Source organism: Homarus americanus, unplaced genomic scaffold, assembly GCF_018991925.1.
Source record: "Homarus americanus isolate GMGI-L3 unplaced genomic scaffold, GMGI_Hamer_2.0 scaffold32583, whole genome shotgun sequence".
NCBI lineage: Eukaryota > Metazoa > Arthropoda > Malacostraca > Decapoda > Nephropidae > Homarus > Homarus americanus.
The window spans coordinates 7,402,268-7,467,267 of NW_024713129.1; the positions used below are offsets into that span (position 1 = coordinate 7,402,268).

At 42.2% G+C, this 65,000-nt stretch overlaps 1 protein-coding gene across 1 annotated transcript; it reads right to left on the reverse strand.

The window, feature by feature from the left end:
* Nucleotides 1-8,881: 8,881 nt before the first annotated feature.
* Nucleotides 8,882-38,269, reverse strand: LOC121866087 (the record flags this gene model as incomplete). The annotated part of the gene is made up of 10 exons (XM_042365684.1): nt 8,882-9,162; nt 9,823-9,961; nt 17,469-17,569; nt 18,464-18,641; nt 18,966-19,039; nt 19,164-19,332; nt 20,124-20,244; nt 23,165-23,171; nt 36,205-36,415; nt 38,126-38,269. Coding segments are annotated over 10 exons (1,425 nt in total), but the record flags the coding sequence as incomplete, so codon positions are not given.
* Nucleotides 38,270-65,000: the final 26,731 nt, after the last annotated feature.

Genomic DNA, 65,000 nt, shown 5'->3' on the forward strand with positions numbered 1-65,000 from the left:
TTCCGAGAATTAAGAAAAACTATCGTTTCCTATAGTCATCAGATATTGATCAGAGAAGATTACTTTGTAGCTGAAGCCTTATATTATGCATTGAGTGTATAAAATTATAATTTGAATCATATTTGTGTTCATATTAGTTTTCTATACAAATTATTTCGATTTTTGACGGAAAAATAGGTTTTACTTCCGAAATTTACCTTTAAATAAAAAAATAGTCATTCTACTTAATGTTTAAATGTATTTATATCATTATTAAGCATTTACTGCAAAATCCACTATTTTTATATGCATTAGAATTAAATTTAACTGTGATTCTCCCTTTTAACATTTTAAACATTTTTATTGGTTCTTCAATGAATGTCGTAGTGATAAACAATTTTTTTCATGTTTCCCCAAAGTTGAATTAGGTCTAATTTTTTGAAGAGACTAGAGTGACTAGACACTGTATTAAAACTTGTAGGGACAAATTTACTTACGATACAAAACGCTGGTAAATGCCCTTTTTTACTGTCAATTCTTACATGTTGAGGTAAAGACTTCTTCTCTCACTCTCTTCGACACAAAGATGGCGGTCAAGATGGCAGCCATAATAACACTCCAGACTTTACTGACACTAGACATGTTTTTTTTCTTGGTTGGATAAAATGGTCTTTGAGGATGTGATCACAGGGCGGAGGAAGTTATCTCTCTCTCTCTCTCTCTCTCTCCTCTCTCTCTCCCTCTCTACCCGAACTTTGGGTATAGTAGCTGATGGTATATCGGTATATCTGTTTATTTCTCTCTCTCCATTAGAGTTTTGCATAACTAAAATTGTGTTGACGTTATAAAGAGATCGCAGCGTGTGAACAGGAGAGCTTCCACGCACCACAATGTTGACAAAGTTTTCCTAGGCTTTGTTGTATCACACAAAGACTGCTCTTTCGTCTTATTCTAAGCAATGGCGGCCTCCAACGGGATAGCGGTCGCTGTCCCTGTGTGAAAAAAACTTTGTTACCACTGTGGCGCAGTGGTAGTGGTCTCTGTTCACACGCATTTTTTAATAAAAGCACATTAATCTGACGTAGTTTTCCATTCTAATCTCGAAAATATCTATATTTTTGGAGAAACTAGTAAAAGTTCTGGAAAAAAAAAAAAAAAAAAAAAAATATATATATATATATATATATATATATATATATATATATATATATATATATATATATATATATATATATATATATATATATATATATATATATATATATATATATATATAAAATAATATGCATATGTATATATATATATATATATATATATATATATATATATATATATATATATATATATATAAATTATTTAAGGCTCTGAATAGAGCCCTAAATGCGAAACACTATTTATAAACGCTAGCCTCTGTCAGTGATTCATCAACTAAACTAATCCAACCTAGCGTATCATTTAATATTTTCCGCAGCGTAGTTTTGTGTAGCATAACCTAACCCAACCTAACCTATTCATTATATATTCACCACCTCAGCAGGATGTTCTCTGACCTGTACATCAAACACACTAAAATTTTCGGATAAAATTCTCGTAACAACTGGCCAGTTAGGCGGTGAAGGCATAGCTATAAAAGAACCTTGGTATTGTTTAAAAAAAAAGACTTCGGCTTTGCTAGTAAGAGAACGAGAACAAACTATCCTTCTCAGATACACAGTCAGTTTGGGAACACCTTTGTAAGTCAGTTTATAAAAACCTACGTGTACAGGTGTAAGTTCCGGTCTCTCACACCTGTCCAATACAAAAAGAATCTAATAATCAGTTGCTCAGATTACTGTAAATTACATCTTGAATTACAGTCACTTAGAAAACATTAATTCTCAAAATGGCTTTCCGTTACACTTCATTAATACTTACATAGGAAAACAACTCTCTAGTTCACACACCTACCCAGCCTCTGCCAGCAAAGCCATAATCTTGTTTGCAATACAATACGATACAATGCAATACTGGTATCTTAAAGAATACTTCAATTGGAATGAGTAAGTTTATATGTAAATAAAAATAGATAAACTGTATAATTTTTTTTAATAAGTGGTAGGAGAAGGTAACGTCTATTTCTCGGTCGGTTTGAGTCGAGAATGAGTTGGTGACTAATAACTAACTTGTCTTTCTTTCTGTCTGTTTGCCGGTCTCTGTCTGTCTGTATCTTGAAGTAAGAAATGGTTGTCTCTGTCTGTCTGTCTGTCTCTCTTTTAACACAATCCTCTTAACTATACAACGAAAATGTTAGTCAGTTACACACTAAAATATTTACCACCTTGTAATATTGTTTTGTACTAAAATGGTGAAAGGCACTGGTGTTTATTGTGAGAGAGAGAAGAGAGAGAAGGATAAATGAAAGTGAAATTCAGAACAGAGAAACAAGTGAGATAATTATTACAAGTTTTAGCGAGTCGTTCACTATTGACCCAACACTCATTAACAAGGTGAAAGAGCGAGACTGATAAACGACTGACAGCAGCAACGTGGTGATGGTGAAGAAGAAAAGAAAGAATGAAAAGATTGAAGAATGAAGAAGAATGAAGAATGAATAGAAATTAAGAATGAAGAAAAAATTAGAAAGAAGAAATATTAAGAATGAAGAAAAACGAAAGAATGAAGTGAAAGAAGAGTGAAGCAGAATGAAGAATGAAGAAGAATGAATGAATGAAGAGAATGAAAGGAGAATGAAGGAGATTGAAGAAGACTGAAGAAGAATGAAGAAGAAAGAAGACTAAAGAGCTAAGAAGAATGAAGAAGAATGAAGAAAAACGAAGAATGAATGAGAAGGAAGAAAATTAGGAATGAAGAAACTTAAGAATGAGGGAAAAACGAGGATGAAGCATAGAAGATAGGGAGATTGATGAAGATTGAAGAAGACTGAAGAATGAAGAAGAATGAAGGAGAGTGAAGAAGACTGAAGAATGAAAACGTAGAATGAAGATAAACGAAAAATGAAGAAGAATGAAGGAGAATGAAGAAAACTGAAAAAAACGAAGAAAAGAGAGAACGAAGAAGAATGAAGGATGAAGAACAAAGAAAGAAGAAGACTGAAGAATGAAGAAGAATGAAGAATGAAGAAGAATGAAGAAGACTGAAGAATGAAGACGAATGAAGAAGAATAAAGAATGAAAACAGTGAAGAATGAAGAATGAAGAATATTGAAAAATGATGAAGAAGAATGGAAAAGAATGAAGAAAGAATGATGAATGAAAAAAGAATGAAGAATGAAAATTAAGAAAAAAGGAGAATCAAGAAGAATGGTATCTATTTAGAAAAAGAATGTAAGAGTCAAAGAAGAAGAAAAAGAGGAAAAATTAAAAGAGAAGAGTAATCCATCCTAACACCTGCCACCTGATAATTAACATCCAAACACGTGCCGAGGTTCACTCTATCTGTGTTCTTCTTATTGAGCATAAATAATTCTGATCACCTGAAGAATATCAGCCAGACTTCACTTAAATATTACAACCCTTAGGCTATTTGGGGATTAGGATTAGGTTAGATTAGGTTAGAGTTAGGTTAGGTTAGAGTTGGTTAATCTTTGGGTGAAGTAAGCTGGATGGAGGTTTGTCAAGTGATCAATAATTCAGTCTTTCAATTTTATTGCATTAATTGTATTATCTGGGATTGTTTTTAAATGTATTACCGTTTGTTGTATTAATTCTACTGTCTGCTCCTGTATCATGCATCCTCATGTATTGTATTCGCAAAATATTGTATTATAATAATAATAATAATAATGGAAGCCCTCGAAATCGAGGATGGCCGGCCCAAGGACATCCTAGGCGTGAATTTGTTAAGGTGTAGAAGCTGTCGCCAATACAACAACCACTCCCTAAATTAACGAGCTGCATGACCCAGTGTCACGGAATAGTCCGAGAAGACTGGACAACTCACTGGCTAACCATTACCCCGGTATATGATCCGCAAATCGATTAACATCCAGGTTCCATTAACGCTGGGAAGACAGAGGCAAATGACTAAGAAACTTGCCCATATTTCACTTGCCCAGCGAGGATGCTGACCATTACACCACAGGTCCTTGTTACACGAGGGGCAACCATTATTATTATATATACACACACACACACATATATATATATATATATATATATATATATATATATATATATATATATATATATATATATATATATATATATATATATATATATATATATATATGTCACTGTGATGTTATTATGGCCAGAACTTATTGTATTTGGTTAGGAACATTTACCCTCCCCCCTCTCTCTCTGTCTCTCTCTCTCTCCCCGATATAAAAGATGTATATAATATTTCAACTAGTGTAGTTACCACCACAATATACTGAGAAAGAACCTTAAGGCCAGATATTACAGCCTTATATTAGCTCAACCTCAGAAAGCAACTGCAAGAACTGCCAGCGGCTGAAATTGATTTTGTGACGGTGAGAGAATTGAATTTTGTCCATTTTATAATCACGCTTCGCTGATCCTTCGTCTGATCATTGTGTAAAGGAATCAGAATACAAGACCATCCACTTATTTTGTTGAGTCTAATAGATAACAAGGACTCAGGTCTTTGGTGACTCACTTCGTTTATATTTTAGTTGTGTATACATACCCAGGTAGAGGTTATTAACCTCGCCTTGATCACCTGCTCTGTGTGTATTTGTTTATACGCATTTAAATTAGAGTTTGTCGAGTAATAACATTTATAAACCTTGTTTGTTATGGTGAGGAAGACGAGAGTAATTAAGATTGATTCACCATTATTTTTTCGCGTTACTGTATGTGGTGGTGCTTTAGTGGTGTGTTGAAATATATATATATATATATATATATATATATATATATATATATATATATATATATATATATATATATATATATATATATATATATATATTCTCTCACGTTTACACAGTATTTCTTTCTCCATATCTCTATATATTCATTTATATTCCTTTCGTTCGCTCTCCACCGCTGTCCTCTCTCCGCCATCACAACACATTGCAGTTCATAATGTTATTATCATGAAATACACAAACACTACTCTCAAAATATGTTGCAGAATAAAAAGAGCAATGATTAATGTTTTAATGTGACTTTGACATTAAATTCCCATTATTAATGTTACAACATAGATGAACGAGATTGTTTTATCCTAATTACAGTTGTGTCAATCCTGAGCTATTAAAAATAATATTCCTGGAACCATTCAATTTTGTTTATTGTTTTTCACAAAACCTGTGCCGTAAAACCTTTCCGGATCAGTGGACAGTTATTTATGACTATAAAAGGACAATTTAAATAATTGCATATACTGTATCATAAGACTAAATGCGTCAAGCAAACATCTTTCTGCAGTATTGTTGAGGTCTTCAGCACGCTGGCACGTTTATGTGCCGCTGTGGGCCGATCACATGCAGCGAGGAGATAATGGTAATTTATATGTATTAAACTCACTACTTAAACTATTATTATTGGTAATGATAATGTAATGTTAATTTTATAATCTAAATTAATCTGAAGGATCAAATATACTTTCATAATATATTTTGCTCACCAGAGGAAGGAACACGTAACTGTATTAATGATAGATTTATAATTAGAAAGTTGATAACGTATTGTTGTGGTGAATCTGTACAAAAGAAATAAATAAATGAACGAGAAAGGAACACACAATAGTGGCTGGATATTGATTTACATATCTGTTTTTCTCTGGTTTCACTATTAGCGCCAGACTTGTACCCAACAGGGATACCAACATGGCACTCATTGTTACATAAAAGATAACAAAATTTACCCCACAAATGCCACAACCCTCTTTACCATCCCCTTACAGGAGTACCAACCTTCCCGACCACCACTATATAAGGGTATCAACCTCCATACTCATCATCGTAAAGGTGTACCAACCCTCCCGGCCACCACTATACAGGGATACCAACCCTCCTTGCCATCACAATACAGGGCTACCAACCCTCCCAGCCACCACTATACAGGGTACCAACCTTCCTGGCCAGCACCATCATTAATGTCATTATGATGGCAAATTTTCCTTCCCTCTTTATACACTGAATCTCATTTAATGGCGCAGTTGGCAACCCTGCTGTGATGGGTGTCTTCATCGACGGTGAGAGAGAGAGAGAGAGGAGAGAGAGAGAGAGAGAGAGAGAGAGAGAGAGAGAGAGAGAGAGAGAGAGAGAGACTCTTACCATCACTTACTACTCCTATTTTACTACTACTACTACTACTACTACTTTTTTAACGTGGCCTCCAGCCTCCCAATAGCAACACCTTGCCGCCATTTTATTGTCTTAAAATTAAATATCCTAATACAAAAGTAGTTACCCTAGCTGTGTTAGTTAAGCCACAACCGTTCCCCTGAGGCAAAGCACTGCAGGACCTGAACAAAGAGAAGGACAGTCGACATCTCAACCAGGCTGCAACATGGCTTCTGGGCTGCTGCTTGCTCAGACAACACCTCCGTCAGTGCTGTGTAGAAGCCTCTTGCACTGATCCCATCCCGACAGAGGTTGTGAACAACAGAGGTGTAAAGCTGCCCTGATCTACATTCTGAATTCTCTCCGAATACGTCCTAATCTTGTTGTTCTCGTTCCTCCTGTGTGCACCCACAAGGACAAGTTACTGTGACATGCAGCCATGGGGTCGAATATCCTGACATTAAAGAAGGCTCTCTGTTCCAGCGTCCACAACCCTCGAGCGCTGACGTCCACACGGGCTTCGTTAGATGTGTTGGAAGTCTCGCGCTATAGCTACTTTTTTCTTCTCTTCGACAATTGCAGCATCAGTTGCTGCAGTTTATCACTTTGTCTGTGCTGTCGATCTGTCGTAATGGACCGTCGAATCTTGTTTAATTCGTTGGTATCACCTCACTTGTTGCATTCTGAGCTATTATGTGCCCAGTGAGGGCTGCCGTGAGCTTGACTGAGTTCTGATGTTCGGTGGCAACAAGCTCCTCTGATATCAAAGACGGTTCGGTGTCACCACGTCCAGAATCCTCGAGCACTAATATCCATAAGGGTTTTGTTGGAAGTCCGGTGATGGAGATTCTTGCTTTCCAGTGGAGGAAGGTCATGGCAGAAATCCTTCAGTATATTCGCTGTAAGGTCCTTACTTCGTCAAGCCCCACACATACAAAGCCACCCTTCTTGCACCACCGATGTGGTCGATGTCGTAGGATGAGCCACACACGCATCGAGTGGGCCACACTACTGGCCTACCACACCTTAGAGCAATGCTGCTGCTACTACTAGCACTTCTACATATTACTATTCTTATTTTTATTGCTTTAAATAGGTTCCAACCTCCCTGTAACCATACCTTCTCCGCCATTCTATTACCTGACTACCCTAATACAAAAATAACTACCGTAGCTGAGTTAGTTAAGTTGCATATTTAAGCGGCATTCCGTGACTGTTGCCTCATAGTTAATGTCTGCGACAGATGTGGGGTTAGGGACCGAAGATCTTGCTCCTCTGAGAGACAGCAGAACAGACATGAACAAAGAAGGGCAGGCGACACTTCAACCAGGCCACGACGTAATTTCTAGCCTACTGCTTCTGTTCTTATAACACCTCCGCCATTCTGGCATAGGTTTCATCCGCCTAATATTGTGTACACCAGAGGACTGAAGCTGCCTTGGTCTACGTTCTAGATTTTTGGGGGGCTTATGCTCTGTTCTTTTCGTTCTCAATCCTCCTGTGTAACTCTTCGAGACAGGTTACGATGACTTATGGCCAGGGCTCGAATATCTAGATATCAAGAGTCACTGTAAACGCCTTGGTTAAGGACGTTCAGGTGACGGGCAAGTCGAAGAATGATTAAACCCGCCTTTTGACGCATTCAATATTTAATGATGTGGTCAAAACCTGCAGAAGGAAAGGCGTTCATAATATTACATGGTGATCTATCACATGCATAATTAGTTAGTCTCACAATTTTATCTAAATTACAATTTATTAAACATAGTGACATAACACAAAGTTCATAACTTTATTAATCTTAGCTACGCTTCATTCCGCATTGTCTTATTACTCCAGGTTAGGCAGAAATGAGTAGGCGTAATTAGTCAACAATATTTCAGTACCGAGGTATGTCATCACTTAGGCTGTACTTACAAGTGCGGGTCAATGCAGATCAGTATGATGTTCCAAGAGACAACAGTACTGTAAATTGTCCCAGCACAAATTCTCGACAGGATTGTGAGTCGGTGTTCACCAGTGCGAGCAGAGGGCTGGTCTTCACAGCATCACTAGAGGGCGATCTCCGTCATGGCGGGCGGGCAGCACCGCCATCAGCCGAAGACAGTCCACTCAGCATAACCAGGACTTGTCTGTAAACACTTCTACATCTGGCGAGATCACAGGTCGACAGATTTAATGGCAACACACGCCATCATCAGCTGAAGCCAGCGGCGATAACACACACTGTCCCCTTGTCCAGAATCCTGAACGCTGATGTCCACACATGCCTTCGTTAGTTGCGTTGGCAGTCTGGTGAAGGAAACGCTCTCCATCCAGTAGAGCAGAGTCGGTTCCACAGTGATTTGTGGCATATATCCTTCAATATATTTTCTGTGAGGTCCCTTGCTTAATCATGCCGTATGCAAACGAACCCCTTCTTGCACACCTTGGCATGGTCGATGTTGAAGGAAATTCCACATATGTAATAGGTGGGCAAGCCTTCCACTAGCCATCCGTACGTCGGGACAATGGCGACTGTGATTTTTTTTTATGGCTGTAGCCCTTGCTCTTATCGGTAAAGTGTAGTCACTTTGAAGCGCCCACCTCCTGTGCTATCTTCTACTTTTCTCTTCAAGATCTCTGACAGTTGTTGCCAATTGTTGAATTTTATGATTTGGGTGTGCTGCTGTTCTGTTGTAATTGAACGTCGGATTTGGCTTCAGTTCGCTGGTGCTCCACGTCACTTGTAGCCTTTTGAGCTACTGTATGCCCAGTGAGGGTTGCTGCGCGTTTGACGGAATTCTGATGTCCAGTGGCAGCAACCTGTAGGGTTAGTGATTCCCATTCCTCCTTGTTTCTGGTGGTAGTGCAAGGAGTGACCTTTCTGCAGGAGTAAGCGGGTTTTTCACTAACGCTGGAATAAAAGTCCTGGTGAAATCTTCTAGAGACTGAAGGAGAGGTCCTATCTCAGGATTTGTACATCTGGTAGTTTCATTGATATATGACCTGAGGGTGAATGCTGCATATGACACATGGGCTCAGTTTTAGCTATTTCTAACAAAGCCTGATTTCCTTCTTCCACTCGTGTACCTTCCATTTTACACACTCGTTCTTGAAATCATTAGTGTTGATTAAGGCACCAAAGTGTCCTTTCATCTTCCTTTTGCTATTTTGACCTCACTACCAATGAAGATCTCTTATAGCCCGGTCGAAGTATTGTGTTTTACGATTGAAGAAGTTTACTGGCATTTTGATGATACCTTATTTGTGGACCACATGATGTTACCTCCACTTTCCTGCTCGGGTGAGGTCATCAGCATATGCTACCTATTTGACCTGGTGATTTCATAACTCAGTGTATGTTGGAGCATGGATAGGGCTAACGATACATTGCCATGGCGACTGAGTCCTCGTTACAGCTGAGGATGACTCTCCACCTCTTAGCACCCAGTCCGGCTCCTCCTGATCCTCACTGTTTTGTGATTTCCACACCATCTCACCTGTTATTTTTGTCGAACATGGCAGCATTTGTGGGACATAAGCACCCAACCTGATACCTTCTCTTCACTTGCAGGAGGGTGAGTGCCTTATTGGTGAGGTAACTTTACCAGCATACACCTTGTCACCAAACAGGCTGGCGGCTTCATCAGTCCACGAGAAACGATGCATATGAGACAGTGAACTCAATAGACAGTGTACATAAGAGACAGTGTTCATGAGAGACAATGTGTCTGAGAGATAGTGCACCTGAGAGATAATGTACACAAGAAACAGTGTACATGATAGACAGTGTACACGGGAGACAACATACATGAGAGACAGTGTACACGAGAGACAGTACAAGAGAGACAGTAAACACGAGAATCAATGTACATGAGAGATACTGTACACGAGAGACAGTGTACAATTAGCACGAGGAACAGTACATGAGACAGTGTACATAAGAAGAAGTGCACACGAGACACTATACACGAGAAATAGTGTACATGAGATACAGTGATGATTAGTGTTTACATTAGAAAATGTATACATGGGAAACAGTTTAAGGAGAAACAGTGTACACAAGAGACAGTGTACACGAGAGACATAATGACGTGAGAGGTACACGAGAAACAGTGTAATAAGAGAGAAGTGTACACGAGAGGCAATGTACACGAGAGAAGTGTACCAGAAGATGGTGTACAGAGAGATGGACACGAGAGATGGTGTACACGAGAGATAGTGTACACAAGATACAGGTACACGAGAGGCAGTGTACACGAGAGAAGTGTACACGAGAGACAATGTAGACGAGAGACAGTAAACGAGAGACAGGACATCGAGACAGTGTACACGAGAGACAGTGTACACGAGAGACGGTGTACACGAGAGACAATGTAGACGAGAGACAGTGTACACGAGAGAAAGTATAAGAAAGACTGTACACGAGAATCAGTGTACAAGAGAGCCAGTGTACACAAGAGACAGTGTAGAGAGATAATGCACGAGAGACAGTGTACACGAGAGACAGTGTACGGGAGAGACCGTGTATAGGAGAAACAGTGTACAGGAGAGACAGTTTACATGAGAGACAGTGTACGGGAGAGACAGTGTACATGAGAAACAGTGTACATGAGAGACAGTGCACGGGAGAGACAGTGTACAGGAGAGACAGTGTACAAGAGAGACAGTGTACAGGGAGAGACAGTGTACAGGGAGAGACATTGTACATGAGAGACAGTGTACAGGAGAGACATTGTACATGAGAGACAGTGTACATGAGAGACAGTGTACATGAGAGACAGTGCACGGGAGAGAACGGTGTATGGGAGAGACAGTGTACAGGAGAAACAGTGTACATGAGAGACAGTGCAGGAGAGAGAGTGTACATGAGAGACAGTGTACAGAGAGACTGTCTACATGAGAAACAGTGTACATGAATGACGTACAGGAGAGATAGTGTGTAGGAGATAAGTGTACATGAGAGACAGTGTATAGGAGAGACAGTGGTACTGTATAGTGTAATACAGTGATCGTGGGCCCTCTGCCCGGTGGCGAGTCCGTGGTACAGCTACCAGCCTGAAAGTTCGAACGCTCGTGGTGCTAGTAGCGTGCAACCGCCGGCCGGCTGACAGTGTACAGCAACAGCGTTTTCCAGCATAAATAAAATGGTTCATTAATGCCTTCCTAAAGAAACCATCGACATGGGACCAGGTTTGTTCCACTCTACAATTTTTTGCGATTTTTTCCACCAAGTTTGATGAAAAACGATTGTGCCGTTTCGCTGCCCAGAACAGACACAGACACACAGAGACAGACAGACAGAGAACAGACACACGGCTAGTCCTATAGTATATTAGATTCGGCTGCCCAGAACAGACACACACACACACACATACGCCTAGTCCTATAGCATATTAGATTGTATTCCAACACTCTATAGACACTGACTCATCATACTAATTATTTAAATCATATTAGAAACAACCCACTTCAGTGCAGGGATAGTAGGTCAATGCTGACCTTGCGTCAGCCTCACCGGCGCCCAATTGTCTCCCACACACGCACGCACACACACACACACACACAGTGAAAGGTTGGTAGACCGTCAGTTCATGTCTCTATCGTTCTCTGGTCACGACCACACAGCTACAGCTCTATCCATAAGAGATGCGGACAACAGTGAAGAAACAAATAATTCAATAAAAGAGACAAAAGATAAAACTGATAATAATTAGGATAAATAACAGTCATTATTAGAGCCACGAAATGAATTACTCTCGTATACACTGCTCTCGTGTACACTGTCTCTCGTGTATACTGTCTCCGTGTACGTGTACCAGTTATCATAAGGTTGATATTATCTTACTAACTGGAACTAATAATATGTTCTGTTAAAACCATCAATGTTTTAGTGGTAATGATAGTTATTGTAAGTGGCAGAGCTCTTCTTACACTGTTGCGATTTTAGTTTATTTGTGGTAACACTATGGCACTGTCCATCAGTCAGTCTGGGGTATAACTGGCTGCCTCAAGTATTCAAGAACAGTTATGGGGTGTACGACGCCATTTACGATGACCTTCTTGCCCTGATCTTGTTTCAGGAATACCACCTTTTCAGCTCTGGAGAGATCTCCAAGTTTCGATATTTTGAGTACAGCACTAGCTAATAATTCCCACCAGGAAACTTGTTTTGAGACTCCTCAAAGCTTCGAAAGTGCAGAGTTCCATGTGTTAAAGGCGTTTGCTGAAAAACCAGGGCAAGAAGGTCATCGTAAATGGCGTCGTACACCATCTATTCTTGAATATGGCCTTGCATAGTATATGTAGCCTGTGATTGGTCCTGGTCGGGAAGTGGAAAATCTGGTGTGCTCCAGTCAACTTCTGGTCTCCTGTCTCCTAAACCATAAGTATCGAGTGTTAGTGTACACTTATTGCTCCAGACCCCAGAGTTTTATATTTTATATGGGATGTTTAGGATGTAGTGATTATATATTAAAGTGTGATGGTTAGGATTTAATGTTCATTTATTATTACTTAGTTTTTATTTCTTCTGTTGTATATATTTTTTATAAAGTTCCGTCATCAGCTTTAGTTATACTTTGTAACTAAATAGTAAGTTTGAACTTTTAAGGTAATTTTCTTATTAAACAGGTTGTGAAAACTGGATAAGATAATCTTGATAAATAGAATGGATAGCTTTGTCTTTATTCAACATCTTCAGAGACAGTTGCCTCTGAAGATGTCTTGAAAAGACGAAACTAAGCCTTTCCGTTGTTTCATTTCATTTGATTTATATATATATATATATATATATATATATATATATATATATATATATATATATATATATATATATATATATATATATATATATATATATATATATATATAATTTGTGTATGTGTCTTGTTAGGTCAGGTCAATTTAGGTTAGGTTAAGTATGAAGATAGACCATCACTCACTCTTTTATTCGTGAACATTTCCTGACAATCACTATTGATATAGACAGGCTTGTTGTCTAGCTCAGGATCACTCAATCAACGGTAAACTCTCGACGTTTGCTTCAGAGTTGTCGTTCATCTGGCGTGCCAACACACACCAATATCAATTCACAGTAACTTTGATTCCGATTGTATCGAAACAAATGCGACACTTCTTTAAGTTCCTCGTCTCGTAACCTGGAAAACAATCTTTTTAACCGCCTTATCCTCCAGAAGAGACATACGGCGTGATCGAGAAGTCCTGTGCACTTACAACAATAAACACTATAGATATATACCTTATTGATTGTTTTTGCAGGGACTTTTCCACCTCCCTTCCCCTGTTCAGTACCCTTGTATAGTTGCTGTTGTTCCTCTACTGAGCCACCAGTGATACATGATGGTAAGGATTACTCCAATATGTTGATCTCCAGTAAGTCGACCATCACGTAGAACCTCGACACAGACGGTGAAGGAGGCTGTACTACCTCATAGTTTAATTAATGTATTGTAAACTTGTATGACGACTTTACAGAATATCTATCTATCTATCTATCTATCTATCTCTTGCATCCATCATAATATCTATCAAATGTTATAATTTCAGAGATGGATCACTTGGCAACGACTTTATAAATGTGTGTTCAAATATTAATGTTTATTGATTGTGTTGTTCTTTGACTCTATGTTCCGTGATGGACTAAATAGTGTTTATTGGTGGTGAAATAGACAACTGCAGATATAATTTATTTATTTTTAACTTAAGGCTAAGCTATTTCATTTATTGATACACACAGTGAACACTACTGTCTGTCTGTCTGTCTGTATTGTCTGTCTGTCTGTCTGTCTGTCTGTCTGTCTGTCTGTCTGTCTGTCTGTCTGTCTGTCTGTCTGTCTGTCTGTCTGTTTTATTTGTGTTTTCTGTCTCTACATGCACTGTACGAGAAAGAAAGCTGAAAAGAAAGAGAGAGAAGCTAAAAGAAAGAAAGAGAGAGAGAGAGAGAGAGAGAGAGAAGAGAGAGAGAGAGAGAGAAGCTAAAGAGAAAGAAAGAGAGAAAGAGAGAGAGAGAGAGACCTCCAGTCAATATATTCAAAATAAATACCAAGTAAAAGTGTTATCGTGAACTGTGACTATTCCCCCAATATACAGCCAGAGGTGTACCGATATATTTAATATACCTTTAACTGGAGGACAAAGTGAGTACGGAGTGACCGATATATTTCAAGATAGATAGATAGATAGATAGATAGATAGATAGATGGAACAATTGGTATATGAGTAAATAGATTTATGGATAGACAGATAGATAAATTGAATGATAAGTAGATAGATAAGTATATCATAGATAGATTGATTTAAAGTTAATCTATTGGTAGATAGATAAAAAACCTGATAGATGAATCGATAGATAAAATAATGTTTATAAGGAACTGAAAAATGTCACTATGCATTTATAATTATATTTCTCACTTTCTATTCACACCCGCACACACACACACACACACACACACACACACACACACACACACACACACACACACACACACACGGACACACGCACACACACACACACAGGCCAGTTGTCATTATCCCCATACCCAATCTACTTTGTGAGGACTTTTGTTTTGAGTGGGCATTTGCCAGTATCTATCAGTCAATTGATCCACAGCAATTTGGCAATATGAGGACCTCCTCTACATCACACTGCTTGGTGAGCTTTCTGGATTTTCTGCACAAAAACTTGCAGAAACGTAAGACATCACTGGCCGTTGCCTTGTGGACTTCAGGAAGCCCTTTGACCTTGTTGATCACTGCACTGTTATCAACAAGGCTATTGCCCTAGGACTGCCCACCAACCTGGTCTCATGGCTCACTGATTTCTTGGTGGACGTCGCCAGGCAGTGAGTATCAGGACTTGGTCTCCACATTCCAACACCTCACCTGCGGTGTTCCCAGGGGACCAAGATGGGACCACTGTGCTTCCTCATGCTGATCAACGACGCTCTATCGGACACTCCTCACAGGTGGAAGTACGTGGATGACTGCACTGTGGGGTTTCAGTGGACAACACCGCACCAGACTACTCATCGCTACAAGGCACCCTGGACAGGCTACAGGCATGGACTACGGAGAACAAGGTCACCATCAACAACACCAAACCGTAGTATGCACATCAATACCGCCACCGCTCCAGTGCAAGCCCCAGCAGTCACAGTGGGTGCCCATCCTCTCCAGCTGGTGCAGTCTGCCAAACTCCTGGGTGTAATTATAGACAACAAACTTGACTGGAAGGCCCATGTAAATAACACAGTCATGGCAGCCTCGTACCGTCTCTACATGCTACGACGACTTAGGTCACTTGGGACACCCACGCCAGAGCTGAGGACCATCTACAACGCCTTTATTCTCCCCAAACTAACGTATGCGTCACCAGCCTGGTCGTCTCTCTCAACTCCACCCAACAACGTCAGCTAGAGAAGGTACAGAAAAGGGCCTGCAGAATCATGCTCGGCGCAGAATACTCCGGCTACACCAACGTTCTCTCACCCTCAGTGACCTCCACCACAAAGCACTGGAAGGTTTGGCAGTGGACTACTGCACCACCCTCGTCATCGCCACCTCCTGCCTGCAGCCCCAACCCAATTCGCGCAGTCCTCCACTACAACAAAATTCAGCCCATAAGAGCCGCACGCACGATAGATATAAGAACAGCACCATCCCATCTATTGTTAAAATAATAAACAACTCCTGATTTATGTACTGTACAGCCCTGTAAATGTATTCATTGCAAATTATATCATTATGTCTAAATCAAATGTAAGTCTGTATATTTTCAGCCACCGGCTGCAACTCTATTAATAAACTTTTTATTATTATTATTATTATTATTATTATTATTATTATTATTATTATTATTATTATTATTATTATTACACTCACACACACACGCACACACATACATACTAACACACACACACACACACACGCACACACATGCATACTAAAGTACATACACAAACACATTTACATACTAACACACACACACACACACGCTGCCTAAGCCTCTTACGACTGGGAGCTAAGTCAGTCTCCTAAAGCATCGTGATACACGGGTGGCTCTATCCTCCAGCCCCTAACTCCCCTCTTCCCCCTTAACCCCTTCCCCCCTTAACCCCCCGTATAGGCTAGTCTCTCGAGTACCACAACAAACACTTACAGTTTATTGAACATCTTCCCAAATGACCGCATAGCGAAAGTTGGGGCTATCTCTCTCCTATGGCATCATACACTATTGACCTCAAACCTCCTGAACACTTGAAAATATCCTATCAAATAGATTAAGTCAATTCCATTTAGTTAATCACTGTACACAGGAACAGGTTATATTTTTATTGACATATACACTGTGTATTTGTTCCATGTATTTGTTGATATTCTGTTACTTCTTGTGTGTCTTTGTTTTGTTGTTTGTTGTTGTAATTGTTTTTTTTTTTTGTGGAATGGATTTTGTGTTTAAGTGTATGATGTGTGTTTGTGAAGTGGATTTTGTGTTTTGTTTAGTGATTTTTATGTTTGTTTAGTGTATGTTGTGTATTTGTTTAGTGGATGTTGTGTTTGTTTAGTGGATGTTGTTTTTGTTTAGTGCTCGTTTTGTTTGTTAAGTGTTTGTGGTGTTTAGTGTTTGTTGTGTTGTTTGTTTGTTAAGTGTTTGTTGTGTTTGTTTAATGTATGTTGTGTTTTGTTGTCTCTTTGTATTTTCTTCTGTATGTTTTTTATTTGTGTTTATATAATGTTCTTATTTTTTCCTTAATGTTTGCTTATTATACATCACATTGTTAATTATCCTACCTGGAACTTTACCTGTCAGTCTCATTACATATATATACACACACGGTAAACTTAGATTATATAAATACCTTAGAAAAAGATTTGGAATAAATAAACAAAAATGGTTTCAGTCACATCCATGTTTATTATATACGAACAACAACATTACAATTTGTGTGTCTGAGACATAGTGGTGACCTGGAGAGGGGTCTTACAGGTCTCGGACAGGTACTTACATGACCTGGAGAGGGGTCTACAGGTCTCGCATAGAACCTAGAGGGGTCTTACAGGTCTCGGACAGGTACTACATGACCTAGAGAGAGGGATCTTAGGTCTCACACAGGTACAAACATGACCTGGTCTCCGGTTAAATTTTCATTCTTTGTGTGGGTTTAGCGATACCTATCATCCAGGTCACTAACACAGGTCACGGTAGGGTTTTCTTGCCTCTCGGGTCACTAACAGAGGTCACAGGTGCACCATTATCTGTCGGGTCATCAATATAAAACACAGATGCACCATTACCTGTCGGGTTACCAGTACTGGTCACAGGTGCACCATTATCTGTCGAGTCACCAATATAGATCACAGGTGCACAATTACCTATCGGGTCACCAACACAGAAAACAGGTGCACCATTACCTGTCGGGTCAACAACATAGGTCATAGGTTCATCATCAAGTGACCCAGCTCAGGAAGAAGGAGGTGAACATGAGACATAGGTCAGCGTCTGTTCATCACCTCACAATATATATACAGTATTCGCCACTGTCCTTCCTCGTGTATAAAATATAGTCTGTCTATATATATCCTTGACCACAAAACATCGCCAGCACGAGCAGTAGGCTAGACGGCGCCTGGGTTTTTCTTCCGTTTCTAACAATGACACGTTTATGGAAGCGACAGCAATAAAATGTTCGCTCACCTGCTGCCTACACTTGCGTTTCTGGCAAGTGTATTATTTTCCCTGTCGCCTGGAGAGTAGTGGCGGGGAAGGTTGACACAGATAATAACAGTAGGGGGAGGGAGAATTGGGGAGGGGTGGGGAGGGAGGTGGGGGAGAGGAGAATTGGGGAGGGATTGTGGGCAGATTACATTAAAAACACTTTCTATATTCGAGGTTTTAAACTTGGTTCAGGTCTAACAAAATCGACTTATGTTTACACCTTATAAAGAAAAATAAGCACAGTATCTCTATATCATACACATTTGAGCTCATCCACAACTTTATTGAAGACAGTTGGGGATGTTGTCTCTATTACAAGTTTAGGAAAATGGAAGGCACATTAAAGTCTTACATGAATACGTTATATGGTTCACCCACACCTGTTCATTTCCTCTCAGCTTCTAGGACCAGGTACTGTAGGACCTTCTGCCCCTTCCTCTCAGTGTTGGATACATCTGGGGTGTGGTCTTTAACGCAGGATACTTCAGGATCTGGTCCTTAATGGAGGTTACCTCTAGGGTGTGGTCCTTTTGCAGGATACTTCAGGGTTCTGGTCCTTACATAGGATACCTCTTGGGTGTGGTCCTTTGTGCAGGATACTTCAGGTTCTGGTCTTAGCATAGGATACCTCTTGGGTGTGGTCCTTTGTACAGGATACTTCAAGTATCTGGTCCTTAGCATAGGATACCTCTAGGTGTGGTCCTTGTGCAGGATAATTCAAGAATCTGTTTCTTAGCGTAGGATACCTCTACAGTGTGATCGTTAGCGTAGGATACCGCTGGTGTTTTCCTTGTTATAGGATACTACTGGGGTGTAGTTCCTGCCAGGGCGTGGCCGAGGTGGTCGTCCTGTCCTTGGGCCTGGCCGTGATTGTTTGTTGGTCCATGAGTGTTGGTGTGTTGGCTGGACGCCTCATTCCTCCCAGCCTTCTCGGAGGATGAGGGGTTGGAAGGTAAATAGTTAGGGTGAAGAGGAAGAGGAGGGCGAGGAGGGCGGGAGGGCGAGGGAGGGGGCAGGTGTGGGCGTGGTTGTGTAGGTAACGCCCACGGAGGTACCGTTCTTGTGGTGGATGGCTGCCGGGTGCTCGTCTGGCCGGAGATAAAGAAAGTGTTACTGACAGAATGTTGTGGCTATTACGTAATCAGACACACCTCTCTCTCAACTCACTCGGTATAACACGTAAATAATAGTGATACACAAGTAGTAACTTACTAGGTATAATATGAACCATAATGTGGTGAGGGTCGGCGTTGGCTGGTCTACAGGTGTATCTTCCGGCATCAGTGACGGTAGCTCGCTGTATGAGGAGCCTGGAGGAGGAGGTGGGCCCGTGTTCTGTGACCACCGTGATGCCGCCCCAGGGAGAGTCATATGATAGCAGCTGGGGCAGGGAGATAAGGCTAAGTTAGGCCACTGAAGGTCTATGAAGATCGGTGAAGGTTAAGGTAGGTCAAAATAGGTCTAACAAGGTCATGGGAGTTTGAAGTAGGTTAAACTAGGTCTCAGAATGTCAGTGGAGGTTGAGGTAAGCGAAATTGGTTCTAAGAAAGTCATTGAAAGTTAAGGTAGGTCAAAGTTGGTCTTAAGAAGGTCATTGAAGATTGAGGTAGGTCAAACTAGGTCTAAGAAAGTCATGGGAGGTTTGTGTAGGTCAAAGTAGGTCTAAGAAGGTCATGGAATGTTAAAATAGGTCAAACTAGGTCTAAAAGTCATGGGAGGTCATGGTAAGTTAAAGTAGGTCAAGAAAGGTCAAAGCTCATCTTCTTAGGTCAAGGTAGGTCAAACTCCAACATTTACGACACAACAGAACTAATGAACAATAACACTTAAAAAGTTACTGTAACATAATTGAGCCTTTGTGAGACTTAAAAACTCTCACGTGACTCACACTGACTTTCTCAAATTCGATGACTCACCTCCTCACGGTGACTGTTGCTGACTCTCACCTCTCTCATGGTGACTGTTGCTGACTCTCACCCTCCACCACCCCCCACACCTCACTCTCGGTGACTGTTGCTGACTCTCACCTCTCTCCCGGTGACTTGCTGACTCTCACCTCTCTCACGGTGACTGTTGCTGACTCTCACCTCTCCCAGGTAATCTCTGACCTCTTTACAAATGACTCCCTCTCCTCTACCCAGAATGACAGGTGTTGCAGCTGATGTGACTCACCTCACTCTCGTGGTACCAGAAGATGTAGGGTGGCGGCTCTGGACTGTGGTTGACGACACAGGTGAGGTTGATGGTGGAGCCCGAATTGATGTAGAGGTCAGGACCGCCCAGCACCCGGGTTCTGGTTCTGACAGGAAGATAACACTCAGAGGAGGTTCTGATGATAATGGAATTTATTTGATGATACTAAGACGACTTCTGACTACATGATAACGTGAGATGGAGTATTATAATATGGCTTAGTTTATAGAGCATGATACTAACACACACACACACACACACACACACACACACACACACACACACATACACACATACACAGGTGCACAGTTTGGTGATAGTAAAGCAACGTGATAGAAGACCCGACACAATAATACTTACCGTCTCTGACCTGGCCGGGGATCGAACACACGTCTCGTAGATTCACAACTTCAGAGCGTTACCAATTTATCCACCATTTCCTTCTTCACTATCTCCCCCTTTCCTACCCTCCTCCTCCTCCCTCCTTCCTCCTCCTCTCCCTCCCTCCCTACCTCCCTCTTGTTTGATATTGTCTCGGTTATTGTGCTCGTTCATTACGGTGTCTCGCTCTAACAACCACGCTTCTGCCAGCTTGATTGGCCAAGAGCTCCGCGCTTTGATGGTCATAATAACCTATTGATGGTTATTTTAGGTTGTGGTTGGTGTTTGGCGCCTAATGTGGTTGTTGGTGTGGTTGTTGTGAGTGTTGATGGCTGTTGTGGTTAATGGTGGCTGCTGTGGTTGGTTTTGGGGTTTTGTGGTTGTTGGTGGCTGTCATGGTTATTGGTGGCTGCTGTGGTTGTTAGTATGATTTTGTGATTGTTGGTGGCTGTTTTGGTTGTTGGTGACTGTTGTGCTTGCTGTGGCTGCTGGTGGTTATTGATGATTGTTGTGATTTTGTGGTTATTATGTTTGTTGTTATTGTTGGTGGTTGGTGTTGTTGTTAGTGGTCGGTGTGACTGTTGGTGGTTGTTGTGGTTGTTAATGTTTGATATAGTTTTTGGTGACTATTGTGGTTGTTGGTGGCTATTGTGGTTATTGGTGGTTGTTGTGCTTGTTGGTAGCTGCTGTGGTGATTGATGGTTGTGTGTTGTGTTTGTCGTGTTTGTTGGTGGTTGTGTGGTTGGTTGGTTGTTGTTTATTGTGGCTACTGTGGTGATTGATGGTTGTTGTGGTGATGGTGGTGTATTGTGTTTGTCGTGTTTGTTGGTGGTTGGTGGTTGGTGGTGGTTGTTGTGGTTGTTGGCTACTGTGGGATTGATGGTTGTTGTGGTGATTGGTGGTTGTGTATTGTGTTTGTCGTGTTTGTTGGTGGGTGGTTGGTGGTGGTTGTTGTGGTTGTTGGCGGCTACTGTGGTGATTGATGGAAGATAAATCAATTTATTTGAACCTCTAAAACCTTTCACTCAAAATTGTCAAACCTTGTATGGATGACTATTAAACTAATTGTTCTAAACTAGGTGCACTCTAAATCACTGGGTAGGTCTCATTTGAAGTATATAGACTTACACATTTTAGTCAAACATTTAAACTCTTTCTTGTCCATTTATTTGAAAAATTTCTGATCAACTCCACAAGCTTTATCTATTTTCATTTTAACAGCTGCCTCAATTTTGTTTCCAGAATTGGCATTTCGATCTTTATTTTATATTCATTTCTTACCTCAACTTTATCCTTATCATTGTATAGTTCTTCTAAGTATTCTGACCATCTTTCTTATTGTCGTTGCTTTTAATAATCCCAATCTATTTCTTTTCTTTTTTTCTGGTTCATTTGTTTAATCTTTCTGTACATTTCCTTATAACTATACCTTCTGTTATCTTCCATCTCCTCGCTATTTGTAACCTGTCCGTATTATTTCACTTAACCCCAGAATGCCTCACTGCAGTCTTTCCATTTCTCAAATAAATAATTACAACCTTATCAGCCTCATATACAGTAATGTCCTCCAATCTTTATTTTGTGTGTGTGTTCATTCTTAAACTTCCTTAGTTCTCGGTGGCACACTACCGTCAGCTCCTGAGGTAATGTGGTTGGACCTTTGGTGACGATGATCCAACAGGAACGCCAGAATATCCTTTATTATGTCTGTACATCGTTGTTCAAGGGCAAGGGATGAAGTTAATGAGAATGGCTACCCAAACATTTTCTCATCAGAAGATTAATTATAGGAGAAGAAAAAGTTGGAACGAACGATAGAGAGGTCGATTATACTTCACTGTAAAGAACCAACACAGCAAAGTTACCTAACTAAACCAAACCTAACCTAACCTAACTCTAACTCCAACCAAGCCAAACCTAACCAAACCAATCTTAGCTTAACTTAACCAAACTTAACCCAACCTAACCAAACACACCAAATTTAACCTGACACGGAACGGACATTCTAATCACAAATCAAAGACATGACACAACAACTATCAAAGAGCTGAACCAATCACATCACGAGAGAGTTGCTTTAAGAGTCAAACATCGAAATGGAAGAGTTTGGTTATGGTGCCGTAGCGACTGGTTACTGCTCGAAATAGCAATTAATCGTCAAGGAAGTCGATCTCAAAGCCAGGGTGAGTTTTCGTGTCGTCGAGGTGTGAGACGCACTATGTTGATATGTCTCTCTCTCTCTCTCTCTCAACTAAAAACAATATATACATCCACCCTTTTTTGTCCATGTAATTTTGTCCAAGGGATTGTGTCCAAGGATTTTTTGTGTACAAGGGAAAATTTTGTTCGAGGGGGAATTTTGTCCGTACATTTCTCCAGAGATTCCTTATTTAGGATTTGTGTCCAGAGAGATTATGTCCAGGAGGATGTTATATCCAAATAGATTGTGTCCAGGAGGTTATGTCAAGATAGATTACGCAAGAGTAAGTACATCTTGATAAATTGTGTCCGCAAAGATTGTATCCAACGGTGAGTTATGTCCGACAGATTGTATCCAAGGGTGAGTTATGTCTGGATAGATTGTGTCCAGGACTGGTTTCCTCTGCCCCAGACTGTCAACAGCAGCCACTAACTCAAACACCGCCTCTCCGATTTAAACACAAAGTCATGTTGGTAAATTAACTGCCTGAATGACAGAGACTGGTAGTGGTGGTTGTGTGAAGGGTGGTGGTTGTGTGGTAGTGTGGTGGTGGTTTGTGGAAGTGGTGGTGGCTGTGTGGTAATGGTTTTTGTGTAGTGGTGGTTGTGTGGTAATGGTGGTTGTGTGGAAGTGGTGGTGGTTGTGTGGTAATGTTTTTGTGTAGCACTGGTGGTTGTGTGGTGTGTGGTGGTTGTGTGGTAATGGTGGTGGCTGTGTGGTAGTGGTGGTTGAGTGGAAGTGGTGGTGGTTGTGTGGTTGTGGTGGTTGAGTGGAAGTGGTGGTGGTTGTGTGGTAGTAGTGGTTGTGTGGTGGTGGTGGTGGTGGTGGTGGTTGTGTGGTAATGGTTTTGTGTAGTAGTGGTGGTTGTGTGGGAGTGGTGGTGGTTGTGTGGTAGTGGTGATGGTTGTGGTAGTGGTGGTGGTTGTGTGTGGGTGGTGGTGGTTGTGAAGTGGTGGGTGGTAATGGTGGTTGTGTGGTGTGGTGATGGTTGTGTGGCAGTGGTGGGTGGTTGTGGTAGTGGTGATGGTTGTGTGGTAGTGGTGATGGTTGTGTGGTAGTGGTGGTGGTTGTGTCTTAGTGGTGGTGTATGTGGTAATGGTTGTTGTGTGAGTGTGGTGGTTGTGTGGAAGTGGGTGGTTGTGTGGTAATGGTGTGGGTAGTGGTGGTTGTGTGGTAATGGTGGTTGTGTGTAGTGGTGGTGGTTGTGTCTAGTGGTGGTGGTTGTGTGGTAATGGTGGTTGGGTGGTAGTGGTGGTGGTTGTGTGGAAGTGGTGGTGGTGTAATGGTAGTTGTGTGGTAATGGTGGTTGTGTCTTAGTGGTGGTGGTCATGTGGTAATGGTTGTTGTGTGGGAGTGGTGGTGGTTGGTAGTGGTTTTGTGGTAGTGGTGGTGGTTGTGGTAGTGGTGGTGGTTATGTGGTAATGGTGGTTGTGTGGTAGTGGTGGTGGTTGTGTGGTAATGGTGATGGTTGTGTGTGTGGTGATGGTTGTGTGTAGTGGTGGTGGTTGTGTCTTAGTGGTGGTGGTTATGGTAATGGTTGTTGTGTGGAGTGGTGGTGTGTAGTGGTTTTGTGGTAGTGGTGGTGGTTGTGGTAGTGGTGGTGATTGTGTGGTAGTGGTGGTGGTTGTATGATGATGGTGTTTGTGTGTTAATGGTGGTTGTGTGGTGGCGGTGTTTGTGTATTAGTGGTGGTGTTAGTGTGTTAGTGTTTGTGTTGTGATGAGGCTTTGTATCTAAGGTGTATGTGTGGTTGTGGGAGGTGATTATGTGGTGTTTGTAATGTGGTGTTTGTGCTGTAGTGGTTATAATGGTGTTTGTTTAGTAGCTTGTTGTTTGTGGCGCTTGATATGTAGGAGTGATGGTGTCTAGGAATTGTATGGTGTTATGTGATGTTCGGTTATGGTTTGGTGATAGTATGTGGTGTAAGGTCATTATGGTGTGTGACCGTGATAGTGTGTGGTGTGAGGAGGTGGTTATGGTGTGGTGACCGTGATAGTGTGTGTGTGAGGAGGTGGTTATGGTGGTGACCGTGATAGTGTGGGTGTGAGAGGTGGTTATGGTGTGGTGACCGTGATAGTGTGGGGAGGTGGTTATGGTGTGGTGACCGTGATAGTGTGTGGTGAGGAGGTATGGTGTGTGACCGTGATAGTGTGTGGTGTGAGAGGCGGTTATGGTGTGGTGACCGTGATAGTGTGTGGTGTGAGGAGGTGGTTATGGTGGTGACCGTGATAGTGTGAGGAGGTGGTTATGTGTGGTGACCGTGATAGTGTGTGGTGAGGAGTTGGTTATGGTGTAGTGACAGGTGTGGTGTTGAGAGGTAGTTATGATGTGGTGATAGTGTGTGTATGGTGTGGTTATACTGTGTGTGGTGTTGTGAAGTGGTATATAGGTTATGGTGTGTTGTTATGATGTGGTTTAGTAGGTATAGCGTCACTAATGGTTATGGTGTATGTATGGTGGCACGTACAATGACAGAGTATAGTGCGGTATTGAGTATGGTGTAAATGAAGGGTGGTGAGAGAGGGTGTATGGAATTAATATATAAATGAATTGTGTTAACTGTATATATTACATCACCTATCCTGAATAAGAGTATGTATGTATGTATGTATGTATGTATGTATGTATGTATGTATGTATGTATGTATGTATGTATGTATTATCATTATACGTATCATCACACTACACATGTATCACTATATCTTAACACCTACAGTATATACTACTTCTGACACTATAACCTCCACTATTTGTCACGTGTCTTGTTACCAAACCATAATTTACACCGGAGAGTAACACGGAATTATATCACTCTCGTTATTTATTGTCACGTATTATAGCATCGTCTAAGGGTCAGATTATTAGGAATTATCTACAAGAAAAACAAACTGAGAGAATAATTTACGAATAATTTACTGAATACTTATAATCTGTCACGAGATTTTACGCTTAGTTATATAATTATTGATGAGTTTAAAGAAGACTTGTCATAATGGGTAAAATAATCTATCAAAGGATTACTTTAGTGGATCATACTTTTCTATATAATCATCAGACATTTGCTTCCTTTAATTACACTAGTTGACCAGGGTTCGGTAACATGGATCAAATATGCTGCACTTTATTAATTTTGGGCTGATGTCAAATATTGCAATAAAAAAGTCAGTAACGTAACATTTTTATGATATATGTGTACAGGGTATATGTAGTGTAGGAATATAATACGTACTTGTGTTGGTGGGGATATATTAAATGCAAGGTGAAGGCCTCCCTATACCTACACCATCGGCTAATTTGGAAGAGCTCTCAACTTTGGATGAGGAAATTGAGGAAGAAATCCCAGAATCATCCCATGATCCTCCTTTCGTTGACCAGACTTCCAATGAACCACATCTTAGAGAACAAAGTGAACTTAATCATCTTGTACGTGATCCCCGTCTGTCACAACAGCAGGCGGGACTTTTAGCATCAAGACTACAGAAATGGAACTTGCTAGCGAAAAAGACAAGAATTTCTGTTTTTAGGCAAAGCAATATTACATTATCTTCATTGAACAGTATGCAGGATTCCCTCTGTACTGATGTAGATGGACTGATGTCAGAGTTGGGAGAAAAACTTGACCTAGAGGAATGGCGACTTTTCATACATTCCCCCAAGTTTAGTTTGAAAGCAGTATTGTTGCATAATGGGAACCAGAAGCCCTCAGTTCCAGTAGAGCATTCTGTAGGTTTGAAGGAAACGTATGATAGTATGGAGAAAATACTGACCGCTATTAAATACAAGGAGTATAGATGGCAGATCTGCGGCGATTTGAAGGTTACAGCCCTTCTACTGGGCCTTCAAGGAGGGTTAGCGAAATATTGCTGTTTTATGTGTTTATGGAACAGCAGAGCAACAGAAAAACACTACAACACAAAAGACTGACCTAAGAGAGAAGAGTTTGTTCCAGGATAAAGCAACGTTAAATATACTCCCTTGGTAGACCCAACCGATGTACTTCTACCTCCTTTACACATCAAGCTGGGACTAATGAAGAATTTTGTGAAGGCTGTGGATAAACAAGGTGATGGGTTCGTGTACCTGAGGGGAAAGTTCCCACAGCTCAGTCATGCTAAAGTCAAAGAGGGTATCTTTGTTGACCCACAGATAAGAAAGTTGCTTCGTGATGACGACTTTGAAAACAAACTGAATGAAAATGAGCAGCTGCATGGAAATGCTTCACATCTGTAGTCAAGGTGTTTCTTGGAACAAGAAGGAAAAAAACCTATTGCCAACTTGTAGAGGAACTCTTAAAAAATTACAAAAACTTAGGGTGCAGAATGTCCCTGAAAGTCCACCTCCTACACTCGCACTTGAACTTTTTTCCTAAGAATCTGGGGGCGGTTAGTGATGAACAGGGAGAGCGATTTCAACAGGACATAAGACGTATGGAGGAAAGGTGTCAGGGTAGATGGGATCCTGCCATGATGGGGGACTATTGGTGGTGTTTACACTCGGAGGACAATACAACACATAAAGAGGATGAAATAAAATAACAACTGCCCATACAGTGGCTAATGAATACTTTTTGTGTCGTCTTATGATTGTTTTGATTCGTTATTGAATTTTAGTGATGTCGTGGGAAAAAATAACAGGAAAAATATTATTTGTCAGTTTTGTATTTGTAAGATTTTATTTTTATATAACAAATAAACTGTTCGTGCCAGAGAATTTGTATTGCCAAACTTGAAATCAGCACCTCAAAATTACCGTAAGGAAACCGTTCTGAACCATGTTACGGATATTTTTTTATTTGTTGCCGAGTGTTATTCTCTAAGGTCAAAGATCAACTTCTTGGACACGTCTCTCACACGTTCCTCAGCCATCAGTCTCCTCCACACGTTCCTCAGTCTTCAATCTCCTTCCCTCTCAGTATTCAGTCTCCTACCCTTTCAGTCTTCAGTCTCCTCCACTTTCCTCAGTCTTCAGTCTCCTCCACACGTTCCTCAGTCTTCAGTCTCCTCCACACGTTCCTTAGTGTTCAGTCTCCTCCACACGTTCCTCAGTCTTCAGTCTCCTCCACATGTTCCTCAGTCTTCAGTCTCCTCCACGTTCCTCAGTCTTCAATCTCACGTTCCTCGGTCTTCAGTCTCCTCCACGTTCCTAGTAATTCAGTCTCCTCCACACGTTCCTCAGTGTTCAGTCTCCTCCACACGTTCCTCAGTCACCAGTTTCCTCCACACGTTCCTCAGTCTTCAGTCTCCTCCACACGTTCCTCAGTCTTCAGTCTCCTCACGTTCCTCGGTCTTCAGTCTCCTCCACACGTTCCTCAGTCTTAGTCTCCTCCACGTTCCTCGGTCTTCAGTCTCCTCCACGTTCCTTAGTATTCAGTCTCCTCCACGTTCCTCAGTGTTCAGTCTCCTCCACGTTCCTCAGTCTCCAGTTTCCTCCACACGTTCCTCAGTCTTCAGTCTCCTCCACACGTTCCTCAGTCTCCAGTTTCCTCCACACGTTCCTCAGTCGTCAGTCTCCTCCACGTTCCTCAGTCTTCAATCTCCTCCACACGTTCCTCAGTGTTCAGTCTCCTCCACGTTCCTCAGTCTCCAGTTTCCTCCACACGTTCCTCAGTCTTCAGTCTCCTCCACACGTTCCTCAGTCTTCAATCTCCTACCTTCTCAGTCTAATGTTTTTGTGCTTATCTTTCAACCACGTCCCTCCACCTTCCCATCAGCCTTACCTCCTGATCCCATCTCCTTTGATCAGCTCATTCCAGGCTCGTTTGATCAACTCCGCCTCCTTCTTCCTCTTCGTATCACTCAACATTACCAAATCCTTTCACTCTTACCTCTCTCTCTCTCTCTCTCTCACACACACACACACACACACACACACACACGCACACACACACACACACACACACCCCTTTGTGATTATATACTCATCACTGGTCTTCTTGATTGACTTATTTTAAATTCTTCTTCTTCTCTTTGTTGTTATTGTTGTACGTGTCCATTCCAAACATCAACACCCATTTAATCATCATTTTATGTACATTCATCTTTAATTTACTTTCTATCCTTCCGTTACTCATTATTCAGTTAACCTCCCTCAATTTCGTCCATCCATCCCTCAGCCTATTCCTTACTTCCTCTTCTTAATTACTTTCCTCAGCCCCCCCAACGCTGAGTTCATCTCTTATATCTTACCATCTCCCTCAGCATCTCATTTCTCTTATCCAAAATCGCGATCTCACCCGCTACCATCTTGCTACACACCACAAACTCTGCTGTCTTCCCTGTATATTTAAGTCAACATTGTGATTCCTCAAAACTCTCCTGCCAACATATTGCTCCTCTTTTGTAGTTTTTCTTCCTTTTTTGGTGTTATAGGAGAATATTATTCATAACCTGTAGCTTCCATAACCACCAGTCTCTAATTTTCTTACTTAATACACCTGTCATGGAAATAAACAGTAAGGGACTCAGTGCTAAACCTTGAGGTGCGCCAACTCTCACGTCATACCGTTGTGAGTCGCCGTCTATAGTACGTAATATAGTTTATTCCTTTAAAGGCGAAAAGAAAAAAAAATAATCGTCCTCAAAGTGTTAAACCTTCACCTTAAAGGGTTATACCACCGTTGCTTTAAAGAGTCAAACATTTTCCTTTAAAGGGTTAAACTATCATCCTCAAAGAGTTAAACCATCGTCCTCAAAGAGTTAAACCATCGTCCTCAAAGAGTTAAAACATCATCCTTAAAGGGTTAAACATCGCTTCCACCATACTAACTAATAAACAAATTTATTACGACCATTTACACATACTTCCCGTATTACCTCACATCATCACTACACTATAAGGTAATAACTATCTCTCAACTTGTGTATACTTATAATCCTTGCAGGTATAGTGGAGTGGGGAGTGATTAACTGGAACACAGGTGAACACTAATACAATAGAGAGTCTTTGTGAGTGATGATACTTCACGCAGCATCACCAGGTATAATACTCCGTCACCAGGTGTAATAATCCAGCACCAGGCAGCACCAGGTATAATAATCCAGCACCAGGTGTAATAATCCAGCGCCAGGCAGCACCAGGTGTAATAATCCAGCGCCAGGCAGCACCAGGTGTAATAATCCAGCGCCAGGCAGCACCAGGTGTAACACTCCAGCAACAGGTGTAATAATCCAGCGCCAGGCAGCACCAGGTATAATACTCCAGCGCCAGTTATAATGCTCCGGCAGTATAATAAAGCTTCACAACACCACAGTGGGAATCATCGTGACCGCATTACTTGATTACTTGGTGAGGTAGAACGTTGTTGTTATTACTCTCTCTCTCTCTCTCTCTCTCTCTCTCTCTCTCTCTCTCTCTCTCTCTCTCCATTTTCTAATTCTACCTATTTGTCCTTTCACTTCACCGTTTTTCTCTTCTCTTTCTCTTCCTGTCATATTGATTTCTTTTCTCTCGCTTTCTTTTCTCACCTGTCTCTTTTCACCTTTCTTTTCTCCCTTGTCTTGTCCTTGAATTCCTTCTTATTTTTCCCACTCTCTTCCCCCTCCTTACCCCACGTCTCTTCTCTTCCACCCTCTTTTAAGCTTTCCCTCCCTCCCTTCTGCCCTCCCTTCTTCCTCCCTTCCTCTTCCCCTTCTCTTTTTCCCCTTCCTTTCCTCATCTCAAACTATACCCGCCCCCCTCCCTCCTTCCTCTCCACCCATTCTTCCTCCCCCCCTCATCCTTTTCCTCCCCACCTCCAAATTTTATCTCTCTTTATCTCCCTCTCTCTCTCTCTCTCTCCCTTCCACCATTCCTTCCTTCCCTCCCTCTCTCCTCCCTCCATTCTCCTCCCCATTTTCACTGCTCTCTCTCTCTCTCTCTCTCTCTCTCTCTCTCTCTCTCTCTCTCTCTCTCTCTCTCTCTCTCTCTCTCTCTCTCTCTCCTGCAACCTTCTATTCCTTCTCTCACTTCTTCTCTCCCACCTCTTTCACTCCCCTGTCTCTCCAACCTTTCACTCTCCCTCCTTCCCTCCCTCCCTGGACGTGTATCCTCTAGTGAACCATTAACAAAGGAGTCCCATTCAACAGCCTAAGGGAATAAACGTTCCTGATATCCATTAACTAAGGGAGAAACTGATTTCTTCCATTCCCATTACTTCCACCATTATCAGGAATCCTCTCTCTCTCTCTCTCTCTCTCTCTCTCTCTCTTTTACGACTTAAGTGGTTAGAGCATCAACAGAATGTAATTCAGTATCGTCTCCAAAATCTACCATCACTCTCAAATCTACTGTTACTCCTCCTCCAAATTCTACCTTACTCCTGCAAAATCTATCTTCCTCCCCTACAAATCTACGTTCTCCTTTCTCTCCTCTCAGCCCTAATTAATACCGAGTCGTTTATCTGAGTCGTCTATATTGAGTCGTATATCCTGGTTGTATATCCTCAGTCGTATATCCGGGTTGTATATACTGAGTCGTCTACTGTATATTCGGTTGTATATACTGAGTAGTCTACGGTATATTCGGTTGTATATACTGAGTCGTCTATATTGGGTCGTATATACTGAGTCGTATATCCAGGTCGTATATACTGAGTCGTCTATATTGGGTCGTATATACTGAGTCGTATATCCTAGGTCGTATATAGTGAGTCGTATATGCTAGGTCGTATATACTGAGTCGTATATCCAGGTCGTATATACTGAGTCGTCTATATTGAGTCGTATATACTGAGTCGTATATCCAGGTCGTATATACTGAGTCGTCTATATTGGGTCGTATATACTGAGTCGTATATCAGGTCGAATATACTGAGTCGTCTATATTGGGTCGTATATACTGAGTCGTATATCAGGTCGTATATACTGAGTCGTCTATATTGGGTCGTATATACTGAGTCGTATATCCAGGTCGCATATACTGGAGTCGTCTATATTGGGTCATATATGCTGAGTCGTATCAGGTCGAATATACTGGGTCGTCTATATTGGGTCGTATATACTGAGTCGTATATCAGGTCGTATATACTGAGTCGTCTATATTGGGTCGTATATACTGAGTCGTATATCAGGTCGCATATACTGAATCGTCGTCTATATTGGGTCGTATATACTGAGTCGTATATCCAGGTCGTATATACTGAGTCGTCTATATTGGGTCGTATATACTGGAGTGGGCATTATATCAGGTCATTATATACTGAGTCGTCTATATTAGGTCGTATATACTGAGTCGTATATCAGGTCGCATATACTGAATCGTCTATATTGGGTCATTATATACTGAGTCGTATATCAGGTCATTATATACTGGGTCATTCTATATTGGGTCGTATATGCTGAGTCGTATATCAGGTCGTATATACTGAGTCGTCTATATTGGGTCGTATATACTGATCGTATATCCTAGGTCGTATACTGGAGTCGTCTATATTGGGTCGTATATACTATGAGTCGTATATCCAGTCATTATATACTGAGTCGTCTATATTAGGTCGTATATACCGAGTCGTTTATCTGAGTCGTCTATATTGAGTCGTATATCCTGGTTGTATATCCTCAGTCGTATATCCGGGTTGTATATACTGAGTCGTCTACTGTATATTCGGTTGTATATACTGAGTAGTCTACGGTATATTCGGTTGTATATACTGAGTCGTCTATATTGGGTCGTATATACTGAGTCGTATATCCAGGTCGTATATACTGAGTCGTCTATATTGGGTCGTATATACTGAGTCGTATATCCTAGGTCGTATATAGTGAGTCGTATATGCTAGGTCGTATATACTGAGTCGTATATCTTCTGTATATACTGGGAGACCTTAACTTGGGTATATCTCATTCTGTTATATAAACGAATAGAATAATCTGATCATGTCTTCGTCCTCCTCCTCCTCCTTTCTTCCTTCACTCTTTTCATTATCAGGACCCAAAGAGAAAGAGAGAGACAGAGAGAGAAAGAGAGAAAGAGAGAGCAAAATTTTTTTCCCCTTAGGTAATGAAAACCGCATCGGTAATTGGAGAATCTCTCTCTCTCTCTCTCACACACACAATTGATAATGGAGTGAAACATATGATGCCCCTCCATCATACCGTTAGTCTTAATTACCAGTGAGGGAGATAGGGAGAAATATAGAGACGAGGAGATACTCGGGAACTTCGTGTTTTCTTTTTCCTTGTGGTTATCAGCATATATATATATATATATATGGGAGATAAAGAGAGACATACAGAGGAGATGAGGGAGGAGTCGAGGAGATGAAAGGAGAGGTGGGGGAGATGAAAAGATACACAGAGGGGGAGAGATGAGTTGAGAGACAGAGAGATATATCGGGTGAATGAAGGGAGAGAAGACACTAGAGAAGGGGGAGACGCCATTCTGCTCGCGCCATTAACCAACACCATAATGTTCCACAACACTCCTCCGTCCATCATTAATCCACCCATTAGTTCACTGTTTTACTTCACCATCAACCCATTTATCTACCCATAAATCTACCCAAGAACTCAACCATCATTCAACCCAGAAAGCATGTTCTATGACACACTCTACTACTACTACTACTTTGCTGTCACTCTGAATCGAGTATGACGATCATCCAGCTATGATACAATGATATGAGTTATTAAGGATGTCACCTAGGTTGGTGAGTTCTGAGGTGACTAAAGAGGCCGATACAAGACCGGCAGGTTAGTTCACAGATGTTGCACATGTGGAGGGCTACATCTAGTGCGGGAGGTGGGGCGGCAGCGTCTTTCCGGCGTTGGTGTTTGTCTGCCTCGGTTTGCAGTCAGGCTAATTCGAAAGTATTGGCACCTTCTTGTGTGGTGCTCCTCCAAGCGTTAAAGTGTGGAATAATCGTCTCCCAGGTGAGGGGGTCGATTTGGTACTTTTTCAGGTTTGTCTTAAGACTATCCTTATACCTTTTCAGTTGCCCGCCAGCATTACGTTTACTGTTCGTTAGATAACTGTAAAGTAGCTGCTTTGGCAATCTAATGTCGTCCATGTGGGTAATGTGGCAAGACCAGCATAGTTGTTCCTGGTTAATGGTAGCCTTGATGCTCCTACACTTGGTGTTAGCAAGAATACTGCCATTTGTTCTCTTGTCTTCCCAGCGAACTCTGAGGATGGAGCATAGACTACGGCGGTGATAGTTTTCAAGTGCCTTGGCCCATGTCTCGCTGCCATATAGCAGGGTTGGGAGGACCACTGCTCGATATACGTGCAACATTGTAGATAATTTCAGCTCCCTGCAGCTGAAGAAACGGGTACGGTGTCTGCCAATGGCATGAGTTGCACATCTGATCCGATGTTGAATCTCTTCATCGATGTTCGCGGTGGTGGACAGGTGGGAGCCGAGATACTGAAAGTGGGTAACATTAGAGAGGATAGTACCATTAAGCTGGATGGATGGTGGAGGTGTGGCTGTACCAGAGACAGGCAGAAAGAGAACCTGAGTCTTACGTACATTCACCTCAAGGCCGAAGTGTGCCTACGCATCTGCATAGGTGTTCACGATCTCCTGTAGGTCGTGTTCAGCGTGAGCGACAAGAGTGAGGTCGTCATCATACTGAAATTCAGTAATGGAAGCTGTCGACTCCTTTGTTCCTGCCTGGAGTCGTCTTATGTTGAAAAGCTCCTTCATCCGGTACTGGATGTTCACCCCGCCGGCTAAATTGGCACTGGCACGAGTAAGGAAGGCAGCCAAGAAAATGGAAAAGAAAGATGGTGCCAGTACACACCCGTTTGGATGGGGAAGAACTCGGACTGGGTGCCATTGTGCAGGACACTGCCGTTCATGCCATCATGGAGTTGCCTCATGATAGTGATGAATTTTGGTGGGAAGCCAAAACGGCTGAGGGTCCACTAGAGGGCCTCCCTGTTGAGCGAGTCGAAGGCCTTGATTAGGTCGATGAAAGCCATGCACAGGTCACGATGCTGTTCTCTGCACTTTTCCTATATCTGGCAGGCAGCAAAGATCATGTCAGTGGTGCCACGTGATGGTCTAAAGTCACATTGAGATTCTAGGAAGAAGTTTTCTGCCTCAGAAAGAAGTCTGTTTGGGAGGACCCAGGCGATAATCTTGCCAGTTATGGACAGCAGCGAGATCCCGCGGTAATTGCCACAACTTGTGGGATTTACTCCTTTTCCCATATATTTTCCAGGAGAGAGTGGAGACGGCTGGTAAGCAGAAGTCTTCCTGCATTATACACCTCGCCTGGGATTCCATCAGGCCCTGAAGTTTTGTTATTTTGCATCTGTTTGATGGCAGTAGCTACCTCATCCAGGGATGGAGGATAGCTGAGTTGGATGAGCTCTGGATGCTAAGGGACCTGCTGGGTAGTCAGGATATCCACATCAGGGTTTCGGTTGAACAGCGAATGGTAGTGCTCTTTCCAGCGCTGACGGATGCCTTCTTCATCTTTAATTAGGGAGTTAGCATCTGGTGAGCGAAGGGGGAATGTGCCATGAGTGATTGGCCCTTAAAATGGTTTAGTAGAATTGGAAAATTCGCGCATCTTGTGTTGATCTGCAAGTTTTTGCGCTTCATATGCTTTATTTTTAAACACACACTCACACACACACACACACACACACACACACACACACACACACACACACACACGCCAGAAGTGTTTACATGATTGACTATTTATTGAACCTACTTGAGCTTAATTGAACCTAAATTGAAAATGCAGATTGGAAGAGACAGATAGAAAGACAGACAGAAAGAGAAACAGAGGAAAAGAAAGAAACAAACAAAGAAAGAAACAAACCAACAAACAAAATGAGACAGACAGACAGACAGATAGACAGAGAGACAGACAAACAGATAGACGGACAGACCACACCCTCCCTGTTTTCACACCATAAAGTTATTACTGATAAACGTAACGACAGAACCTTCCCATAATGGTCCGGGTCTCAATTTACTTTTACTACAGACGAATGTGAATTATGTGGGTGTACCGCAGACCAGAGCAACAAGTCTTGTATACCCGAGACTCATACCCGAGACTCATACCCGAGACTCATACCCGAGACTCATACTCGAGGCTAATTTGATTACATTACACATGTGCAGGAAGCCATAACGTGGACACTAAATGCAAACTTATTCAACCTTACCTAACCTAACCTTATCTAACCTAACTTGATTTAACCTAACTTTATCTAGCGTAAACCTATCTAACTTATTAACCGAACTTATTTTAGACTAGCATAACATAACCTAACCTAATCAAAACCTGACTTTACCTAACTTGACCCAAATTAATCTGTGTCACTCAGTTTCACTCCCGTCACTCTTCTCCTTCTCTCCAAGGCTCCATCTACCGTCACTCAAAGTCACTCCTTCCTTCCCCTACATCCCTTTTCCCTTTAACGTCATTCTTCCTATTTTCCTCCCCTTAGCGTTACTCAGCATCACTTGACGTCACTTCCCTACTCCCACTATATTTTTCTTCTCAATTACTTCCCCCTTCACTCAGCGTCACTCACCAACCACAGTGAGCCAGACGACCTTAGACATGGGCGGGGTGGTAGAGATTTGACACTCGTAGGCCCCGGCGTCTCTGTGTTGGGCGTAGTGGATCTTCAGTAACCAGTCCTCTGACCCGGGCTGGTGGACTGACCTGAATCTGTCGTCACTGGTGTAGGTGAAGCGACCCACCGTCAGCAGATGTAGGTCACGACTCCGCATCCACGAAACCTGTGTGAGAGAGATGCAGGTGTTGTTTACTGTCAGTAGGTGTAGATGATCTATAACACCTGTGTGAGAGAGATACAGGTGTTGTTTACTGTCAGTAGGTGTAGATGATCCACGACACCTGTGTGAGAGAGATACAGGTGTTGTTTACTCTAGCAGGTGTAGATGATCTATAACACACGTGTGAGAGAGAAAGATGCAGTTGTTGTTTACTGTTAGAGGTGTAACTCATCCACGACACCTGTGAGATACACGTGTGTAATCTACTGTCAACAGGTGTTCATCAACCTCTTACATTAAAAGAGGTTCACAAAGTCAGTCCGCACGTTTAAAACTTCAGCGAATCTGTATTTATAGATATAATCCGGACATGACTTTTAAAAGGGGTTTTAGCATCATTACTGCTTTCAACAGGACCGCCATGGTACATATTCATACAGGTTACAGAAGCAGTAAGTTAAACACCGCAGAATAACACAGTGGAGTTTTGTGTTATGTTACGTGTTAATTTGTCGTTTGCTCTTTCTTTCTTTCTTTTTCCCTTTCTTTCTATTTCTTTTATATTTCTCTCCTCTCTATTTCCTTTTCTCCGTCTTTTTCTCTTTCTGTCTTTCTATTTCTCTCCTCTTCTATTTCTTTCCTCTTCATTTATATCTCTTTTTCACTTCTCTTTCTTCAATCTCTTCCTTTCTTATTTGAAATTTAAATATCAATTATATCTGAACCCTGAAATACTTAATTATTACATTCAAAAGCGTACACAGACTTCATAAACCCCGTGTATATGACCGAATCCTCTTAAGAGTCGAACCCTCTTATCAGGTAACACCAGCTGGCGGGATACCAGCACACCAGGTATTTTGTATCATTTAATATACAATGAAAAATTATATATACAGACAGAAAGAGAAACAGAGAGAGAGAGAGAGAGAGAGAGAAGAGAGAAGAGAGAGAGAGAGAGAGAGAGAGAGAGAGAAGTATCAAAATTCCAGTTCAAGACCGTAAAAATACCCGGTACAAAACCTTTAATGCGGTATTATTCAAGACTGTCCTTCAGGTAATAAAATCTTGTGTCAGAAAATCCATTAAATTATTAGTAGTTAAAGTGGAGTGAGTGTGGCACTTAAGATGTGTGGTTATAAGTGGCCAGGGCATTTAAGTAGAGGCTGCAAGTATACAAGAATGGTAATAAATGTATGACATACATGCATACATAGCTATACTACTTATATGTAAAAATAGACCTTAATATACATACATACATACATACATAATGTAGTTAAACTAGCATGCACACACACACACATATACACATAGAACAAATACTTACATACACCCGGAACACAAGGAAATATATATTAATGCAAACACACATACGATTACACATATAAATACACATACACAAAACGTACACATCTGTCAGTACCCACACACCATTAAGTAGACTAATCGGAGTACAGACAAACACAGACACACAGACAGAAAAACAGACATACAGAAAGACAGATACACCTTCTGTCATGTAACTATTGTCATCTTCTCGCCAGACAATAGACAAAGCCAAGATAGACAGAAAGACACGATTACCATCTTTCACCTGACCAAAAGACAGACAAACACCTTTACTGTCTTACCCTCACAGAAACAGACTGACAGACAAACAGACACACTTAACGTCTTGGCCCCATAGACACACACACACACACACATTACCGTCTTGCCTCCAAGGTATTTGATGCGACAGTTAAGCACCGCCGTCTTCCCCAACTGAGCCGTAATATTCTTAGAGTTAGTCTCGTCTATCGAAGGTCCGCTCAAAGGTATGTACTTCCAGGCCACCTCCTCCTGCGTCTCCTCCAGGCTTTGATGATCTCCGCTTCAGTGCCTCCGTCTACTGTAAGGGAGAGAGAGAGGAGAGAGGATGAGAGAGAGAGAGAAAGAGAGAGAAAGAGAGAAAAGAGAGAGTACAAAAAAAGTTAGTGTTGGAGTAAGAAGGAAAGGGGGAGCTGGGGTAGGTGGTGGTGTTAGTGAAAGAGAGAGAGAGAGAGAGAGGCCGGTCAAGGCAGGTCAAGGTCTGTATGAATAATGAAAGACCTCCAGAAACAAGTCTCGACAAGGTTTACTGAATGGCCGTATAAGTGGAGTTAGTAATCATAGAAGATATGTTCTACTCTATAATCCACTGCCTCATTCTACTGAAGAGGAGGGTGGGAGCATAAAGTGAAACCCACATGTTTGCGGGTATGGCGTGTTGTGATTGATCTTTCATAGTCCTCTGTTACGGCATCAGGGTCTATGGCGAGCGTTGATTGGTGATTGTTCATGATGACGGTTGTTGGTGTACTACTTGTGGGTGTCTTATTTAACCTATTGTAACATAATCTAACCTGTTTTAACCGAATTTTACCATACTTAGCCTTCTAACCAAACCTATTATAATCTAACATATCCTAACCCTAACTTGACCAAGCCTAACGTAACGTAACCTAACCTAACCTAACCTTATCCTCAACCAATCAACAGGACGGACACGAACTGAGGTAATGGCATTCAAGAAAGAGCCAATCAGCGCCCGGCAAAGCCCTGGTACGCGTGGTTTGCTTACTCACCCTACAGAGGGACAGGGTGTGTGTGTGTGTGTATATATAGGCAATACAAAAGATATAATAACGATGGGGAGGAAAAGAAGAGAGAAATGATAAAGAAAGAAAGAGAAACGTATAGAAAGAGTGAGTTTGTTCACTGTTAGGTTTGAGATAGAGCCGAGAGAGGGGAGGAGGGGCAGAGAAAGTGCTTTCTTTCTTTCCTTCTCTTGTTCACTTTAAATTTTCTATTCTCCTCTCATTCAAATTCCTCTCTCTCTCTCTCTCTCTCTCTCTCTCTCTCTCTCTCTCTCTCTCTCTCTCTCTCTCTCAAAAGGTTCAAGTTATAACTAAAACCCTATAATATATACACACAGTATTGATGTACTATTTAATCAATGTTACAAGTAAATTATATATTAATAATTTATATATGTACACGTTACTAAGGTAAATACCGTTATTAAGGTGTTAGTAAGATGTTACCGTTTTAGGTGTACAAGGATTTACTGTTACAAAGGTGACACTAAAGTGTTACCGTTACTAAGATGTTACCTGTGGTAATTGGCAGGAGGCAGCAGACAACGGTGGTGGCCAGGTAACTCCTCAACACCTGTAATAAATAGAACACTTTTATTTCTGTATCTATAGTCAAATATACATAAACTTAATACAGTATTTATAGATCATGTTTAACAGATATGTATAGCTGATGTAGTGAGACGATCATGTATACATAATGATCATTTATGTGTGACGTTTTAATAAAGATGTATTAATAAGGTATATTATATGGGATGAAATGTATACAATGCCCATATGTAACTATACATATATGTAATTATGTATAATATATGTATAGATAGAGCAATACATGAACAATTATGGATAAACTTGCTCAATATGTAATAATATTCAATACAAAAGAGTCCGAGTCTCCTTCAGAACGAGTCAGTAGCTAAATGAATGAAATGATGCAGCACCAGCAGTGTTGGGATCCTGAACTACACACCTGTGAAGTATTCTTGGTTATAATGTTCCTTACCTGAGGATGTTATACACATTTCCTCTAACATTCCGTTCTGAATATAAGAACAAACACATAATTCCTCTCTCTCTCTCTCTCTCTCTCTCTCTCCAGGTGAAGATGGCATATTATTTAAGCTCTCAGAAGAATGTCATTCTAATACATATACAAATTATGCCCTTGATCATCATGACAACACAGAAATTTTAATATATTTTACATGCATATCAGCAATATGTGTTACACAAAAGATATGATGTAACAAATTGAAAGGCTCAATAAAAGCTCCTTATGAACGAGATGTAACAAACAAATATTGTAATCTATAGTCAAACAGATGTGACCCAATGACACCTCACCACCCAGCTAAGTCTCCCCGGCGGCTGGACTGTATAGAACTGTTTCACGTCCTATGTTTAATAAAAGATTGGATCACTTGTTTTAATATGAATTTACACATTTTAGTGTGGTGGTGTGACTACCCCACACGAGTTGCAGACGCGGGGCTCGGAGCAGTGCAAACAACTCGTCTCAAACTAGGGAATGAGCGGTTAGCAAACTATAGCAACCCGGTAATACCTGTAGTGAGAGGTGCACCGGGCGGCCAAAACGGAAGACTGGATGATGTCGGTATAATAAATGCCCGGTGGAGTTATGTTCTTTCGGTTTGTGCAGTGTGCAGTGAATAGGACCAACCATAACACCACCAGATGTGTTTTCTAAGTAAGGAAGTGCTTACAAGACCAGGAGGTGAACAGCCGGAGAATGCCTAGAATTCTATAGCTTGAATGTTGTACGTAGTGTCCCATTCTACCTCTATGCTATTAAGCGTCTATTTTTAAGGTTGGCTGCTGCACAAAAGTGACGGGTATGGTATGACAAGAAAATTTAGTTATTTTATAAAGCAGAGTTTGAGTTGAGGCGGAACAACCAGAAAATGTTCCAAGTTGTTATTATTTTCCTATTTTACCAAAGTGTTCCTGTCGTTTAACAACTCAATCAGATACGTCCAGGATGCGTAGTGGATCAGTGGACAAGTTGTCTGTTTAGTTTGGGTGACAGCGGTCGAGCCTAACGAGAGCGCTGGACCTTTATTTACATTTATCATTTGTACGGCGATTCTTCTTTATCTTATGTTAATGTATAGAACTTATTATCAACTTATGTCTTTGTAATATATCAGCGGCAACTGGTGAAACACATCAAGTCCACGATAGATCCTGATATTGCATAATTAATGGAGGCGTTTAACAAGAACCAACCCACACACACACACACACACACACACACACACACACACACACACACACACACACACACACACACACACACACACACACACACACACACACACACGTCATCTCACACTTCCTCACCCATCTGGGGAGGTGGGAATGGTACTGTACTTTAAGCAACATTTTCACCAATAGTCTTTCAGGAATTTAGGCCATTTTGCCCAAATACTCAGGTCCGTAAAATAAAAATAAATATATAAAATCACTAATACTCGACAGTCTTTAATGATGAGTTTTGTGTGTTGACAGTAAACATTAATACTGTTGCAACTATGATGTTTACATGCTCTGTCTGTCTGTCTGTCTGTCTGCCTGTCTGTCTGTCTGTCTGTCTGTCTGCCTGTCTGTCTGTCTGTCTGTCTCTTTATTTGTTTGTTTTTCAGTCTGCTTATTTTATATGTTTGTGTGTCTGTCTTTCTGTTTGTCTTTCTGTTCTTACAAACACCTAGACAGAGAAACACACACCGTATAAACACTCACACCTGTACAAACACACTTACACGTCTACATACACCTCTACATCCACTCACCTACTCAGACACCTACACACTGTGATAGACTGCATAAGACTGTGACAGACTGTAATAGATTGTTGTAGACTTTGGTAAATTACAATAGACTGTGATAGACTATCGTAGACTGGTAGATTACAATAGACTGTGATAGACTATGATAGATTGTGGTAGACTGTAATACTCGTAGACTGTGAAATACTGTAATAGACTGTGGTAAATTATGGTGGACTGTGGTAGTGCTGCTGGTTATATATCACTGAATATACTATGTTCGTTTGTCATAAAAGCAAACACACACACACACACACACACACACACACACACACACACACACACACACACACACACACACACACTACTACTACTACTGTTGTCACTGAATCGAGTATGACGATCATCCAGCTATGATACAATGATATGAGTTATTAGGATGTCACCTAGGTTGGTGATGAGAGGTGAATAAAGAGACCGATACAGGACCCGCAGAGTCGTTCACATTCGCACATGTGGATGGCTGCATCTAGTGAGGGGGGTGGCAGCAGCTTTCCGGCGTTGGCGCTTGTCTGCCTCGGTTTGCAGTCGGGCTATCTCGAAAGTATTGACACCTTATCGTGGTGCTCCTCCAAGCGTTACGACGTGGAGTAATCGTCTCCCAGGTGAGGGGTCGATTTGGCACCTTTTAGGTTTGTCTTAGACTATCCTTATACCTTTTCAATGCCCAGCCAGCGTTACGTTTACTATTCGTTAGGTGACTGTAAAGTAGCTGCTGGCAGTCTACTGTCGTCCATGCAGGTAACATGGCCAGTCCAACGTAGTTGTTCATGGATAATGGTACTCGATGCTCCTACAGTTGGTGTCAGCGAGAATACTGACATTTGTTCTCTTGTCTTCCTACCGAACACGGGGATGGAACGTCGACTACGTTGGAGAAAGTTTTCATGTGCCTTGAAATGTCTCCTGTATGTAACCCATGTCTCACTGCCATATAGCAGGGGGGGAGGACTACTACTCGATATACGTGCAGCTTTGTGGATAATTTCACTTCCTACAGCTGAAGACACGGTTTCGAGTCTGCCAAAGGCTTGAGATGCACATCTGTTCCGATGCTGAATCTCTTCATCGATGTCTGCGGTGGACAGGTGGGATCCGAGATACCGAAAGTAAATATGAAAGAGGGTAGTACCAAAGTTTATGAGAAGATGGATCAGGCATTCACATGTAATGGTTAACACACGAAAGAACGCACAAATTTGGTAGTGCGGCGGATAGATGTCGCTAGTGTTGAGCGCGTCATCTGCAAGTTTACACATTGAATATGACAATCGGAATCCGCACACGAACGCAATAACAAATGAATAATCTTATCAACATGACCAGTAAAGGACATCCGTGCATAATCTGCAAACGGAAAAGGTTACACATCCCGATTTCGTATATCATCGATTCCCCAAAGATAAAGAAAAGTAAATATTGTAAATATATTTAAAATAGACTAAAAATAATATTGATTAGCCCTGTTTATTATCGATGTATAATATGTTGAAAGTTAAACAATTTCCATTCGGAAGATGATAGGGGCAATATTATCCTTATTGTAATTTTAGTAACTGTAAGTAATTCAGGATAAATTTCTTTAGATGTAGTAGATGGCAAATAATACTAGAAGAAAAGGGTATAACTTTAAGAAGATGAAAACATTTGAAGAGCTAAATACAGTAGAAGCTATATATGCAGTCACCATTTCTCTAAAGAAATTATTTGGCATCTCACAGTCAAGACTATGCTTTAATGCAGACCCTGACCAAAATTTAGAAGGTAAGATGTAATATAAAAAGTAAAGTTGACTTAATTTTCTGCGCATTTATGAATTAGGTAAAGTACTTCATATTGATGAGTTATGGAAAACTATGGTTACTTGTCCTTATATTAGGTTACATGATTCATGCTCAGTTGCACCCACTTATATCTGCACCATGATTTTTGTTGTATTCATATTTTAAATATACTGCATTATTTTAAATATACATAGAACTGATACATTTTCAGATGAAGTGGTTTTGTCATGAGTTCTAGATGAATCTAATTTTGTTTTCGTTATATTGGCTTTTTACCTTGGCGGTTTGGCTAATATGCATGAATGCTTTATGTAGGCTGTTTTATCTAATATTTCTCGCATGTATTTTTTGATATTGTTAAAAGTTAATGTTTTTGTGTTTATGTTAAGTAGTACCTGTGATATGTTAATTGTCTTGATTTTATTTTGTTTAGATGTATTGACAACTGTTGCAATTTTATTTTTCGAGATGTTTCTGTCTTTGTCATTGTTATTTAGACATCTGTTTATTATATTTTTTGTTTGACGTATTTTCGTCAAATAAAATTTAAATTCAATATTCATGATAGCGCATTATTTTAACCTATCCAAAAATTAGATATAATGAATAAACATTATTTATAACTGTACGTATTTAAAAGTGGACTGATTTTATGATAACATAATTATTTTATTATTCAGCACCTGTTGAGCACTTGGAAGTGCACTCAATAGATGGAGCGCTATACGCTTTGATAAAATATTACACCTAGTTGTGTTGTTTATGCCTGAGCTTTCCGTCTTCTCACAATCTTTGGTAGTACCGTTAACCTGGATGGATGGTGGAGGTGTGGCTGAACCAGGGCAGGTTGAAAGAGAATCTGAGTCTTACGTAAATTCACCTCAAGGCCGAAGTGTGCATACTGGTCGGGTTCAGTGTGAGCAAGAAGGGTGAGGTCGTTTGCATACTGAATGAAACCCTGCACCTTTGTTTTGCTAGAGTCGTCTGTTAAAGACCCCAACCCCTTACCTGTATCGGATGTTCACCCCGCCGGCTGATTGGCACTTACAAGAAGGAAGGCAGCTAAGAAAGTGGAAAAGAAGTTGGTGCCAGTACACACCTGTTTAACCTCGTCAGGATGGGGAGAACTCAGACAGGGTGCCGTTGTGCAGGACACTGCCGTTCATGCCATCGTGAGTTGCATCACAATGGCGATGAATTATGGTGGGCAGCCAAAACGGCTGAGGGTTCACCAGAGGGCTTTCCTGTTTACCAGTCGAAGGCTTTTGGTTAGGTCGATGAAAGCCATGTACAGGTCACGACGCTGTTCTTTGCACTTTTCCTGTATCTGGCGGGCAGCAAAGATCATGTCGGTGGTGCCACGTGATGGTCCTAAAGCCACATTGAGATTCTGGGAGAAGTTTTCCCGCCTCAGGAAGAAGGATATTTAGGACGACTCAGGCGATAATTTTGCCAACAGCGGAGAGCAGCGAGATCGCGGTAATTTCCAGATCTGACTGGTCTCCCTTATTCTTATAAATATTGACAATGGAGGCGTCTTTAAGAGTTAGGTTCCTCCTTTTCCCATATATTCTCCAGGAGAGAGGGGACGGGTGGTAAACAGAGGTCCTCCTGCTTTATACACCTCATCAAGGATGGACGATAGCTCTGGATGCTGAGGACCTGCCGGGTAGTCAGGACACCCATCGGTGTTTCGGTTGAGCAGTGAATGGTAGTGCTCTTCCAGCATTGAAGGAGTCTTCAACGTCTTTAATTACAGAGTTACCGCCAGATGAGCGGAGGGCAGTGCTATGAGTGATTGGGTCCATAAAATGTTTTAATAGAATTGAAAAATTCGCGCATCTTGTGCTGATCTGCAAGTTCTTGTGCTTCACCTGCTTTAGTTTTAAGCCAGTCATTCTTTAGATTGCGGTTCCCGCTGAGCCGCCGCTTTCTTCCTGCGGAAGGTGTGAGCTTTGGTCCGAGACGGGGTTGCTCTGCCAGCACGAAAGTACACCAGGCTGGTTTGATGCAAATGACCCGGCAATCAATGTGCTCACCGATGATAAATATGCTGGCTTTACCGACTGGCAAAACAACCCTCAGTCTCGTACCAAAGTTGATATCTTCTGCAAGAAAGCAGAGGCCTAGCGGAAACTTTGCAATGTAAAGAACGGCTGGTTTAAAATAATTCGTGTGAAATACAAAAATTTGCAGATTAGCACAAGATGCGCAAATTTTTAAACGCCATAAGCATTTTATGGCCAATCACTCATTATCACCCCCCACCCTCTCCCGCTCGTCTGACGGTAACTCCACAATTAAAGACGATGAAGGCCTTCTTCAGCGCTGTAAAAGCACTACCATTCTACCATTCATTGCTCAACCGAAACACCGATGTGGTGTCCTGACTACCCAGCAGGTCCCTCAGCACCGAGCTGACACATCTCAGTTGTCCATCCCTGGATGACATGTATCTGCTGCCATCAAACAGGTGAAAAAATAATAAAGCCTCAGGGCCAGCCGAGGTGTATAAAGCAGGAGGTCCTCTGCATACCAGCCGTCTCCACTCTCCTGGAGAATATATGGAAAAAATCCAAGCTCTTAAAGACTTCTCCATTGTCAATATTTATAAGAGCAAGGAGACCAATCGAACACAATGCCAACTACAGTGGGATCTTGCTGCTCTCGGTAGCCAGCAGATTATCGCCTGAGTCCTCCTAAATATACTTCCTCCTAGAAGCTCAGTGTTGCTTTAGACCATCATGTGGCGCCAGATACAGTAAAAGTGCAGACAACAGCGTCGTCACCTGTATATAGCTTTCATCGACCTAACCAGGCCCTTGATTCGGTCAACAAGGAAGCCCTCTGGTGGAACCTCAGCCGTTTTGGCTACCCACAAAATTATCGCCATTGTGAGTCAACTCCAGGATGGCATGAACGGCAGTGTCCTGCACAACGGCCCAGTCTGAGTTCTTCCCCTCCAAACAGGGGATAAACAAAAGTGTGTACTGGTACCAGTTCTCTTTCATTTTCTTGCCTGCCTTCCTTACCCATGCCAGTGCCAATTTAGCTGGTGTGGTGGACATCAGTACTGGCTGAAGGAGGGTCTTTTCAACATAAGACGACTCCAGGCAGGAACAAAGTGTCGGCAGCTTCCATTACTGAACTGATGTACGAACAGCCTCACCCTTTTTGCTCACACTGAACACGACCACAGGAGATCCTGAACACCTACGCAGATGTGTATGCACACTTCGGCCTTGAGTGAATGTAAGTAAGACTCAGATTCTCTTCAACCTACCCCTGGTTCAGACACCTCCACCATATATCAGCAAAACGGTACTACCTCTCTAATGTTACCCACTTTCGGTATCTCGGCTCACCTGGCCACCACCGAAGACATCGATGAAGAGATTCAGCATCGGATCAGATGTGCATCTCAAGCCTGGCAGACTCCGAAACCGCGTTTTCAGCTGGAAGAGTAGCATTATCTACAAGCTGCGCACGTATATCCAGCAGTGGTCCTCCCACCTGCTATATGGCAGTGAGACATGGGTCACTTACAGGAGGCACCTCAAGACGCAAATGTTTCACCAATGTAGTCTACTTTCCATCCTCCGAGTTCGCTGGGAAGACGGAGAACAAATACCAGTATTCTTGCTGACACCAACTGTAGGAGCATCGAGGCTACCATTATCAAGAACAACTACGCTGGACTGGCCATGTATCACATGAACGACATTAGACTGCCAAAGCAGCTACTTAAAGTCACCTAACGAATAGTAAACGTAACGCCGGCGGGCAACTGAAAAGGTATAAGGATCAAACCTGAAAAGTGAAATCGACCTTCACCTGGGAGACGATTATTCCACATCGTAACGCTTGGAGGCACCACACGAGATGGTGTCAATACTTTCAATTAGCCCGACTGCAAACCGGGGCAGACAAGCGCCAACGCTGGAAAGACACTGCCACCGTCACTCCGCACTAGATGTAGCCCTCCACATGAGCAACACTCTGTGAACAACTCTGCCGGTCCGTATCGGCCTCTTTAATCACCAATAACTCACCAACCTAGGTGACATCCCTAATAACTCATATCATTGTATCGTAGCTGGATCGTCAAACTCGATTCAATAACAAAAAGTATTAGTAGTGGGTATGAATATATGAACGAGCGAATGAACGAACGAACATCACGTTATGTATAAGAACCGTTCGTGCTAGCCAGTCTTAAAACACATACACACGAGGTCAGAGCTGAGGAACACCGCGCCACAATCGACACCACTTTGTTACACAAACTATTAATTCACTCAAAGTTTACATAATTCACGTACTTTGACGATGAGACACAGGTAAAAGTAAAGATTTAAGTATAAAGTAAAAACAAACAGGTATTGGATTCGGACTTGTAAGTAGATATTAAGTATAGAATAGTAATGCAGGAAAGTATATTTCTTAGTAATTTTGAAGGATGTTGAAAGAAAAAAAAAAAAAAAAAAAAAAAAAAAAAAATATATATATATATATATATATATATATATATATATATATATATATATATATATATATATATATATATATATATATATATATATATATATATATATATATATATATATATATATATATATATATATATATATTATAGTGTAAGATTTATACCCAGAAGACTTTTAATTTAATACATTCTAGTTGTTGTTAAGTCTGAAGTCTCAAATAATCGTATGCTAAAAATTCTCTCACTCTTAAGTAGGAATAGGAGTATGTATCTAGTTAAGGTATATGGTCTTAGGTCAGTGTCGACTCCATATTTTGTGAGTGTAAAGGTGACAGGGTTAGATACGATTTATAATATTCAAGTTATGACAAAAATTAACTTTATGTTCCTATATGAATTCATCTCTTAACCTAACCTAACCTAACCTAACCTAACCTAAACTTTGAGGACTCATCTGCTCTCTGACAGACAAACAGACATAGAGAGGGGGAGGGTAATATAAACGTATAGAATAGATAGACAGAAAGACGAATATATAGATCAAAAGAATGATAGATGGAAAGAAGCAGACAGACGAAAGAGAAAGATGCTCACATACAGACAGAAAAGACAGACAGACAGACAGACAGAGCGCGAGAGATACTGTAGATAAATAGTGAAATCGGTAGTGAAAAAATATATATATCAATATAAATTCCATAAATATTTGACGGTGAACAAATCTGAGGATAGCTGCCTCTCACTCACTCACGCACACTGGCTAACTCACTCACTCGCTTACTCTCTTACTCTCTCCACTCCACACCTCACTAACTCACTCACTCACTCTCTTATTATCTCACTCACACGCACTGGCTAACTCCTCCTCCCACTCTCTTACTCACTCGCTCTCTTACCTCACTCACACACCTGCTACTCACTCACTCCCTCCTCTCTTACTCACACACACTGCTAACTCACTCCTCCTCCTCTTACTCTCTCACTCCCACACACTGACTAACTCACTCACTCACACTGACTAACTCACTCCTCCTCACCTCTCTTACTCACACACTGATCTAACTCACTCACTCCTTACTCTCTTGCTCACTCCACTCTCTTACTCTCTCACTCACACACACTGACTAACTCCTAACACACTCCTCTCTTACTCTCTCACTCCCACACACTCACTAACTCCACTCACTCTCTTACTCTCTCACTCACACACACTATCTCACTAACACTCCCACTCTCTTACTCTCTCACCCTCACTAACTCACTCCTCTCTTACTCTCCTCCCACACACTGACTAGCTCACTAACTCACTCTCTTACTCCTCCCACACACTGACTAACTCCACTAACTCACTCATTCTCTTACTCTCTCACTCCACACACACACTAACTACTCACTCACTCTCTTACTCTCTCACTCACACACTGACTATCACTAACTCACTCACTCTCTTACTCTCTCACTCACACACCCTGACTAACTCCTCCTCTCTTACTCTCTACTCCACACACTGACTAACTCACTAACTCACTCACTCTCTTACTCTCTCCTCCCACACACTGTGCTCCTCCTCTCTTACTCTCTCCTCCCACACACACTATTCTCCACTCCTCTCTCCTCTCTCCTCCACACACACTAACTACCTCCTCTCTTACTCTCACTCCCACACCTCACTACTCACTCACTCTTACTCTCTCCTCACACACACTGACTAACTCCTCACTCTCTTACTCCTCACTCACACACACTATCTCACTCACTCACTCTCTTACTCTCTCACTCACACTGGCTAACTCACTCACTCACTCTCCTCTCTCTCACTCCCACACACACACTAACTCCTCCTCACTCTCTTACTCTCTCACTCCACACACACACTGACTCACTCCTCTCCTCTCTCACTCACACACACTGGCTAACTCACTCACTCTCTTACTCTCTCACTCCCCACACTCACTCCCTCTCTTACTCTCCACTCACACACACTCACTAACTCCTCACTCTCTTACTCTCTCACTCCCACACACTGACTCGCACTCACTCACTCACTCTCTTACTCTCTCCCACTCACACACACACATAACTCACTCCTCCTCTCTTACTCTCTCCCTCCCACACATTCACTAACTCAGTCACTCTCTTACTCTCTCACTCACACACACTATCTCACTCACTCACTCTCTTACACTCTCACTCACACACACTGACTAACTCACTCCTCCCTCTCTTACTCTCTCACTCACACACACTGACTCACTCACTCACTCTCTTACTCTCTCACTCCACACACACTCACTAACTCACTCACTCTCTTACTCTCTCCTCCCACACACACTGACTAACTCACTCACTCTCTTACTCTCTCACTCCCACACACACTCACTAACTCACTCCTCTCTTACTCTCTCCTCACACACACACTATCTCACTCACTCCTCTCTTACTCTCTCACTCACACACACTGACTAACTCCCTCACTCTCTTACTCTCTCACTCACACACCCCCTCCTCCTCCTCTTACTCTCTCACTCACACACACTGACTAACTCACTCACTCTCTTACTCTCTCACTCACACACACTGACTAACTCACTCACTCTCTTACTCTCTCACTCACACACACTAACTCACTCACTCACTCTCTTACTCTCTCACTCACACACACTGACTAGCTCACTCACTCACTCTCTTACTCTCTCACTCACACACACACTAACTCACTCACTCACTCTCTTACTCTCTCACTCATTCACTCACAATGGTAATAACTAAATAAATTCTGCTTTTTAATTAAATTCTGGAAAAATTCTGGTATTCCTTAGTTTAATAAATCTATCCTTTTTTGTTTCTTTGTTCGTTTGTTTGTTTGTTTATCTGTTTATAATTGTTAAGCTTCTTTGTTTTGTGTTTGTATACTTAATTATTTGTTTACATTAAGTCATTTATTTCTTTGGTTTGCTTTTTTATGTATGTATGTATGTATGTATGTATGTATGTATGTATGTATGTAGGAATGTGTGTATTTATGTATATAGAGTATGTATGGATGGATGGATGGATGTTTGTTTGTTTGTTTGTTTGTTTGTTTGTTTGTTTGTTTATTTATTTTAGTTATCTGTGTGTTTGTATTTCAACCTTGAGAATGAAAGACAAATCTATTAATTTTCTTTTCCAGTGAATTTTGAAGAACTTCGAAAGGGGGATTAGTTTTTTTTGTGTGTGTGTGTGTGTGCGTGCGCGCGCGTGTGTGTGTGTGTGTGTGTGTGTGTGTGTGTGTGTGTGTGTGTGTGTGTGTGTGTGTGTGCACAGGGTGGTGTAATGCGTCTTGTGTGGCAGACACTGCTTGCTTCCTCTCGCTTGCAGCTACCGCTGCTGGCTAGCCCTCGTGGTGAACAGGGAAGCAACTTGCATAATCCTCCCCTGCCAGTACACAGCCTCTTCACCACCAAACCTCCTGCTGTGCCTCCTCGTGGGAACACACGGTAACTGGGTGCCTCGTGGGCCCAGGCTAGACCAGTAGGAAATCTCGGAGCAGCAGTGGGCCCCAGACGGACAGCTCATTGACCCACTGGCATGTGGACACGTCCTGGCGCCTACCAACCACTGCCCCGCTGCCTTGTGGATTACCCTTGGTAGGTATAGTCTGACCCAAAAGTTCGTTAACTCTCCCAGCTAGCTATTGCTGCACTGCCTGCTTCAGATGTATGAACTTGAGTCTGTTACTTCGAACCTTTAGATTCATTCGTATCGGTATCAGTTTCTGGTTGGTACTGAAGCAGACAGTGCAGCAATAGCTAGCTGGGAGAGTTAACGAACTTTTGGGTGAGACTGTACAAGGCTAAGGGAGTAAATCCCAAATGAAAAATCTGCGGCAGAGCCCCGCATCAGGAAGACACGCTTACAGAGCTCCAGTAAGATTCCAACGGCGGTATAGGTGGAAAAGGTGACTTATAGCCAGAGATGGCAGAGATGCTGACATTTTACAGGGAATCATAGGGAGAAATGGACTAGGCAAGTAATCCCAACGGCCTACTCCTCCTCAGCAAGTGTGCTGCACACAACCGCACTCTCACCAATACCTTGTTTATGCAGGCCGACAAGCTCAAGGATTCGTGGCAACACCCACGATCCAAACACTGGCATCTCGTTGACTACATCATTGTCAGAGAAAGAGATCGCCGAGATGTCCTCATCACACGAGCCGTGGGGGGCCGGTAGAAGCGGTATCGCTCTTGCCTTGCAAGCAAGATGTCACGGGTTCGATTCCCGGGCAGGTGGAAGTTGTTTGGACATACTTCCTAGCCCCCATTAGTCCATGTTCACCTAGTAGTAAAGTAGGTACCTGTTGTAAGTCGAAAGTTGCGAATTCGTATTCAGGGAGTTGTTGGAGCTTCCAATAACTTGATGACATAAACCATTTACTCTTCAGGCTTCTACGCCCTTAACTCATGAGACATAAAGGCAAGCATGAACTTAGCATGCTTCCCTGTTGAGCGCCGTAAACGCTCATGCGCTTCACCTTACACAAGGATGTAGGGGGGTGCCCAATAAAAAAAAAAAAAAATCACACGAGCCATGCGTTGCTCAGACCACTGTGACACTGACCATCGACTCGTCAGAGTCAAACTCTCACTTCACGTCGCCCCAAAAAGGCGAAGGCAGCAAGCCTCCAGGAGAGGTTTTAACACTAAGCATCTGGAGGATCCAGCGATAGCACATGCTTTCAAAGAGCAGCTCGAACATGAGCTGAGAAGTAAACCAACAGCAAACAACGCAGATCCCAGTGCAGAGACCCTCTGCATGTGAAAGGAAACAACTTGCAGTCAACACAAGATGCGCGAATTTTTCAATTCCACTAAAACATTTTATGGGCCAATCACTCATGGCACAGTCCTCCTCTGCTCATCCAACAGTAACTCCCTACTTAAAGAAGAAGAAAGCATCATTCAGTTCTGGAAAGAGCACTACCGTTCGCTGCTCAAATGAAACACCGATATCGATGTCGTAACTACTCAGCAGGTCCCTTAGCATCCAGAGTTGACCCACCTCAGCTATCCTCCATACCTGGATGAGGTAGCAACTGCTATCAAACAGACGAAAAATAACAAAGCCTCAGGGCTTGATGGAATCCCAGCCGAGGTGTATAAAGCAGGAGGACCTCTGCTTGCCAGACGTCTCCACTCTCTCCCGGAGAGATCGGTCAGAGTGTGGCAACTATCGCGGGATCTCGCTGCTGTCCGTAGCTGGCAAGATTATCTCCCGAATCTTCCTATAGACCATCTCGTGGCACCACTGACATGATCTTTGCTGCCTTCCAGATATAGGAAAAGCAGAGAACTGCGGCGTGACCTGTACCTGACCTGCATAGACCTACCCAAGGCCATCGACTCAGTCAACCGGGAACCCTCTGGCGAATCCTCAGATGTTTTGGCTGTCCACCAAAATTTATCGCCATTGTGAGGCAACACTACGATGGAGGGGGTTAAACAAGGATGTGTACTTGCACCAACTCTCTTTTCCATTTTCTTGGCTGCCTTCCTTACTCGTGCCAGCGCCTATTTGACGGGCAGGGTGGACATTCAGTATTGGATGAAGGGTCTTTTCAACATAAGATGACTCCAGGCAGGAACAAAGGAGTCTGCAGCTTCCATTACTGAATTTCAGTATGGAGACGACCTCACCCTCATCGCTCACACAACATGATCTACAGGAGATTCTGAACACCTACGCAGATGCGAATGCACACCTCGGCCTTGAGGTGAATGTACGTAAGTCCTCAGTTTCTCTTTCAACCTGCCCCTGGTACAGCCACACCTTCACCATCCATCCAGCTTAACGGTACTACCCTCTCAAATGTTACCCACTTTCAGTATCTCGGCTCCCACCTTTCCACCACAGCGGACATCGATGAAGAGATTCAACATCGGATCAGATGTGCATCTCAAGCCTTTGGCAGCCTAAGTTCCCGTGTCTTCAGCTGAAAAGAGCTGAAATTATCTACAAAGTTGCACGTATATCGAGCAGTGGGCTTTTCTACCCTGTTATATGGCAGCGAGACGGGTCACATACAGGAGGCACCTCAAGGCACTTGAAAACTTTCACCAACGTATCTACATTCCATCCTCCGAGTTCGCTGGGAAGACAAGAGAACAAATACCAGTATCCTCGCTGATACTAAATGTAGGAGCATCGAAACTGCCACCATCCATGAACAACTACGTTGGGCTGTCCATGTTACCCGCATGAAGGACAGTAGACTTTCCAGTCAGCTAACGAGTAGTTAACGTAACGCTGGCGGGCAACTGAAAAAATTCCAAATTGACCCCCCTCACCTGGGAAACTATCACTCCACACCGAAACGCGTGGAGGGGCGCCACCCGAGATGGTGTCAATTATTTCGAGTTGGCCCGATTGCATAACGAGGCAGACAAACACCAACGACGAGAAGGCGCTGATGCCGCCCCTCACACACTAGATGTAGCCCTCCACACGTGTAACATCTGTGAACAGCTCTGCCGGTCCCGTATGGGCCTCTCGAATCACCTCCGAGCTCACCAACGAAGGTGACATCCCATATCATTGCATCATAGCTGAATGATAGTTATACTCGATTCCGAGTGACAGTAAAGTAGCAGTAGTAGTAGTAATAAAATGAACAGTGATGAATCTTTTTATGTCCATCCATCTCTCTCTCTCTCTCTAATCTATCTATCTATCTATCTATCTATCTATCTATCTATCTATCTATCTATCTATCTATCTATCTATCTATCTATCTCTCTCTCTCTCTAATCTATCTATCTATCTATCTATCTATCTATCTATCTATCTATCTATCTATCTATCTATCTATCTATCTATCTATCTATCTATCTATCATCTATATTTAGTTCCTCATCTCTCTCTGTCTCTCTTTCTCTTTCTCTCATTCACCTTTCATTTTCTTCATGGGTTCAGCCACTCACCTCAATTCGCCATTCCCCCTTATTTATCATCTCTTTCTCTAGTCTCCACGTGTGTTTATTTCCTTCTTTCCCTTTCCTTTACTTTACTCTTTATTCTCACCTTTTCATATTTCCTTTTTTATTGTCCTGAAGTCACGGAGAGGAGAAGAGGAAGAGAGAGAGACAGGAAGAGAGAGGGAGAGAGAGAGAGAGAGACAGAGAGAGAGAGAGAGAGAGCAACCACCATTAACAGCACCAGCAACCACCATTAACAGCACCAACAACCACCATTAACAGCACCAACAACCACCATTAACAGCACCAACAACCACCATTAACAGCACCAACAACCACCATTAGCAGCACCAACAACCACCGTGCTTGCTTTCAGCAGCCACCATTAACGCTGTAACCACCATTAACGGCACCAGCCACGTTAGCGGCACCAACAGCCACCGTGGCAGCACCAGCAACCGCAAGTAGCGGCACCAGCAACCACCACGTTAACGGCACCAACAACCACCGTTAACAGCACCAACAGCCACCGTAACGGCGCAACAGCCACCATTAACAGCACCAGCAATGCACCGTTAGCGGCACCAACAGCCACCATTAGCGGCGCAACAACCGCAAGTAACTGGCACCAGCAACCTGCCGTTATGGCACCAGCAACCACCGTTAACGGCACCAGCCGCAACCATGGCCACCATTGCGCCCGGCGCAAGCAACCCACCGGTGCATGGCACCGGCAAGCCGCCAGCTGGCAGCACCCAGCAAGCCCACCGTGGCGGCACCAACAACCACCAATTAGCGGCACCAGCAACCGCATTAACGGCGCAACAACCACCGTTAACGGCACCAACAACCACCATTAACGGCACCAGCAACCGCAGAGTAACGGCACCAACAACCACCGTTAACAGCGCAACAACCGCCGTTAACAGCACCAACAACCGCCGTGGCAACAACAACCACCATTAACAGCACCAACAACCACCATTAGCAGCACCAACAACCACCATTAACAGCACCAACAACCACCATTAACAGCACCAACAACCACCATTAACAGCACCAACAACCACCATTAACAGCACCAACAACCACCATTAGCAGCACCAACAACAGCAATTAACAGCATCAACAGCAGCCACTAACAGCCATTGTATAGCAGTGAGGGGCGTCACTCTATATGTGGTTGAGAGGCGTTACCTTAATGGGGCAGTTAGGCCCACCTGATGTCATGGGTCGTTAGACGGTTTGTTAACAATGTCCTGGCTGCTAGGGGGCGTGTCTCTCTCTCTCTCTCTCTCTCTCTCTCTCTCTCTCTCTCTCTCTCTCTCTCCTCTCTCTGCATATTGTAACATGTGTCTATCCATCTATCTGTCTGTCTGTCTGTCTGTCTGTCTGTCTGTCTGTCTCTGTCTGTCCGTCCGTCTGTCTGTCCGTCTGTCTGTCTGTCTGTCCGTCAACGCAGGGTCACAGTATAGGTCAACGCAGGGTCAACGTTAGGTCTCTTACGCGAAGATAATGCTCGTAGTATTTGACTTGTTTCTACAGTACAGTATAATTGTTAATGTTTGTCTCTATTCTCGTAACACTATTCTTGTGTTGGTTCTGTCCGTGACCTTTTATGTGTAGCCATGAGTCATTGGTCGCTCCATGGAGAGAGAGAGGTTGGTGGTGGAAGCGACGCAGTTGAGTGAAGTCTTGTAAATTATTCAACTTGTGGACCACCACCGTCATCATCACCTTCACTACCCCCACCACCACTAATACCACCACCACCACTACCGTCATTACCACCACCACCAACACCGTCACCGCTACCACCACCACCACCACCATCATCGCTACCACCACCACCGTCATCACCACCACCACCACTACCGGCAACATCACCACTACCACCAACACCAACACCGTCTCCGCTACCACCCACCACCACCACCATCACCGTCACCCACCACCGTCACCTACCGTCATCACCGCCGCCGCCACCACCACCACCAGCATCACCACCACCACCACCACCACCACCACCACCACCACCACCACCACCACCACCACCACCACCACTACCACCGTCACCATCATTACCACCAACACCACCACCAATACTGCCACCACCACCACGGCGACTACTATTACCACTACCACCACCTCCCTCACAACTACCACAAACACCACAACCACTGACCTCGAGTTTAATTATCATAATTTGTAACTGTTAAAGGAATAGTACAATTATTCACCATGTTAAGCGCTCAAGGACGTTAGTTGTTGACGCGTGATAATAACAAAACAACAACCTCCACTGCCACCACTCTTACCACCACCACCACTACCACAACTACCACTACCACCAATCACCACCAATACCACATATACCACCCTCCACCACACACACACAGCTTAATCTGCGAAAGTTTCGTGTTTGACTGGGCTTATGCTGATATTGCAGGCGCCATAGATCCTCAGCAATTTGGCAGCTTTCTCGACTACATACCGCCATCTGGAAAAGCGAAAGACGTCTGTGGTTGTCGCCTTCATTGACTTCACCAAAGCTTTTGACCTAGTCGACCATGGCTTACAGATTTTTTTAGTGACCGACGCCAAGCCGTACGCTTCCGAGGGGCTATCTCCACTTTTCAGTCACTCACCTGTGGCGTCCCCCAAGGCACCAAGATGGGACCGCTTTGCTTCCTTATGCTTATCAATGATTCACTAAGAGAAACTTCTCGCTGGAAATATGTCGACAACTCCACCAATGGGATCAGTGTCAACAACTCAGCTCCCGACTACACCGCCCTCCAGGATATATTGAACAATCTCCAAAATTGGGCTACCAACAATCATGTCACCATCAACCATACCAAGACAATGGTTATGCACATCATGACCTTGTCCCACCTCCCTCCATTACTTTGGGTCCTAACACACTCCAGGTCGTGGACTCCACAACGCTCCTCGGCGTCTCTATAGATAACAAACTAAATTGAAAAACACGTCAGTACAGTTGTCAAATCCTCCAGTTTTCATCTCACCTTCTTCGCCGATTCTAGTCCCTCGGAATTCCCGCTCCCGAGCTCCTCAGTGTTTACTCAACATTCATACTTCCCAAGCTGACCTATGCCTCCCCTGCCTGGTCTTCCTCCCCAAATGCCACACAACGTAAACACCTAGAAAAAGTGCAAAAGAGGGCATGCAAAATTATTCTCTCCATTCTCCTATTCCACATATCAAGAAGCGCTCAACACACTAGCCCTCTCGGCTTTCTCTGATCATCACCACGACCTCATCTACAAATTTGGTGAGAAGCTTCTGCACCATCCTCGACACCGGCTCCTGCTTCCACCCAAAATCCTTCGTCTGCGCATTGCTGTTCAACATCACAACCGCATCCAGGTCATACGAGCACGTACTGATCGCTGTATCTACAGCCCAGTTCCAACCATTTTAAAAATTATCAACAACTCGTAGTCAACCAGTGTATTGAATCCCAGCCAATCTTACCTTTTTTACACTGTTGCCATGTTGAAATGCCCTGTAAACTTGTATATTATTTGTCAATGAAGTGACCCATTCCCTAATTATGTAATTGTATATTTTCAGCCTTCTGGCTGCCATACTCTTCCAATAAACCGTTAATTATTATTATTATTAAACCACACCACACCACATCACATCACACCACACCACACCACATCACACCATACCACACTACACTACATGGTGTCTCCAGGACTCTGCGACATAATGATCAAGTTGCTAAGACGCCATGTGAAGCCCCTCATGACAACACTTGTGAATGGGTTACTGTACCATGTGAGGTCCTTCATGTCAACAGCTTTGGACGAGTTTCTGCACCACATGAGGTCCTTCATGTCAACACCTTTGGACGAGTTTCTGCACCACGTGAGGTCCTTCATGTCAACACCTTTGGACGAGTTCTGCACCACGTGAGGTCCTTCATGTCAACACCTTTGGACACTGCACCACGTGAGGTCCTTCATGTCAACACCTATGGAGGTGTTACTGCACCGTGAGGTCCGTCATGTCAACACCTATGGAGGTGTTACTGCACCACATGAGGTCCTTCATGTCAACACCTATGGAAGTGTTACTGCACCATGTGAGGTCCTTCATGTCAACACCTATGGAGGTGTTACTGCACCACGTGAGGTCCTTCATGTCAACACCTATGGACGTGTTACTGCACCATGTGAGGTGCATTATCTCAACACCTGTGGACGAGTTACTGCATCACGGGGTCTACGTGACCTCACACAGTAGGGCAAGAGACCAGCCCGGGCCATCAACTGCAAACTATAATAATTTGTATGTTCAATTCATGTTCCTTCTTCTTTTAGTAATGAAAGCTTTTGTTAAACGACCCAACTACCAAGTCTTTGTAAGTAATAAGTCATTTCAGTCCAATGTATATTTTCAGCCTTCGAGCTGCTGAACTTTCTCAAAAAACCGTTAATTATTAACACACACGCACACACACACACACACACTTGACTACATCCTTGACCACCGAAGGGTCAAGACGTACCTGGCGCTCCTCTGGGAGCAGCCAGGTTAACTGTTATGTTGGCCCATACCAACTCCCTCCCCTGAACCCTCCTCCCCACCGGAATATCAACATGTTCTCGCCAGAAGTTACTATTTCATTTAGGAAAGGAATGGAACCAGTGTTAAACAGAGGTGAACAGTGGTGAACAGTGCTTAAGTCAGTGAGAACAACTCAACAGTAACAGTCGTACCCAAGTTAACCTTCACAGAGTGAGGTCCCAGGTACCCAGTGATAACGGCCCGTGAGACCCAACAACCCGCGATGTGTTAATCCGTCTACGATAGGAAGGCCTGGGACCACACCTCACCCATAAAACACCATCTGTGAGGGAATTACTACACCACGTCAGGCCTCTCATAACACCATATGTGAAGGAGTTACTACACCACGTGAGGCCCCTCATAACACCATCTGTGAGGGAATTACTACACCACGTGAGGCCCCTCATAACACCATCTGTGAGGGAATTACTACACCACGGGAGGCCCCTCACTTTATCTGGCAGAGGGAATTACTACACCACACGTGAGGCCCCTCATAACACCTCTGTGGGGAATTACACACCGTGAGGCCCTCATAACACCATCAGGGAATTACTAGACCACATCAGGGGCCCCTCCTTAGCTTACCATCTGTGGGGAATTACTACACCACGTAGAGGCCCCTCATAACACCATCTGTGAGGTGCTACACCACGTGAGGCCCATCCTGCTTTCATCTGTGAAATTTACTACACACGTGGGGCCCTCATAACACCATCTGTGAAGTACTACACCACGACCCCTCATAACACCATCTGTGAGGGAATTACTACACCACGTGAGGCCCCTCATAACACCATCTGTGAGGGAACTACTACACCGCGTGAGGTCCCTCCTAACACCATCTGGGAGGGAGTTACTACACTACGTGTTTGCTGTTCAACACCTACAATAATATGTATGTTCACTGTATGTTCCTTTACCTTTCTCTAATGAAGGCTTTGTTAAACCACCAATGTATGTAATAAGTCATTTATGTCCAATGTATATTTTCAGCCTTCGGGCTGCAGAACTTTTTCAATAAACCGTCAATTATTATTATTATTATTATTACACACACACACACACACACACACACACACACACACACACACACACACACCTCATAATCAACTACTAGGTAAACACGACTGACTCCCTCAGTGACAGTAAAATAGTGACTGACACTCAATCAAACTCGTGTCAATATCCCACCACCCGCGATGCTGGGGTCACACAACATGTCTGTTGAAAAGTGATTTTGTTGTACTGTTAAAAAGTATTAATTAGCTGTTAGTGATAGAAATATTGGTGTAACTACATATGTATTTTGGTAGTAGTTTTGTTAGTAACAGTGACGGTAATACTAAAAGGAATAATAATAATAATAATAATAATAATAATAATAATAATAATAATAATAATAATAATAATAATAATAATAATAATAATAATAATAATAATAATAATAATAATAATAATAATAACCTTTCACCTTTAAATGTACTTTATCTTTTAAGGAGTATATATTTCATATCTTATTGTGTGTGTGTGTGTGTGTGTGTGTGTGTGTGTAATGATGTGTGTGTGTGTGTGTACATAGAATGTAAATATATATATATAATATATATATATATATATATATATATATATATATATATATATATATATATATATATATATATATATATATATATATATATATATATATATATATATATATATATATATATATATATATATATATATACATAAGTAATTCAAATAAATGTGAATTAATCACTTTTTTCCCATTGCAATATTGCAGGTATAATCCAATAGAGATTAATGAAGGCGTGCATCATAAAAGTCACCCTGACATTTTAATCTTGACAGCATCAGAAATTCGAATTAATTCCAGACTTGATGGGATTACGAATTTTTATCAGTATATGTTAACCAGCGTGTTTTAAGGTCATGTTCTGTGTGTGTGTGTGTTTTAGCTGCACAGACAGACAGACAGACAGACATGGAGAAAGACCAGGAAACAGATCCAGAGATGAGCACAGACAGACAGACAGACAGACATGGAGAAAGATAGGCACAGATCAGAAGTGAGCACAGACAGACAGACAGACAGACCTTGGAGAAAGACCAGAAACAGATCGAAGATAGACACGAACGAACTGAATAGAACAGACATGGAAAAGACCAGAAACAGATCAGAGATAGACACAGACAGACATGGAGAAAAGGGCTTAGAAACACAGATAAGAGATGAACATGAACAGACAGACAATTGAACCTGAAAATGACAAGCACCGAATAAAGAGATAGACAAAGACAGACAGACAGACAGACAGACATGGAGAAAGACCGACACAGATCAGAGATAGACACAGACAGACAGACAGACAGACATGGAGAAAGACCGAAACAGATCAGAGATAGACACAGACAGACAGACAGACAGACATGGAGAAAGACCGACACAGATCAGAGATAGACACAGACAGACAGACAGACAGACATGGAGAAAGACCGACACAGATCAGAGATAGACACAGACAGACAGACAGACAGACAGACAGACAGACAGACGACAGACAGACAGACAGCTAGTGGTTGATAGATTGATCAATGAAGAGAGACTGAAGAAAATCGATTGAGAGAGCACTAATAGAACGAGAAATAAAGATAGAGTAAAGAAAAAAGTGAAAGGCTTACCGTATACTGTTCGATATCTTGTTATATAGACAAAATAAAATAGATAGATAGATAGATAGATAGATAGATAGATAGATAGATAGATAGATAGATACTCAAAAGATAGAATAAAAAGGATAGACAAAAGAATATACAAGAAAAATAGACAAAAAAATTAGATTCACTGAAAAACATAATGATAATGTTTTGCTCCTCGAGGGAACAAACCCCACACACACACACACACACACACACACACACACACACACACACACACACACACACACACACACACACACACCTGCCGAGTGAGAACGTTTTTACAACAGGTGATTAACTATTTTAACGATGGACGTCACCTGATCGAAACACTGATGGCTGAAGTGTTATATTGTTTGTTGTTGTTATTAGAATTATAATACCATTGGCACTGAGGGATTTCTGTTTTACTTGTTCATACTAAATTAAAAGCAGTGTGTGTATATTAGTGATTCAGGAGTATGTATGTATGTATGTATGTATGAATGTATGTATGTATGTATGTTTGTATGTATGTATGTATGTATGTATGTATGTATGTCTCTCTCTCGGTCAACCTGTATTGTGTGTTCAGTTTTTATCAAGAGTCCTTCGTACCCACTGAAACAGAATGAAAGAAAAACACCAAATGAATACGCTTGGCCGAGCATTAGATATTCCAAACACAAGAACAAGTTTAACACACAGACACGCACACAGACACGCATACAGGTACATATACACATTCGTAAATGGGGCAGTCATATGTACTTGAGAGATTATTTGCACGTACACGCTTCATTAAAACATACATACATACATACATACATACAGTACATACATACACGATGGGAGTGGAAAACATATGCAGACTGTGACCAGGAGGAAGGAGGGAGTGACCAGAACCCTCCTTGGTTCCTACAGTGTGAAAATCTGGACCGTAGGAAGATCCTTGTTGACGCTACTGTCAGGTCATGAGACACCCCACTAGACCGGCTCCACTCCACCGAGATTACCACCAGATCCTTAGTTAAACTCCACCTTCACTCCATGGTTCTTCTCGTTTGGTACTGAGTTCTTTTGTTCATTAAGTGACTATCTCTCCCCTGTCGTCGTGTGTAAGTTTTATCTTCTCTGTTTATTGTGTATTTAATAAGCCTTTGGTTTGTTATGCTCTTTCAATTAACCGTTTATTATTATTATTATTATTATTATTATTATTATTATTATTATTATTATTATTACACACACACACACACACACACACACACACACACACACGCACACACACACTATATAATTATTTTCTTCTCTCACTTAAATAAACAAACTACAGAATGCTGTACAAACAAACGTGAAAATAATTTTACCATTGGTGAATAAAAATTTTATTTATTCATCCTTCAGTGAGAACAAAAATGATTTATTTTAGGAAAATATTGTTGGATGTGTTATAACCCTGAGGTTATGGTAACCTTTAATTGGCCCCTGACCTTTGACCTCTGGTGATGGAGACTCCTGTATTTATTATTGGCCTTTGACCTTTAGTAATGGAGGTCACCAAACTTTCTTTCTGTCTTCCAAAAAACATGTTAGTGAGGGTCATTTATAAACATTAGTTAACATTAATAAAACAAAGTTGGTAAAATAGTTGAACAGGTTTAAGAAGTAGAATAAAACCAGCGATTATTTTCTTGACAATTTACAAGAAAAAGATTAATCTACATTGTTCTATAAATCATTTAGCATTTACGATATTCACAGTGACCTTATTGAGACTAATCATTTATATCGTCCCACCGTTTATCTTAACTCACAGTGGCATAATAATTACTCCCCTGCTAGGCCAGAATGAGACACCTGCCAGACACTACAGATAAATATACCATCAGCACAGGTAAACTATATTCTTACTAGTGACCATTGTATTTCTACCTTGTTATCATACTCTAGTGGAACATATTATACCTCTTATTGTTTATTTAGCAGTGATACCTCTTTTATTATCTCACACGTTATTGTCATTTAGTTATTGTTCTTCTGCGTGTAGTTATTATTATGGTTTACTGTTTTATTCTTGATGTTTATTACTTTATATTTATTTACTTTGTGTTCATTTTGGATTCGCCTGTTTTGTGTGTGTGTGTGTGTGTGTGTGTGTTACTATAAACATCCTCTTCTACTACCATCACGCTCAACACAACACACCACACTCCACACACACACCACACACCATACTCCACACACTCCACACTCCACACACACTCCACACTCTACACACACCACACACACCACACTCCACACACAACGCTCATCACACCACACTCACCACACACACCACACTCCACACACAACGCTCCACACACCACACACACCTCCCACATAACGCTCACACACACCACTCACCACACACACCACCTCCACACACAACGCTCCACACACCACACACACCACACCACACTCCACACACAACACTTCACACACACACCTGTCTCACACACAACTCCACACCACCTCCACCACCTCCACACACACCACCATACTCCCCTCCCACCTCCCACACACACACCCACACTCCACACCACCACACCATTCACACCAC